This window comes from Emys orbicularis, chromosome 11, assembly GCF_028017835.1.
Source record: "Emys orbicularis isolate rEmyOrb1 chromosome 11, rEmyOrb1.hap1, whole genome shotgun sequence".
Lineage (NCBI taxonomy): Eukaryota > Metazoa > Chordata > Testudines > Emydidae > Emys > Emys orbicularis.
This window is the reverse complement of record NC_088693.1, coordinates 68,418,318-68,489,142: the sequence shown is the minus strand read 5'-3', so window position 1 is coordinate 68,489,142 and position 70,825 is coordinate 68,418,318. Positions and strand designations below refer to the sequence as shown.

General features: G+C 45.2%; 4 protein-coding genes and 1 pseudogene across 4 annotated transcripts; all 5 read right to left on the bottom strand.

The window, feature by feature from the left end:
• The window catches only part of LOC135885329 (uncharacterized), a 13,766-nt pseudogene extending 11,318 nt beyond the window's left edge, over nt 1–2,448 (bottom strand).
• Nucleotides 2,449–13,389: 10,941 nt separating this feature from the next.
• LOC135885328 (interferon lambda-3-like) lies at nt 13,390–19,169 on the bottom strand. The gene is made up of 6 exons (XM_065413004.1): nt 19,160–19,169; nt 18,626–18,786; nt 17,023–17,100; nt 15,832–15,975; nt 14,956–15,036; nt 13,390–13,488 (listed from the first exon to the last, which is right to left on the bottom strand). Exons 1-6 carry the CDS (start codon nt 19,167–19,169, stop codon nt 13,390–13,392), a joined length of 573 nt encoding a protein of 190 aa, XP_065269076.1.
• A 6,018-nt stretch (nt 19,170–25,187) lies between these two features.
• LOC135885930 (interferon lambda-3-like) lies at nt 25,188–27,376 on the bottom strand. Its single transcript, XM_065413862.1, has 5 exons — nt 27,215–27,376; nt 26,696–26,773; nt 25,849–25,992; nt 25,531–25,608; nt 25,188–25,426 (listed from the first exon to the last, which is right to left on the bottom strand). The coding sequence occupies exons 1-5, from the start codon at nt 27,374–27,376 to the stop codon at nt 25,328–25,330; spliced, it is 561 nt and encodes a 186-aa protein (XP_065269934.1). The 3' UTR covers nt 25,188–25,327.
• An 11,309-nt stretch (nt 27,377–38,685) lies between these two features.
• LOC135885327 (interferon lambda-3-like) lies at nt 38,686–43,910 on the bottom strand. The gene is made up of 6 exons (XM_065413003.1): nt 43,901–43,910; nt 43,371–43,531; nt 42,176–42,253; nt 41,116–41,259; nt 40,223–40,303; nt 38,686–38,784 (listed from the first exon to the last, which is right to left on the bottom strand). Exons 1-6 carry the CDS (start codon nt 43,908–43,910, stop codon nt 38,686–38,688), a joined length of 573 nt encoding a protein of 190 aa, XP_065269075.1.
• A 4,258-nt stretch (nt 43,911–48,168) lies between these two features.
• On the bottom strand, nt 48,169–50,214 carry LOC135885387 (interferon lambda-3-like). The gene is made up of 5 exons (XM_065413058.1): nt 50,047–50,214; nt 49,534–49,611; nt 48,689–48,832; nt 48,372–48,449; nt 48,169–48,267 (listed from the first exon to the last, which is right to left on the bottom strand). Exons 1-5 carry the CDS (start codon nt 50,212–50,214, stop codon nt 48,169–48,171), a joined length of 567 nt encoding a protein of 188 aa, XP_065269130.1.
• Between the last annotated feature and the right edge of the window lie 20,611 nt (nt 50,215–70,825).

The window sequence follows — 70,825 nt, the reverse complement described above, 5'->3', positions numbered from 1 at the left end:
GCAGAAAAGTAAAACCAAATCCTTCTTGGTAGTTGGTTTTGAGCTTCTTCCCTGAGTGCAGAGGGACATGCAGAGCGGGCCGCTGTTCCGATGACAGCCTAGGGCTCACAGTGCTGTTATTGCCCAGTGTGTGTTCTTCACACTTACAAATTTGTCCTTGGCTTTCTTGAAGGCCTCCAGTGCCCGAGGTGGCAGGGACTTGTATTTTGCGAGGTGGCATTTTGTCCTCTCAGTGCCTTTGGGAAAGGCCTCTGTAGTCATCGTCCAGATGGCCAGAGCAAAGAGAACTTTGTCGCCTACGTTCCCCATTTTCCCTAAGGGAGACAGAACGGGAGAGATACATCACTGACATGCCAGGCTGCCAGGCTTACCAGCCAGCGAGTTGGACGCTGTCTCATAAGCTAGGCCTGCACTGGAGACAAACCTAGCTCTAAATTTTCTTTTTACTGTTCCTTAAAACATGGTTAAATCTACTGCAGGAGGCAGCTGGTGACACAGAATCAGTGAAATGCCCGGCTCTGAGCTGTGGCTTCCTATAGGGGACTGGGAAGTAAAACAATTGTTACCATTTCTCAAGCCTTCCTCAAGCCAACCAGTTAATTTGATCCGCTGTGAAATGAAACAGCTGGCGAAAGTGATGTTTTCTTCTTTTTCTTAAAACTAACTTATTGACATTCAGCAGAATTATCTGGTCTTTTCAAACCACCCTTCAGACTTCAGCTGTTGTAAATACTTGCACACTATATAGTCAAACAATAAAGTATCTAGTAGGTGCAGCAGGATACATCATCCTACAGCATTTGTTACAAATTTATCCTGCTTCTTTTAGTATAGCAAAGTATGAACGAATCCTAATTTTACGCAAATATATATCTGCTACTTGCAAAATAGTTCTGATAAATAATTTTCAGGCTACTGACTCTTTTTGTCTGTTAGCAATTTGATAGTCGTATTTTCTTTCTGGTCTCCTAAGTCACGACATTGTTTCTTCTCCATAATTTGATGACTGAACTATTTTTAATCCATGCACATTTTTGTATGAAATATCAGTTGTGAAAGTTTTGGGGTAGGCAAACACTTTTTGCAAGTACCCAACAATTCTCCAGATAGAAAACTAAAACACCCTACAAATCATAGCAACCTGAACTCTGATTTTCTCCAGGAAAATATTCATGAATCAGAGGGTTTTTTTGTTTAACTATTCAGCCATTAATAATACATTACAGGTGTAACGCACTTTGCTTGTACAACATATATTCCTTGCTGTCTACCATAGAGCACAATATAATCACTCGGTAAAGAGAAACTGTGTAGTAAGGAGAGGCTCGAGACTAGTCACTCTTACCTTGCCGTGTATTTGCTGGGATGTTGCTTTAGTTGCCTCTTGTGTCTCAGGGCTGCTTTGCCGCTCTCTTGGCTCTGAATGTGGTTTTTCTTCTCCATGGCTCTTGCTTTTATACCAAAAGGCTCTTTCTGGTTAAGAAAAATAATATGAAACCTCATTTTGCTTTAGTCTAGGGCAGAAAAACCCAGCTCTGCTGTCACCCAGCAAAGAGCAGCAAAGTGTTTGGAAAGGGAAAGTGAGAGTGAGGCAGGTATCACACCTGAGCTCAGAGCCCTGAGGGATTTCCACCTGATGAAAACACTGTGATGTCACAAGTGAATTATGCAAGAGTTCCCTGCCTAGAGTAGGTATGTATGTAGACTTGGCCTTTGCTGAATTGCTAAGCCAGAAGAATCTCAGCCCCTTTTGTTTTTAAAGTCCTCTTCCTTGCAGATATAGCCCCGAAAATGTAAAATGATCAGGAGGGTTGGAACCTTCTTGCCAATCTCCTGCAGATCACAGGTTACTTACAGCAAACCAGGGCTTGCCTTTAATGTCTAGATACATCATAGATGTGCACTGAGGACTACAGTTAAGGCCGACATGCAGGAATTTCGAGCTGGGTGGGTATTCGTTTGTCCATCCCATTTGTTTTACTTTTCACCACAAAGCCAAGAACATACGGTCCCTGTGGAGGTCTTCTGTACTCTAACATTACCAGTTAGCTGCAGTAGCATTTATTCCACTCGTTCACTGAGGCCCCAGTCAGGTTCTGGGCCTCATTATATAAGCATCGTACACATAAAATACAGGCAGTCCCCTATATACGTTTACAGTCTAAATGGAGCCTTGTCACAATGGGGTTGTAGAACACAAGTGAGGGGGAGAGACAAGGACGGCAGTAATAGGAGCAAAGCTTTGCCCGGATTAATGAAGAGTACATGTGCTATTGTCTCCTTTCCTAGGTACAGCTCTTTGCAGTCCTCCCCTCCCCCCACCTGCCACCCCTAGGCCTCACGCTGTACTCGTACGTGTGTTATGATCTGTTTCCTGTCTTTTGTTCTGATCTTTTTGCTGTATTCAATGGCTGTTGTCTCCTTGCCTCGGTCAAGGCTGAGCTCCATTATTCAGACAGACTCGGATGAATACAGCCAGACAACTTTTAAAGTAACAGATCTCATGCTCCCTTTCCTCATTTAAACGCGACCCAAACGGGTCTCTGAAATAACAAAGCTACATCACATCAAATAAATATTTTTTAAAAGTTATTTCTCCTTTGCTTACCTGGCAGTATGTAGAATGGTACAACTTTCAAGTGTCAACCAGGCCTGACTGTGATTTCTTAATTGATACAATTATACCAATACAACAAAGTGTGGATGCAGTTATCTCAGCATAACGGTGCCTGATACCTGTACAGGCAGAGCTATTGCCGGTATAAAGCATCAGCATTCCTTTAGGGGGGCTGAGGGGTACAGTAAGGGAGGTTGTACTGTTTAACCATACCAGCATACCGCTATAGTCAAAGCAGTACAACGTACTAGTTGTGAAAATCTTTGATTTCAGGGGCTTGCATTTGACTAGAGCAAAGGGCTCTAGAAACACATAAAAACACAGCTCACTCTTTTCTAGGAAACAGACTCTTGAATGACTACACTCAGGTTTTGGAAGGTAGAAAAACCCTTTGATTCACCTTTGAAGTCTGCCAGTACTTACTCAGACAAAACACCCATTAACTTCCGTAGTATTCAGCCTATGAAAGCACTGCAGACCCAAAGCTAACCAGCTTCCCATGCCTAACTCTCTCAATAATGGGATTTGATGATTTTTTAAACTAACAGTTTGTTAAGAAGATTTCACTCCCTTCCACTTGCTGGCCTGTACATTTCATTGCCTTTCCAGCAACTTCCTTTTATTAGCCCTGATTCGTGTTCACCTTCTATGCATTATTCTCTCTCTCTGCCGACAAGTTCTGTTGAACATAACCAGGTCACTGGCAGGCGTAGTTATCAGTTATGTCGACACAGGTGTTTAAATTCCTGGTGCTACCTGTGCCATTGTAGGATGTTATGGCTATTAGCCAGGATGGGTAAGAATGGTGTCCCTAGCCTCTGTTCGTCAGAGGATGGAGATGGATGGCAGGACAGAGATCACTTGATCATTGCCTGTTAGGTTCACTCCCTCTGGGGCACCTGGCATTGGCCACTGTCGGTAGACAGATACTGGGCTAGATGGACCTTTGGTCTGACCCAGTACGGCCTTTCTTATGTTCTTATGTTCTTCTTATGTGCATGTTCTGCGCACAACGCTTCTAATGAATAAAAGGAAACCTGTGTTTATTTGTGCGGCTTGCCATGTGCAAAGCAAACCAGAACATGCATTAGATCAGGGCTTCTTATTCAGAGTAAGGGGAAAATCCACAACTATATGGAAACAATTCTTAGCCCAAATAATTGAAAGAGAACTGGGTTCAGTCAGTGGGACCCTTTCAGGTAGCTGACAAAAGAGAGATGTTTCCTGATGTATGAAAAGCGGCATTCTGACACCACTAAAGTAAACCGTAGGGGACACTATTAGCAGACCACACACTACACTGAATGGAATTCTACTGTATGTATCAACTCAGGACTCTGTGACATGTGCCTTGCTGAGATAAGGTTAGGAGCTAATGAAGCAAAACTGAAACTGGTTGAGTTACATCAACATATTGCTTCCGAACTCCAGCTACGCAGGCGACCTATTCAAGAAGGAGACATGGATTAATGGTATTCAAGAGGTGAAATGTCCAAAAGAAATTTTTAACCCATTTGGATGCAGCTATTATTTCACAAGAGTTTTTAAAAGAACTTTTCAGGTGTGTTGTTTAATTATTCAGGATTGTTAATTGCCTATTGTGGCTATGATAGAGTTAGAAGCAACTAGCAATAATAGTACCTAACTCTTATCTAGCAGTTTCATCTTTGGATCTCAAAGCGCTATACGAAGGAGGCCAGTATCATCGCCGTGTTACAGATGGGGAAACTGAGGTACAGTGAGGGAATTGATGTGGCTGGGGTCGCTCAGCAACTCACTGGCAGAGCTGGGAATTAACCCACACCTCCTGCGTTCTACGTCAGTTCCCTAACCACTAGGTGACACATGGCAGATGCATGCAGCTGTATAGGAACGGGGTGGGGGCGGAGAAGAATGCTTCCATTTTAAGCTCACTATAGAACCCTAATACTTTCCATTAAGGGAAAAATTCTGCTCATCTTATGCGAGTCACATCGAAGTCTAGTTGTATGCGTCAGGTGAACAGGATCTGACCCTATGTCTGGAAAGCATGTTTGCTAGAGAGCCGTTACGGGACTTTAAGGGCTTTGCAGCAGAAAGACAGAAAGCTGACAGGCATAATGCAGGCACCCCTAACCCTCCGATCATAATGCCTCTATATAAATCCATGGTGCACCCACATCTTGAATTCTGCGTGCAGATCTGGTCATCTCTAAAAGATATATTGGAACTGGAAAAAGTACAGAAAAGGGCAACAAAAATGATTAGGGGTGTGGAACAACTTCCATCTGAGGAGAAATTATAAAGACTGGGACTTTTCAGCTTGGAAAAGAGATGACTAAGGGGGGGATACGATAGAGGTTTATAAAATCATGACTGGTGTGGAGAAAGGAGAAAGTGTTATTTACTTTTTCTCATAACACAAGAACTAGGGGTCACCAAATGAAATAAATAGCCAACAGGTTTAAAACAATCAAAAGGAAGTATTTTTTCACACAACGCACAGTCAACCTGTGGAACTCTTTGCCAGAGGATGTTGTGAAGGCCAAGACTATAACAGAGTTTAAAAAAAGAACTAGACAAGTTCATAAAGGATAGATCCGGCAATGGCGTTTAGCCAGGATAGGCCGGCATGGTGTTCCTAGCCTCTGTTTGCCAGAAGCTGGGAATGGGTGACCTGGGACAAATCACTTGATGATTACCTGTTCTGTTCATTCCCTCTGAAGCACCGGCAGTGGCCACAGTCGGAAGATGGGATACTGGGCTAGATGGACCTTTGGTCTGACCCAGTCTGGCTGTTCTTATGTTCTTAACACAGGAAATAAATGACCTGAGCATTGTTCTGTGTCTGTACCGCTCTAGCGCAAAGGGGTCCTGGTCCACTGTCAGGGCCAGGTCATGGGCAGCCAGACCTAGTGGTCAGAGCCAAGCAATAATTAATTATTGTACCTCTGACTTCAGTGGGAGCTGGATCAGCCCCTAAACCAGGAGACTGTCTGCTCAAGAACTAGAAGGGCAAGTTGATGGAAAATGATAGGCAGGGTGGGTAATAAGCAAAGTGTTGTGCAGATAACCAGGAGGAAGAGTGCATAAATAATTAGCTATGCAAGGTGCTAGGCAGAGTTATTGTAAATGGATGAGATTTCTCGGTGTGCATTTCACTGACCTATATCTCATTTGCATGCAATGCACTGCATCTTCTCACATGTGTAGGCAAAACCAAGATTAGCTGGGGAACATTCGGTGAGTTGGAATTCACCTTGTCAGAAAGTTAAGATGGAAACAATCAAAGTCATCTTTCATTTCTGACTACAAACACCCTGGAAGTAAAGCCGAGACAAAGTAATAGCAGAAGTCCAAATTTCTCTTCTAGGGTATGCATTTCTTAATAGTTGGCTGTGTTGCTAAGAAACAGCTGAAATGAGTTGACTTTCATCTCCTGGCTGATTCCCATGATTAGGACTCATCAGCGAGGCTCTGAATTCACAGACCCTGTTGCATTATGGTTGATTGGGCTGTAATATCTCTGAGGACAGTTTTGTGTTCTAATTCTCTTCTAATTTTCTTATTAACTAGAAGCTGCAGTTAATTCATTGTATTGAGATCAAAATATCGCACGGTCATCAGAGTTTCAAAGCAACGTCCTTTTCACAGCACCATTACGTCTGTTACTTCCCGGAGTCAAACATTTTCCTTATCTTGGGTCAAACGCTGGCTATTTTACACATGGTGCAGGGGCAGCCAGGGAAGCCCCTCTGAGATCCATGGAGAGGCCCATGGAGAGCCTGTGTTGACTGTGTTTATTTTAATTGGGCCACCGTAGCTCTGCCCCTGTGCTGACCACACTAAAATGCAAAGCAGTCAGTGCTCCATAAGCCTCCATTTGGATCTGAGAGAGGCCATCTCGCACAGAATCACTATGGGGGCCTGCTCAACTGAGATCCAGCCCATCTTCCAGCAGCTACAAGACCTCCCCCGCTCTGGGGATCACTCTTCTTCCTGGATGATGTAATGTACACACCTGGCTGGGAGAATTTGGGGCAAAATACAGTTGTGAAAATTACTCTCAGGAACGACTTCTGCTGCTGGTGTCTGAGCCTCCTGCTTCTTGTGTTGACTGTGCTGGAGGGGAGCTGTTATTCCTTTTGAGCCATCAGCCATCAGCAGGCAGAGAATGCCTTCCATCCTTTCCATTTACTAGGAGTGGGGGCCCCACCAGACACCCAAGGCCCAATCCTTGGCCCGTGTTCTCCACCACATGGAAGCTGCTGGGTTCCCACTAGCCAAGGAAGCATCAATATCATCCCAGCGTCGGTTTCAGGCCCTTTCCTCAGGGCATAATGTATTGGCTAACCACAAGTGTTGTCAAAGATGTCAGAACAAAGTAGATCCTCAGCCCAACATGGGCTACAGTTCCCAGGGACGGTCCCCTCACCTCGTTCGCCCCACCCACCCCCTTGTCCTGAGCCTTGGACTCCTACAAGAGCCAGACAGGCTTGCTTTCCCTTGCTACTGCAGTCAACTAATCTGCTAATTAGTCACAGGTGGGGACCAGCTCCCCTAGAGGGGCCAATCCCCATGTGATAGGGTAATAAGGAATGAAAGTTTCACAGACAAGTATTTAGTCACCTCTTCCACCTGCAAAGTCTCTGGCCCCTGCCATACAGATATGTGATTCTTGCATGTATTGTCTTTGATGAAAGCACATTCAGAAATGCCCCGAAGATGCTGAAGGAATAATGCTTTACCATTTCCAGTAGTGAAGTCCTCAGGAGAACATTGGGTACTTAGGGAATATACCAGGGTAAAGGGTACATGATCTGCAAAACAACAGAGTACATTTGTAAGCATCTTTTTGGGAATCAGTACACTCACTTTTCACTGTTCTCAAAACAACTGCAAGCAACTTCCTCACCTTAATTTCTGGAAATGAAGGTGGTATCTCTGAACATACAGCTCATGAAAGAGACCTCCAGAGAACAGGGAGACTTATACAAATTTTACTCTAAGGAACATTAGATACTGTAGATATAATTCATGATTTGAATAACACCTTTTCCAAGCCCACATTAACGTGTTTTGTACATAAATAGGTCACTCTTATTAGTTGGGTATTTTGTTTCTGTGTTTGTTTTAGGTGAGGGATTTTGGAAAAAAAACATTCAAAAGGGCCTACGTGATTTTGTGCCTTTCACCAACAGAAGTTGGTCCAATAAAAGAAATTACCTCATCACCGTGTCTCTCGAATATCCTGGCTACAACACTGCAAACAACTATGGTAAACGACCTAGTCAGTTTAGCTCAAATCTCCTCAAAGGTACTTTGGTGCCTAACTCCCATTGGAATCAATTGATGCCTTCGGGAATCTGAGTCTCTCAGTCAAACTCTTACTGGACTATCTGATACCAGACACCTCTGTGTTCTTGGGGAACCAGGGTGCAGTATCCAGCCTCACTCATGAAAGACACCCTGCCCCCAGCCTCTGCTTAAACCAAAACCCATCAGAGGAAAAAAAAACTTGCAGAGAGCAGTGAAGGGCGTTGGGAGACACACCTAGACCCCTCCTGACAAGGGTGACAAGATTAAGACATCTTCATTAGCATACAGAATGGAGAGCAGAGACAACTCCCCTAGCCTCATCCGCATGAAAGATGGGACAGGAAGACATCTCAATTTACATACAGAATGGAGAACAGAGAACCGCACTGAACTCTGGGACCAGAAAAAGCAGGGAAGCACTGCATCATGGGAATCTCTGCTCCAGATGTTAATGAAGCTATGTCTGCCCACACCCAGCTCAGCAATTATCAGACCAATTCTAGTAATGAATCCTTAATTGATATCCAAATACTGAAGCAGCCTAGTTGCATTGTGAGCTCCCTGGAAGAAAACACCACCCATAGCCAAGAGTGATCAGCTCCTATTGTCTAGCCTAAAGAAAACCCTTGAGTCATCAGCTTACCTATAAACAAATCTAGTGTTCTCCCTTCAACCATTGTATTTTCTCTACAAAAATCCCTACTCGCCCTCTAGCCAGGATTCTGATGCTTAGATCCAAACTATGCATCAGTTCCATTAGAACTCCATCTTCTTCTGACTGATGGTGCTGGGAGCTCTGCCTGTCTCCAGCATTCAGGACCCTCAGCTACCACCATCACCTGGGCACCCCGACCACTTCAAGCCTCATGGAGTGGGTGAGATCCCCCCTCCTTCTCTCTCTCTGTTTTCCTTTCTACCTTAGGTATTAACCTTTAATCATGTATGTTAGGTTGGTTTAGCTCTCCTTGTGTAGTTATCACTATTATTCAATAAATAACTTGTATGGTTCAGCTGGTTGCTTCTCTCTGTCTTGCTGAACTTTACTCGTTTGTGTTTTTAGCTTCCCCCATTCACTCTACAGCATCGCTTCTTGTACCTAAGCTAAAGAAGCCTGCAGCGCCCAAAATACCGTGGGGTTTGCTCATCGAGTAGGTTACAGCCAGTACAATTGTGATGTGAGAGTGGGGATAGGGATGTGCTGAATCTGGGATGCATAAGGGTAACAGCTTGAAAGTGCTGCTTGACCCAGTCCATGGAGCCCAGGGGCATATAAGGAGAGACAGCTTGAAAGTGCTGCTTCATCCAGCCCAGTGAGTCCAGAGACCTATAAGGGGTCAGCTTGACAGTGCTGATTGACCCGGTCCGCTCAGACTTGCTCTGTTAATGTGTGTGTGTGTGTGTGTGTGTGTGTGTGTGTGTGTTCATCCGGTTCTGGGGCTGGAGAAATCCAGCCCTAGGGAACCTAGGTCCTGCAGGATTCCTCCATTGGGAGGGGACTTGCAGCAGGGAGAAGTAGAGCTCCATATGAACACACAAGTGACACAAGCAGGACATGGATAGGATTACAGAATCCCTTCCCCAGAGGAGTAACCCGAATAAATGAGCTTACCCCAAAGTAATGGGCAAATCTGGTAGCTTATCATTTACATCATAATCCCCTCTTCTACACTTGCAAACTTCCTTTGCAATGTAATTGCTATAGAAACGCTCATGTGCATAGCACGCCCAGATATATTTGCAGATAAAAGTCAACTTCACGCTCCACTCTACTGGCATCTCTCTCAAGCACTACTTTTCTTTTGTTCCTTTACACCAAGAACAATATACAACATTCTCACAAGACCCCTGCAACAAAGGTATTTAGCCACCTAAATTCCACTGATTTCAGTGGATGGGAGGAGCCTAAATATCTTTGAGGATCTGGGCCCACATTTTAAAGGGGTTTCAACTGGGCCTCCAACCTGCTCACTCCCCTCAGGGCTCACACCTGCTGCCTCTGTGACACCCTCATCTCCAACCCCCAGGGCCCCACACCCTTCATCTTTGTAATACCCTCGCCTCCAACCCTCACATTGCCCCACACCCCATGCCACTGTTAGACTCTCCCCTCCAACCCTCGCCCCCAGGGCCCCACACATCCTGTCTCTGTGACCCCCCTTCCTTCCTTCCTTCAACCCCCACCCTGCCCCCCAGGGCCTCACACACCCTGCCCCTGTGATTACCCCCTCCCCCAACTCTCACAGATCATTCACCTGGTTGCCACTTATCACCCCTGAGGAAACCTGCATCAACCAATCGCTTATGTGACGTCTCCCCATCTGTTCCCTGCTGGCCTGTTAATGTTCAGCAAATAGCTCACCCCAGTCAGGGGACCAGGGCCTCTCCGTTTCCTCCTCATCCACCTTCATGGGAAGGCCATTCTCTGCACCTACCTCCCTTGTCTCCTGGGCTGCTGTTGCCAACTGGGTTTTACTCCTCCTGGCCTGGGGGATGCCGGTACCAATCACCAGGCAATACCACCACCACCTGCCTCTTCTGATGTGTTACCAAGCCTGGAGCTCCTGCATTTGACCTCCCACAGCTCGGCTCCCTCCAGAGGTGGTGGAATGAGGGGCGGTACTGAGCATAAAATAGGACCCTTAGGTGCCTTGTTCTCAAATTCCAAATTTGCTGGACAGCCCCTTGAGACATGGGACTATCCTGGTAAAAGGCAGGTTGTCTTGCAGTGCTGCCAGTCCTTGTGAGTTTTTCTGAATCTTGTGATATTTGGTGTTATTCTTAAAGCCCCAGCTCCTGGAGTCAAGTCATTATGTGTGACTCTCAGCTTTGATTTAAAATAAGAAAGTATATTTCTAGGCCTCATGATTGAGGGAAAAGGCTTATAAACGTGACTCCCAAAAGTCCCAGCAGGTAATTACAAAAGAACCCATCATGTATTATTTTAAAAAAATCTCATGATTTTAAAGGCACTCTTGTGATTTGGGGGGACCTGACTAATGATTTTTGAATTCTTGGGGTTGGCAATACTGTCACTTTAAATCAAATTGGGAATACGTCCTTCAGAGCCGAAATATTTTTTGCTTTTAATTCCAGAATTTCATCCTCATGGGGAAGTCGATGATACTTTAGAGAGTCCAGGCTTGAACCTCTGCTTTCCTAAATCGTGAAGAGTCATTTACACACTTGCAAAGTGATGCAAAATGGGTAGAAAAAGTGATCCCTGTTGATTTGGTAGCATTTTGCAATAGTGTAAATAACAAATCCAAGTGCAAGGTTGCAATATTGCCCACCCCCAAAGATCCACAAATCATGTGGATCCCAAAACATCATGAGATTTTTTTAAAAAGATTCTACTGTCGTTTTTTTGAACTCCCCTGTCCCCCCAGTGTGTTTGTGAGATAGTGTTGCCAACACTTCCATATTTATTGTGTAAGGTGCTTGTGCCCCTCCACAGCCCATCCCATACTCTGAAAATAATTCTGCACCCTGGCCCCAAATCAATCCTCTCTCCAGATCAACTCTGCTCGTCCCCCTGTGTCCCCATCATTTCTGCCCCTCCTTCCTTCACTGCAGCTCCTCCTGAAGCTGCTGTGACTCTTCCCCTCCCCTCTCCCAGGGACAGGGGTTGCAGGGAGTGGAGGAGGGAGTGGAGCCTCTCTGAGCTCCTCTCTCCTCCACTCCTGTGACAGTGGTGTTGGCAGCTAAGGGGCGGAGATCTCTGACTGCTTCCTGCAGCAGCCTTGATTGGCCGCTCTTCCCCAAGACCGGAGATAGTGGGAAAGACAGCCAATCAGAAGCCAGGCTGAAAGTCCCAAGAGCGCTGGAGATTCTCACATCATCACCAGAAAGGTTCCAGCCCTGGCTAAAATCCTGCAACCTGTGAAAAAGTCATGAGCGCTGACAATACCGGGGCAGAAGAGAATCAGGCTTTTTATATAGTGCATATAATTATATTAATAATAAACAGCTCTTATAGAGTGTTTTTTACTGGTAGCTCTCAAAGCACTGTACAAAGGAATTCAGTATCATTATTCCCATTTTACAGATGGAGAAACTGAGGTACAGAGCAGTGAAGTGACTTACCCAACGTCATCCACCACTCCCAGCAGGTCAGTGGCAGAGCTGGGAAGAGAATTAAGGTTTCCTGAGGGCCACTCCCCAGTATCTATCCCCCTAAGACAAAAACAGGGCAAATTGCAGCCACTATGTACTCTGCAACAGCAGGTGAATACTTTTTCCAGAGCTGTGTCTTCACACTGATTTCAATGCATACAAATCAAAAGGAAGTAAACAACAATACATGTTACATTCAAGCTCCAGTTAAAACAGCAGCATTTTACTCTAGCGGAGTGTGTCACATATTATGTGGTAAGTATAGGATACTAATTATAGTAGGTGCTTTTTGGACAATTGAAAGGCCCCATAATATTCAGTCCTGCCACCAGGGGTTCCCTGGGATTTGCTATAGTGGGATCAAACCTATAACTTTACACTTTTCATTATTTTAAGTATCTCTGTTATGTCCCCTCTCACCATCCAGCTAATCTAAGCAACATGAATGTCTTCAATTTCTCCTCATCTGGAAGTACTTCCCTGCCTCTAATTACTTTTGCTGTTTTCTATTTGTGGAGGTGACGAGATCAGAACATAATGCAGTTAGGAAGCAGAGGGTCAACCATCAATTTATATCATTTCAGTTTTTATTTTACATCTTCCAGTTTTATTAAATATTAAAAAAAATAAATATTTTAAAAATATTAAAAACATTAAATATTATAAAAACAGTCCATTTGATAAATATGCACATAAATAAATGATAGATACAATAAATAACTTAAATAAAAATCAGATTTGTTTAAATAAGGATCGCATCAGATGCCTTAACATTATGTCAGCCAGTAAAACAAAAATAGATTCTAGGAATCTTATACAGCAACACCTTCTATGCATGAAAATTATTGCATTTTCCAGCATCTTTCTAAGACACTAATGAAATACTCACTAGTCTGTAAATCAAAGAAACAGGGTGAAAAAACTAGTCCTTTAAATTAAAATAAATAACGGCAACACTTAAAATACTATTGGCAAATATTTCTGTGTAGCAATAAACCAATACAATAAATAATAATATCCTCTAGGGCTAAATTTTAATCCCGCTGAAATCAGTGGCCAATCTCCCATTGATTTCAGGGGGAACAGGCCCTACACTTTAGCTGCAGTTAAGGAATTGGCCTAGAACCAATCAGCTACTGGCAATTGGAGTCGGACAGGTCTGTTCCTGAAGATCAGTTGTATGTGAATCTTTTGTTCAGAGATCATGGGTGATGGGTATCCATGGTAAAATGCCAAGGAGGAAAGAGCATCACGCCTGGTTAAAATACAGTGTCCTGTAGGAAGGATTCAGGGTTCCCATTCACTGGGCTCGCCAGTGTCTGATTAGACGCATGAGGTGAGACAGTGTAAAGATCTGGCGTTTAGGTGCAGGACTCCATGTAGGCTGCGCACTTCAAGTCATTGTTCAGCAGTCGGAAGAGATTGAAGACCACAGATGCTTCCAGGCACCCCGGAGTTTCCTGGGACAGGAGAGAGGGAGTGAACACATTTGTAACAGAGAATGGCTGGCTAGCAATGGGCCAGCTAAAGCTACCGTGGGCCTGATGGAGGCGGGAGGTGCAAATAAATAGGGAGAACAGAGCATGCAGAAAAAGGGTGAACAGAGCAGTGTCTACACAGGGACATCCAGGAAAGATATTCTGAATTAACTGTGTGAATTTGAAGTGGGTTAGTTAAATGGCATTAAATTCCTGTGTAAACATGGAACACTTGCATCTGAAGAAGTGAGGTTCTTACCCACGAAAGCTTATGCTCCCAATACTTCTGTTAGTCTTAAAGGTGCCACAGGACCCTCTGTTGCTGTGTAAACACCCTCATTCAAAATTTAAGTGGTCTTAATTTGGTTACTTTACTTCACTTCCAGAAATCACTTTAACTCTGAATAACAGCATCCATACAGGGATTTAATGCAGTTTAACTAATCCACTTCAAACTCACACCTCTAATTAATTCAGATTCATCTTCCTGGATGTCTCCGTGTAGACAAGACCTTACAAACACTCTAACCTAAGGAAATACTTATGTACACAGTGCTCTAACGTGCTGTAATTCTAAGTATATAATAACGTGTGCATAGAAGGTGTTGCTGTATAAGGTGTTCTGCAGTCCAGGTGTCCTGAGACTGAATTAGTTCAGAAAGCTGGTAAATCTCTCACATCAGGAAGGGTCATTACATCTGCTGCAGACTATAACGGACCAGGCATCCAGAAAACATCCTTTACCTTGTGACCTAGTTTGGGTCCAAATTGCCCCTGGACAATTTTCATGCATAGAAGGTGTTGCTGTATAAGATTCCATAACAATGAACCAGTGAGTTTGAATGAAGCAAAGGGCACAATGATCTGGGGTAATAGTAAATTTGAAGGGTATTATCTTTGGCTATATCTGATTCCTAAGAAGGGCTGGGCATTGGCAGATCTGTATGAATGAATTATCTTGGGGCCTCTTTTCCCATTGCCCAGCCCAGCATCTACACCTCTTCAAAGCAAATGGCAAGTTGGTGTAAAGCTCTGTCAATACTGTGAGGGAGGGGGGATTTCAGATTCAGCAGCATTTTGCACAAATATAAATGACTCCACCAGGTATAAAGTGCAAAGCAATGGAGTATCAGATGCTACGTGAAATTCTGCTATTTGCATCCTATGGAAGGACCCAAACTAGGTCACAAGGTAAAGGCTGTTTTCTGGATGCCTGGTCCGTTATAGTCTGCAGCAGATGTAATGACCCTTCCTGATGTGAGAGATTTACCAGCTTTCTGAACTAATTCAGTCTCAGGACACCTGGACTGCAGAAGACCCTGGACAATATACAGGGCACCATCCTGCACTGGCCCCATGGGAAGGGAATGGAGCTGATGATCCTGTACAGATTTGTTCCCACTAACATGTGATGAAAGTTTGTCTTGTGTGTTTGCCAAATGTACTCACCTTCTTCTTGGCTGAGTGGAATTTTTGGAGCCAGCTAGTCAGCCTCCCGGAGCGTCGATGGGAGTCAGGCTGATGTCTGGTCTGAAAAGAAAATCAATACATGAAGCAGACTGGCACATGAGTAGAGATTTCAGGAACAGTGGCTGAGCCTCCTACCTCTAGGTACAAGCCCAAGGCACAAATTGGTTTGATTGAGTTTATCTCGTTCTTTAGATGTGTGGATTCCATGTTAACCTGCCGGGTTCTATTAATAATACCAAGTATGTGTTTGGTATTGTTCAACTTCAGAAGCGTTTGAAGCGTTAACTAAGGGCTTTCCTGAGCCACGTGGGAATGGCCCTGTGTAGGGGGATGTATGCCTTGTGCTGCCCAGAGGAGCTCTGGGAGGAACTCCACCGAATAGAAACCGAACATGCCCTGGAGCTGAGCAGGAGTGCAGCATACTCCCCCAGTGTATGCAGCCCTCCATGGGTCTGCTTTCTCCCACCGCCTCTGCGATGTTCTGGGGGGCAAATAGAAACAACAGTAGCTGTGCTAGAGAGAGAACAGTGTCTGCAGTGATACCAAACTACAGCCCAGGAGCCGAAGGTGGGGACGTACCCGTTTGCACAGCAGCAGAGCAGCCCGGCATCATCTGTCCCTAACTAGTTAATCAAGTTAATTAGCTAATTAGATTATGTATATGAGCAAGGCATACAGCAGCTAAGTAATCTGGACACTTTCATTGTTATAAAGGGGGGTGCAAAGCAAAGTCCACAATTACTGGCACAAGGATGACTAGATCCCGGATCCACTTAAGAAATTAATGCTGTTGGTAGTTCAATAGACAACTCCCAGTCCCACTGTGGCGAGAGACATTTGCAATCCAATACTCACGCAGCTCTTCAAGTCCTCTCTGATGTGCCTCAGGATTTCTAATGGCCTCGCGAGCGGCTCGGACAGATTGGGATCCCCAAAGTTCTCCAGCACGTCAATAACGAGGTGCAGCTCCTCCTTTACCAGGATCACTCTGTCGTGCACCTAGGGAGAAAATGTGCAGGTAAAACGGTGTGTCCAGGGGAGACGCAGACACGGAGATAAGGAATGTCTGTGTTAGCAGCAGGTAGGCGTGGCCTGCTTAGGGAGACTTTCCAAAGCCATGGCCAATGGGAAGAGACCTAAGACGCAGGGGAGGTGTGAATCCACTCTGTACACAGAGCCTGCTACTCATGAACCTTTGGACTCTGTTACTTCCTTCCTTGGAATCCAACAACATTTTGTGCTTCAGATCAATCTCATACCTTTTTTATGTTACAAAAATCTGAAGACATATTTGAGGAGTGCAAGTTTTTTTTTTTGCTGGTGATTTGGAGAACGGTTTCTGGGGAACGGTTTCTGGATCTTCAAAGTGGCTGTACATAGATGTGGATATGGTTTTAGAGAACTAAAATATTCTCTCATGGGAAACCAAAATACAGAAACTGAGGATTTCCTGCCACATGACCTGGAGCTGCTTTTGTGAGGGTGGTTTGAAAAGTTAACCAAGTTCAATTTTGAAAATAGATGATAAAGACAGGTGTGGATGAGTTGGCGGTGAAAAAGCCTTTGGTTTGTTGAGCACTGAGGATAAGGTTAGTACCATGCCTTGTATTAACAGGGAACAGTGATTTCAATTTCTCAGGGCCAAGCTAGAGATGTTGAGATGTAAATTGTTTCCTGGCTCAATTATTTGATACCATCTGAAGCCAGACAATATATTGTTCTGTCTCCTGCCCCTGTTTTTCAGTGGCTTGCCTTAACATGTGCTAAATATTGTGCTGCAATATTTAAACTGATTCACAGTCTCAACGTTTGTCTGGCTTCCCAGCCCTAAGGATGTACAAACTATAGAAATAGAAAAAGGGCCAGATTCCAACCTCAGCTGACTCCTGTGTCATTTGGGAATAAATTCCCTGTCCACGTTACTCTGAATCTACAAAAGGATCACCTGAAATCAGCATCCAGCTTGGAAAGAGACAGTACTGCAACTTTGGAAAGAAGCAAGTGCTATTTTGTAACTGCGTCTCTCTTGGCAGAGGTCTTGCTTACCGACAGCTCTTTGACTTCCCACTTCCGGTGGAAAATCTTGGTGTTGCATTTTCGGTCTGACAACAGCACGATGTCCTCCTGGAGGCACAAAATGAGAACACGGGGAAATGTGTAAGTGGAGGCAAAGCAGGGGAGAAAGTGCCAAATTCTGCCCTCAGTTACATCATATAACCCCGTTCAGCCATGCGAAGGTGCCAAATCCTGGCAGAATTTGACTCAACACCTTGATCCCCTAACAATGCTGCTGTACTAGAGTCCTGGCTCTTTCCAAGAAGGTGCCAAAGACGGGACAGACGTCAATAACACGCTCTTGTCATATTGCTTTGCTGGTTTCAGGTTGTGAACTGCATTTGTGCAGGAGTTTAACTGAGAACCGGCATCCTTTAACTCTTGACACGGAGGATAACTTGACCACTAATCTGAGTGGTGCACTTCCTCAGCTTCAGCGTTGGTTAACATGGAATGTTTGCACGACTGGATCTCTCTAATGCTGCTTGATGGCATGACATGAATTTGGGGTCCTCAGATTGTCTGTTTAAAGGACTAGACCCAGTTTTCTTTGGAAGGGAAAGACCGCAGATAGTTAAAAACTGGGTCTCATTCTCTAGGTTTGATGATAACTCAGGACAGAGTTTGAACCCCCTTCAGAACTTTTTGAGATTTAAGATTAAGGACGGTTGACTCTGTAAGAAATCCGAGCTGGCCAGGCCCTAACGTCCTTAGACTGACTCAGATTAGGAACACCCACTTAGACAGATTGTCCCTTCTTTCTCTCCTCGCTCTTTTCTAATAGTAAGAATCCCATTCTTTCCCTGCTATTGTCTACTCTGTGATTCTGCCTTACATCAGTTCCCACCTTCCTGCCCTGTCCATGACTCTGCCTCTCTCCACATCTATGTTCCCTATTCCCCATTCCCCAAATATCTGAGCTTTGCCCTTTTTTAACTACGACTGGGTGGGGGATCACCAACAAAGAAGATCCAGACAGAGAGACTTCTCTCTATTGTATCTGCAACTCTACACCCCAACCTCAGGGCTGCCCGGGGGGAACGGGGGGCAAGTGGGGCAATTTGCCCCAGACCCCGGGCCCTGCAGGGGCCCCCACGAGAGTTTTTCGGGGCCCCTGGAGTGGGGTCCTTCACTCGCTCTGGGGGCCCCAGAAAACTCTCGTGGGGCCCGGGCCCCCAGAGCTTCTTCCGCTCCGGGTCTTTGGCGGCAGTTCGGTGACGGGGGATCCTTCCGCCCCGGGACCCTCCGCCGAAGTGCCCTGAAGACCCGCGGCGGGGGGTCCTTCTGCTCCAGGAGCCGCCGATGAAATGCCCTGAAGATCCACGGCGGGGGTCCTTCCGCCCCGGGACCCACTGCCGAAGTGCCCTGAAGACCCGCGGCGGGGGGTCCTTCCGTCCCGGGACCCGCCCCCGGCCGCCGAAGACACCAGGCCCCCTGAATCCTCTGGGCGGCCCTGCCCAACCTTACCTAAGCATATGCCTCCCATCTAATTTCATCTGCCCATAGTAATATGCCGAGAAGGCTGCTGTTGAAACTACAGCCTAGCACTCACATTGCCATTATTGCCCCACTTATGTGTCTTGTTTGCACTTACAAATCTGTCTCTGACATTCTTGAAGCTCTCCAGTTCCCGGGGTGGCAGGGACTTGTATTTTGAGAGGTGGCACTTCTTCATCTGAGCACCTTTGGGAAAGGCCTCTGTAGACACTGTCCATAGGGTCAGGACCAGGAGCAGTTTGCAACCCATCATTTTTCCTATTGAATCAGAAAGGGGAATAACACGCATCACTCCATTTCCAGGTTACAAGGATTATAAACTGTATTTTTGACAGTCTGACAAAGTGGGGAAAGAAGGGGTGCAGGAAGATGAGGGCTACAATCAAATATTTACATTGGTGGGTTGACCCCAAAGATCACAGCTGAGCAAACTCAACTCTTCTATTCACAAATGTTTTCAGATCCGGCCTCTTAATTTATAAAAATGTCTAGCACTAATAATAAAAAATAAACTGGTAAGGTACTTAGAGGAATGGATAGTGTTGGATCCTTACTCTTTAGAGTAGATCACAGCAGATCAGTCTAGTAAGCCCATGTGCTAGACAGAAGCCCCAGACTTAGTGGCACGTACCTTGGAGCATGTTTGCTGGGAAATCGCTTCTTCTTCCTCAGGGTTGCTTGGCCTCCCTCTGGTCTGTGAATGTAGCCTCGCCTTGCCATTGCTCTTGCTTTTATACTCTTTAGGAAAAAATAAAATGGAATCTTGTTTTCCTTTAGTCAAAGGAGAAAACCCCACACGTTAATGCTGCTGCTTGATCACTGGAAACTGGAAGGTGAAAGTACGGCAAGTGCATCTAGCTCCTAACCCTCTGCCCTCACCAGGGATTCCCAGGTGAGGGAACCTCTGCATGACATCATGACCAAATGATGCAAAGTTTCCCTGCGCAGAGTAGGCGAGTTCTGTTTCTAATCTTAGCATTGCCCAGCTTCCGGGTTTGCCATGTTATTGTAATAATCCACTGAGCAGCCTTTTCATTCATTTTTTCCCCCGCCCTCAGGAGTGACTCTGCGAATCATCACTGATCAGCGAAGGGGAGGAGGAGAGTGGTTTCAGTGCTCTCACAAATGGGCAGAAAGGGACTGTTCCCAGAAGGGAGCCTTCCCTTGCAGTCTCGATAACATCCAGGTTAACTATCCATGTTTGTGATTTACCTGGGAAGCAACGGCCTGGGGGAAGGAGAACCTGGGAAGCACTTTTGGCACTAGTCCAAGGGATAGTCTGAGATCAGGGCCTGTCTGAGATCTGGGCCAGGGAGGCTGAGAACCAGCAGCCTGAGAGCTGGGCCAGGCTGAATGGGAGTGTGGCAGGGGAGCAGGCCGGGGCTGGCAGGAGGTTAGTAGAAGCTGCAGCAATAGTTCAATACAGCCCGGGGGAAACAGCAGAGAATGGAGGGTGGAGGCACAGAGGTAGCAGCCTTCCAAGGTACTCCAGACCCAGGGCACTGGTCTAGAGAAGGACTCTTCTTCACCACTGGGGACGGGCTGTGTGTTTTCAGAGGCACTGACATAAATAAGGGCCGTGTGTCAAGAGGAGTTTGTTAGCAGGTAGCTTGCAACAGAGGCTCTGACAGGTGGCCAACAGGAAGACAACTCACAGTTAAATCACCAGCAACAAGCCTGAACTGTGGCCAGTGGGACCTACAAGCCAATACTTAATTTCCCTCCACAAAGGGATGGCTTACCAAGGGCAGGCCAAGGTCTCGGCCTGAGTCGCCCCTAGGGCACGGATACACTTGTTTTCAGCATGAGGAGTGGCCGAAATTGCAGAGTTAGGAACTAGCACATGTATCTTTTCTTGTAACCGTTCAAACCACTGTAGTGAGGGAACTCGCCCCCTTTTATTTCTTCCAGGCCTAGTAAGGAATCGTTGGAGCTGGGCTGTGAGTGCATGGGCCTGTTGGGTAGAGAAGCTGGTTGAGAAAGACTCTGCAGAATACTTCTTCCTTCGGCCTTACATCCTCTTCTGTTGTCCTCTCACACCAGTCACATCTCTGACTGTTTCTGCCTGCATCTAGCTCAGAACCCTCTACCCAGTCTGACTTGCACTCAGCCTATTCAGGTCATGCCTGGTGAGCGTCTTACTCCCATGAACTCTTTTAATTAACTGAGATGATTGTGATGTCAGTTCCTGAGTTAATTTTAAAGTCAACATTCCTGCCATAAATATTCAGTTTCGCTCGCCAGGCAGGCTCTATATCATCACAAGTGATAGATCCCAGAAACAATGGCTCTTAATTGTCTGTAATATGATCGACTCCCTGACTGCTTTGATGCAGCAAACAGGTGCAAAATGTCCATATTTTGTGCATTTAGTACACCATGTGTCTCTGGCTTGACATGCATCATTTCTGGGACTATGAATTTTTCCACCCCTTGTTGATGTAGGCTGAATCTGTCCCTCTTAGTCGCGGAGCTCTCTGGTAATGCCTTTTAATACTCATGCTGCATCTGTTAACAGCTTCTAAGCTAGTTTTTTTGCTTAATGGCTTTATTATTTGAATAGCTGTGGCTAAGATTAAACCTTTCAATGGTAGCTGCTGTGAAAGGTTTTTAATCTGTTAATGCAATAACTAGACTGTCTGATCTTTCATGTTTTGCATTCCCATGATCACAGTTTTCAGCCAGAGTATGCAGAATTCTTATGAAACATTCAACATTTTCCCATGGCTCTTGAATTCTCGCGTTTTCATAAACCACTTATCTCTGAGGTATAAAGAACGCATGAAACATAGCCAGAACGCTTGCATAGTCATGTTTGTGACTGTCTTGAGTAAAAATCAAAGGATTTAGAGATATGCTCTGTCTGCGTCTCCACAGCATAAATGAAAGAATATACCTGCATATCTCCAGTTTCTTTGTGGACCTTGGTAGCAATGTGAAATCTTGAAAAATATTATTTCCAGCCTGTCCATTGTAAAGGTTTGTCAAAGTGGACATTTTCTGAGGCATTGAAGAGGTGGCATGTTGATGAGATCCTGCAACCTTTCTTGCTTTGTTCCTTCAGTCTGCAGCTTTTGTTACTCATAGACTCATAGACTTTAAGGTCAGAAGGGACCATTATGATCATCTAGTCTGACCTCCCGCATGATGCAGGCCACAAACTCTGACCCACCCACTCCTCGAATAATTCTCTCCCATGACTCAGCTGTTGAAGTCCCCAAATCATGATTTAAAGACTTTAAGTCGCAGAGAATCCTCCAGCAAGCGACCCCTGCCCCATGCTGCAGAGGAAGGCGAAAAACCTCCAGGGCCTCTGCCAATCTACCCTGAAGGAAAATTCCTTCCCGACCCCAAATATGGCGATCAGCAGAACCCCGAGCATGCGGGCAAGATTCTCCAGCCAGACCCACATTGACCATTGATACTAATTACCAGCGATGGCACGTTATTGACTTATTGACTAAAATCACATTATCCCATCAAACCATCCCCTCCATAAACTTATCAAGCTTAATCTTAAAGCCAGAGAGGTCTTTCGCCCCCACCGTTTCCCTCGGAAGGCTATTCCAGAACTTCACCCCTCTGACGGTTAGAAACCATCGTCTAATTTCAAGCCTAAACTTCCCGACGGCCAGTTTATATCCATTTGTTCTCGTGTCCACATTAGTACTAAGCTGAAATAATTCCTCTCCCTCCCTGGTATTTATCCCTCTGATATATTTAAAGAGAGCAATCATATCCCCCCTCAGCTTCCTTTTGGTTAGGGTAAACAAACCGAGCTCCTCGAGTCTCCTTTCATACGACAGGTTTTCCATTCCTCGGAACATCCTAGTAGCCCTTCTCTGTACCCGTTCCAGTTTGAGTTCATCCTTCTTAAACATGGGAGACCAGAACTGCACACAGTACTCCAAATGAGGTCTCACCAGCGCCTTGTATAACGGAAGCAGCACCTCCTTATCCCTACTAGAAATACCTTGCCTAATGCATCCCAAGACCGCATTAGCTTTTTTCACGGCCACGTCGCATTGCCGACTCATAGTCATCCTGCGATCAACCAGGACTCCGAGGTCCTTCTCCTCCTCCGTTACTTCCAACCGATGCGTCCCTAGCTTATAACTAAAATTCTTGTTAGTCATCCCTAAATGCATCACCTTACACTTCTCACTATTAAATTTCATCCTATTACTATTACTCCAGTTTACCAGGTCATCCAAGTCTCCCTGCAGGATATCCCGACCCTTCTCCGAATTGGCAATACCTCCCAACTTTGTGTCATCTGCAAACGTTATCAGCCCACTTCTACATTTGGTTCCGAGGTCAGTAATAAATAGATTAAATAAAATCGGACCCAAAACCGAACCTTGAGGAACTCCACTGGTCACCTCCCTCCAACCTGACAGTTCACCTTTCAGTACGACCCGCTGCAGTCTCCCTTTTAACCAGTTCTTTATCCACCCCTGGATTTTCATATCGATCCCCATCTTTTCCAATTTAACCAATAATTCCTCATGCGGTACCGTATCAAACGCTTTACTGAAATCGAGGTATATTAGATCCACCGCATTTCCTTTATCTAAAAAATCTGTTACTTTCTCAAAGAAGGAGATCAGGTTGGTTTGGCATGATCTGCCTTTCGTAAACCCATGTTGTAATTTCTCCCAATTGCCATTGACCTCAAGGTCCTTAACCACTTTCTCCTTCAAAATTTTTTCCAAGACCTTGCCTATTACAGATGTTAAACTAACAGGCCTGTAGTTACCCGGGTCACTTTTTTTCCCCTTCTTGAAAATAGGAACCACATTAGCTATTCTCCAGTCCAACGGTACCACCCCCGAGTTTACAGATTCATTAAAAATTATCGCTAACGGGCTTGCAATTTCTCTCGCCAGTTCCTTTAATATTCTCGGATGAAGATCATCCGGTCCGCCCGATTTAGTCCCGTTAAGCTGTTTGAGTTTGGCTTCTACCGGTTTCCTTCTGTTTCTGTTCTTAGTTTACTCCTGACAACAAGTCACGTTCTCCTGTACCAGCAATGGCCTGGACACAGAGCTTGCTTATATATACCGGATATGTTCATCATAAGATTCTTTAATACTCTACCAGGTATGGCTCAGTAAGCTTTAAATAAAGTATTTTGCACACAGCACTACGTGACTGAACAGTATAATACAGTTTAGCATCCATTACTGCCTGTTCCAGCCAAAAACCAGCCAGTAGCAAGTGAAGCCATGCCTTTGTGGTCAGGTCAAGCACAGTACACCAGAGTGGCAGTGCCAACACTACCATCCAACAGAGACATCGGGCCTCCATCCTCTAAGGCAAGGAGTGGAGATTAGAGGGAGGCTGAATGACTCTTGCACTCAGGAAAAAATGTGACAGTCCTCCCGGTTGGTATTTTAAAAGTCTCCGATCAGTGTGTAGTTAAAGCAGGTGTCTTGGGGAAAGCAATCTACATTCAGCTCCAGGAGGCAGCGCTGTCAGTTCAGGGGTATTGCTGTCAGTTCAGTGGGAACCTGTCTGTTTCTCAATCTTGTCACGTGTGAACTTTGCAAGCCACACAGTAGGAGCTTAGTTTTTGCTTGGACTTTGCCGCAAGTGCAGAAGTCCTCTCAGGGTTGCTCTGAAATGGTGTGCAATCTGCGAGCTTGGTCTGAGGTTCCAGCTTCTTACGGAATTGACAGTCACAGGAATTTAGTCTGGGCTCCGCAGGGAACATTTGTTTGGCTCTAATGGTAATGCCAAAAGGAAGGAGAAAGACAAGAGTCACATCTCTCTTTGGCCTTTTAGTTGCGTGTTTGGAAATGCAGTGAGGCTGATACAAAAGCAAGCAGCTTCACAATGCAAACGGGAGGCAGTGTGGCCTAGTGGCTACAGTGTAAGATCAGCTCTCAGGATTCTTGGCTCTGCCACTGGCCTGCTGAGTGATCTTGGACAAGTCACTTTGCCTCTCTGTGCCTTAGTTCCCCATCTGCGAAATGAGGAATAATGAGAATGACTTTGGGATCTACTCCTGCACAGAACTGTATAGGAGCTGGGTTTTATTACTCCAGTGCACCCAATATTCTGTTTACAAATTAAAAGACAGGAATGCCAAGGTCTGGGAAACCATTTTATTTGTTCACAATTATAGATAAAAAGGCACCATCTTAGTAATAGATAAATACATAAAAATAAATAGCTGATCCATAAAAAATAACACTTTGGTTCAAGTCGGGAAGTTATACAAATCAGTTACCCTTCTTAGTTTTGTAATAATACGTAAAGAAGCAACAAGATAAAAATACACTCTGTATAAATACATCTGTCGAGGATCTGTACAGTAAGAACTTCCTAAGTTCAATATTAATGCATTTCCTGAGGTTGTTTCTAAGAGATCCGAAGCCATGACTAGTGTGTAAATCCTAGAACTGGAGTGTGTGTTTTATTAAAATTAAAGCTTATTAAATGTTTCCAATATTTTTGGTTATGTTACCTTGACTAAAATGCTTTCATATAGTGACAATACAATTACATCCAATAAATAATATCCCCAGAGGGCCAAATCCCTGTGAAGTCTAAGGAGTCTAGAGTGCTGCACCAGCTGGAAATCGGAGCAACCTGGAGGCCTACTGTTGTGTAATTCTTTGGTATAAAAGGATGGAATCCGTTTGCTCGGGGATCTATGATCAGCAGCCGGAGGGAGAAGATGAATGTTCCTGGTTCACACACAACTTCTCCCAATATGTATGCGGTGCTCTCAGGCTAGGGACTCTCCAGTCTCTAAGTAGATGTGGACACGGGCACTGCAGAGACCAGATGGCTACACACAGAGCTCCATGTAGGCTGTGCATCTCAAGTCTTCGTTCAGCAGTCGGAAGAGATTGAGGATCACAGATGCTTCCAGGCAGCCAGGTGTTTCCTGGGAAATGAGAGAATATTTACAACAGGAAGTGTGAATGGGGCTAAATTAAAGCTAATTTGCATGGTAGTTCACTTTCCTCATTGTCTCCAATGACTACTCACCGTCTCCTTGCTCTTATGGAAATTTTGGAGCCAATTGTTCAGCCTCCTGGAGTGTCGATGAGAATGAGTTTGTCTGGTCTGAAAACAAAGTTGATAGAGACTGGTTGGTGCCCAGAGATTTCAGCCGACAGTGGACCAAAGCCCTTTCTCTACAGGCGCAGAGCAGTTCTTGCCCTGACATAGTCTAGGCGGCTTCCCTTGTGCATGTCATATCAACTACCCCCGCTTTCAATGTCCCATATACGGATGGGCCCAAAGCAAGAGCCACATGCAAGTATTTGCTGGCACTGAAAGAGAAATCTGGCACTGAATACTCACACAGTCCCTCAGGTCCCCTCTGATCTGTGTCAGGATTTCTAGTGGATTTGAGAGCAGGTTGGACAGACTGGGGTCCTCAACGTTCTCCAGCACGTTAATGGTAAAGTCCAGCTCCTTCTCTACCAGGATGACTCTATCGTGCACCTGGGGAGAGAAACTTGTAGGTAAGAGAGTGTCTGTGGGAGAAAGAGGCACAGCTGTGCAGATACAGGACTAGAAATTCCCATGCGTAGGGGCTGGCAGACTAGGTTGAAACAGGAGATTTTCCAAAGCCACTCAGGGCTTTCTTGATTTGTCAATAAATGAAATATTAAAATCATTCCTGACTGGAAACAACTTCATCTCCACATGTCTTTCTTGACACCAGTTTATAGCCAGTGAGAAGGCACCTGAACTGAAGGTGAGGGGTGACCCTTATTTACACCGAGAAAGAGCCACTGTCAGATCTGACATGCTCCTGACTAAATCAGTGACTACAAAGTCAATGGTCAAAGTGCCTTGTGTCAGATTAGCACAAGGGTAAGTGAGATCAGATTCAGCGAGAAAGGGACACATGTTAGGAAGGAATCATCTGCTAGAATAGTGGTTCTCAAACATGTCTACTGGTGACCCCTTTCACATAGCCAGCCTCTGAGTGCGACCCCCCCTTATAAATTAAAAACCCTTTCAAATATATTTAACACCATTATAAATGCTGGCGGCAAATCAGGGTTTGGGATGGAGGCTGACAGCTCGCGACCCCCCATGTAATAACCTTGCAGCCCCCTGAGGGGTCCCAAACCCCAGTTTGAGAACCCCTGTGCTAGCATGTGACCTTCTTGTGCCCCTTGGCTGAGATTTTTCGTACCGACAGCTCTTTGACTTCCCAGTTCCGGTGGAAAATCCTGGTGCTGCATTTTCGGTCTGACGACAGCATCATGTCCTCCTGGAGGCAGAAGGAAAGAACAGAGACCCATATTTATGTAGGAGCAGGAACAAACCTGTACTAGTTCTTCCCTCAGTTCTCTCCACGCAATCCCAGCGGTGATGCAGGGAGACGAGATGCTGACATCAAATGTCTCCCTTGTACCTCGAGGGCTGGTATCCACAAGGGATATGACAGGGATATGCATGACCAAGTTCAAACTGTGCTTTGTCGTTCTCCTCCAGCGAGGAGAGGACCTGGGTTCAGCAGGCGCTGTGCTAGAGCCCGGTGCTGGCCAGCAGGGCGCTCGAGCTGGCAGAAAAGTAAAACCAAATCCTTCTTGGTAGTTGGTTTTGAGCTTCTTCCCTGAGTCCAGAGGGACATGCAGAGCGGGCCGCTGTTCCGATGACAGCCTAGGGCTCACAGTGCTGTTATTGCCCAGTGTGTGTTCTTCACACTTACAAATTTGTCCTTGGCTTTCTTGAAGGCCTCCAGTTCCCGAGGTGGCAGGGACTTGTATTTTGCGAGGTGGCATTTTGTCCTCTCAGTGCCTTTGGGAAAGGCCTCTGTAGTCATCGTCCAGATGGCCAGAGCAAAGAGAACTTTGTCGCCTACGTTCACCATTTTCCCTAAGGGAGACAGAATGGGAGAGATACATCACTGACATGCCAGGCTGCCAGGCTTACCAGCCAGCGAGTTGGACGCTGTCTCATAAGCTAGGCCTGCACTGGAGACAAACCTAGCTCTAAATTTTCTTTTTACTGTTTCTTAAAACATGGTTAAATCTACTGCAGGAGGCAGCTGGTGACACAGAATCAGTGAAATGCCCAGCTCTGAGCTGTGGCTTCCTATAGGGGACTGGGAAGTAAAACAATTGTTACCATTTCTCAAGCCTTCCTCAAGCCAACCAGTTAATTTGATCAGCTGTGAAATGAAACAGCTGGCGAAAGTGATGCTTTCTTCTTTTTCTTAAAACTAACTTATTGACATTCAGCAGAATTATCTATTCTTTTCAAACCACCCTTCAGACTTTAGCTGTTGTAAATACTTGCACACTATGTACTCAAACAATAAAGTATCTAGTAGGTGCAGCAGGGTACATCATCCTACAGCATTTGTTACAAATTTATCCTGCTTCTTTTAGTATAGCAAAGTATGAACGAATCCTAATTTTACGCAAATATATATCTGCCACTTGCAAAATAGTTCTGATAAATAATTTTCAGGCTACTGACTCTTTTTGTCTGTTAGCAATTTGATAGTCATTGTATTTTCTTGCTGGTCTCCTAAGTCACGACATTGTTTCTTCTCCATAATTTGATGACTGAACTATTTTTAATCCATGCACATTTTTGTATGAAATATCAGTTGTGAAAGTTTTGGGGTAGGCAAACACTTTTTGCAAGTACCCAACAATTCTCCAGATACAAAACTAAAACACCCTACAAATCATAGCAACCTGAACTCTGATTTTCTCCAGGAAAATATTCATGAATCAGAGGGTTTTTTTGTTTAACTATTCAGCCATTAATAATACATTACAGGTGTAACGCACTTTGCTTTTACAACATATATTCCTTGCTGTCTACCATAGAGCACAATATAATCACTCGGTAAAGAGAAGTCGTGTCGCAAGGAGAGGCTCCAGACTAGTCACTCTTACCTTGCCGTGTATTTGCTGGGATGCTGCTTTAGTTGCCTCTTGTGTCTCAGGGCTGCTTTGCCGCTCTCTTGGCTCTGAATGTGGTTTTTCTTCTCCATGGCTCTTGCTTTTATACCAAAAGGCTCTTTCTGGTTAAGAAAAATAACATGAAACCTCATTTTGCTTTAGTCTAGGGCAGAAAAACCCAGCTCTGCTGTCACCCAGCAAAGAGCAGCAAAGTGTTTGGAAAGGGAAAGCGAAAGTGAGGCAGGTATCACACCTGAGTTCAGAGCCCTGAGGGATTTCCACCTGATGAAAACACGGTGATGTCACAAGTGAATTATGCAAGAGTTCCCTGCCTAGAGTAGGTATGTATGTAGACTTGGCCTTTGCTGAATTGCTAAGCCAGAAGAATCTGAGCCCCTTTTGTTTTTAAAGTCCTCTTCCTTGCAGATATAGCCTCGAAAAGGTAAAGTGATCAGGAGGGTTGGAACCTTCTTGCCAATCTCCTGCAGATCACAGGTTACTTACAGCAAACCAGGGCTTGCCTTTAATGTCTAGATAGATGTGCACTGAGGACTACAGTTAAGGCTGACATGCAGGAATTTCGAGCTGGGTGGGTATTCGTTTGTCCATCCCATTTGTTTTACTTTTCACCACAAAGCCAAGAACATACGGTCCCTGTGGAGGTCAAAAGAGAGATGTTTCCTGCTGTATGAAAAGCGGCTTTCTGACACCACTAAAGTAAACTGTATGGGACACTATTAGCAGACCACACACTACACTGAATGGAATTCTACTGCATGTATCAACTCAGGACTCTGTGACATGTGCCTTGCTGAGATAAGGTTAGGAGCTAATGAAGCAAAACTGAAACTGGTTGAGTTACATCAACATATTGCTTCCGAACTCCAGCTACGCAGGCGACCTATTCAAGAAGGAGACATGGTTTAATGGTATTCAAGAGGTGAAATGTCCAAAAGAAATTTTTAACCCATTTGGATGCAGCTATTATTTCACAAGAGTTTTTAAAAGAACTTTTCAGGTGTGTTGTTTAATTATTCAGGATTGTTAATTGCCTATTGTAGCTATGATAGAGTTAGAAGCAACTAGCAATAATAGTACCTAACTCTTATCTAGCAGTTTCATCTTTGGATCTCAAAGCGCTATACGAAGGAGGTCAGTATCATCGCCGTGTTACAGATGGGGAAACTGAGGTACAGTGAGGGAATTGATGTGGCCGGGGTCGCTCAGCAACTCACTGGCAGAGCTGGGAATTAACCCACACCTCCTGCGTTCTACGTCAGTTCCCTAACCACTAGGTGACACATGGCAGATGCATGCAGCTGTATAGGAACGGGGTGGGGGCGGAGAAGAATGCTTCCATTTTAAGTTCACTATAGAACCCTAATACTTTCCATTAAGGGAAAAATTCTGCTCATCTTATGCGAGTCACATCGAAGTCTAGTTGTATGCGTCAGGCGAACAGGATCTGACCCTATGTCTGGAAAGCATGTTTGCTAGAGAGCCGTTACGGGACTTTAAGGGCTTTGCAGCAGAAAGACAGAAAGCTGACAGGCATAATGCAGGCACCCCTAACCCTCCGATCATAATGCCTCTATATAAATCCATGGTGCACCCACATCTTGAATTCTGCGTGCAGATCTGGTCATCTCTAAAAGATATATTGGAACTGGAAAAAGTACAGAAAAGGGCAACAAAAATGATTAGGGATGTGGAACAACTTCCATCTGAGGAGAAATTATAAAGACTGGGACTTTTCAGCTTGGAAAAGAGATGACTAAGGGGGGGATACGATAGAGGCTTATAAAATCATGACTGGTGTGGAGAAAGTAGAAAGTGTTATTTACTTTTTCTCATAACACAAGAACTAGGGGTCACCAAATGAAATAAATAGGCAACAGGTTTAAAACAATCAAAAGGAAGTATTTTTTCACACAACGCACAGTCAACCTGTGGAACTCTTTGCCAGAGGATGTTGTAAGGCCAAGACTATAACAGAGTTTAAAAAAAGAACTAGACAAGTTCATAAAGGATAGATCCGGCAATGGCGTTTAGCCAGGATAGGCCGGCATGGTGTTCCTAGCCTCTGTTTGCCAGAAGCTGGGAATGGGTGACCTGGGACAAATCACTTGATGATTACCTGTTCTGTTCATTCCCTCTGAAGCACCGGCAGTGGCCACAGTCGGAAGACGGGATACTGGGCTAGATGGACCTTTGGTCTGACCCAGTCTGGCTGTTCTTATGTTCTTAACACAGGAAATAAATGACCTGAGCATTGTTCTGTGTCTGTACCGCTCTAGCGCAAAGGGGTCCTGGTCCACTGTCAGGGCCAGGTCATGGGCAGCCAGACCTAGTGGTCAGAGCCAAGCAATAATTAATTATTGTACCTCTGACTTCAGTGGGAGCTGGATCAGCCCCTAAACCAGGAGACTGTCTGCTCAAGAACTAGAAGGGCAAGTTGATGGAAAATGATAGGCAGGGTGGGTAATAAGCAAAGTGTTGTGCAGATAACCAGGAGGAAGAGTGCATAAATAATTAGCTATGCAAGGTGCTAGGCAGAGTTATTGTAAATGGATGAGATTTCTCCGTGTGCATTTCACTGACCTATATCTCATTTGCATACATTGCACTGCATCTTCTCACATGTGTAGGCAAAACCAAGATTAGCTGGGGAACATTCGGTGAGTTGGACTTCACCTTGTCAGAAAGCTAAGATGGAAACAATCAAAGTCATCTTTCATTTCTGACTACAAACACACTGGAAGTAAAGCCGAGACAAAGTAATAGCAGAAGTCCAAATTTCTCTTCTAGGGTATGCATTTCTTAATAGTTGGCTGTGTTACTAAGAAACAGCTGAAATGAGCTGACTTTCATCTCCTGGCTGATTTCCATGATTAGGACTCAGCGTCTCATCAGCGAGGCTCTGAATTCACAGACCCTGTTGCATTATGGTTGATTGGGCTGTAATATCTCTGAGGACAGTTTTGAGTTCTAATTCTCTTCTAATTTTCTTATTAACTAGAAGCTGCAGTTAATTCATTGTATTGAGATCAAAATATCGCACGGTCATCAGAGTTTCAAAGCAACGTCCTTTTCACAGCACCATTACGTCTGTTACTTCCCGGAGTCAAACATTTTCCTTATCTTGGGTCAAACGCTGGCTATTTTACACATGGTGCAGGGGCAGCCAGGGAAGCCCCTCTGAGATCCATGGAGAGGCCCATGGAGAGCCTGTGTTGACTGTGTGGATTTTAGTTGGGCCACCGTAGCTCTGCCCCTGTGCTGACCACACTAAAATGCAAAGCAGTCAGTGCTCCATAAGCCTCCATTTGGATCTGAGAGAGGCCATCTCGCACAGAATCACTATGGGGGCCTGCTCAACTGAGATCCAGCCCATCTTCCAGCAGCTACAAGTCCTCCCCCGCTCTGGGGATCACTCTTCTTCCTGGATGATGTAATGTACACACCTGGCTGGGAGAATTTGGGGCAAAATACAGTTGTGAAAATTACTCTCAGGAATGACTTCTGCTGCTGGTGTCTGAGCCTCCTGCTTCTTGTGTTGACTGTGCTGGAGGGGAGCTGTTATTCCTTTTGAGCCATCAGCAGGCAGAGAATGCCTTCCATCCTTTCCATTTACTAGGAGTGGGGGCCCCACCAGACACCCAAGTCCCAATCCTTGGCCCGCGTTCTCCACCACATGGAAGCTGCTGGGTTCCCACTAGCCAAGGAAGCATCAATATCATCCCAGCTTCGGTTTCAGGCCCTTTCCTCAGGGCATAATGTATTGGCTAACCACAAGTGTTGTCAAAGATGTCAGAACAAAGTAGATCCTCAGCCCAACATGGGCTACAGTTCCCAGGGACGGTCCCCTCACCTCGTTCGCCCCACCCACCCCTTGTCCTGAGCCTTGGACTCCTACAAGAGCCAGACAGGCTTGCTTTCCCTTGCTCCTGCAGTCAACTAATCTGCTAATTAGTCACAGGTGGGGACCAGCTCCCCTAGAGGGGCCAATCCCTATGTGATAGGGTAATAAGGAATGAAAGTTTCACAGACAAGTATTTAGTCACCTCTTCCACCTGCAAAGTCTCTGGCCCCTGCCATACAGATATGTGATTCTTGCATGTATTGTCTTTGATGAAAGCACATTCAGAAATGCCCCGAAGATGCTGAAGGAATAATGCTTTACCATTTCCAGTAGTGAAGTCCTCAGTAGAACATTGGGTACTTAGGGAATATACCAGGGTACAGGGTACATGATCTGCAAAACAACAGAGTATATTTGTAAGCATCTTTTTGGGAATCAGTACACTCACTTTTCACTGTTCTCAAAACAACTGCAAGCAACTTCCTCACCTTAATTTCTGGAAATGAAGGTGGTATCTCTGAACATATAGCTCATGAAAGAGACCTCCAGAGAACAGGGAGACTTATCACTTATACAAATTTTACTCTAAGGAACATTAGATACTGTAGATATAATTCATGATTTGAATAACACCTTTTCCAAGCCCACATTAATGTGTTTTGTACATAAATAGGTCACTCTTATTAGTTGGGTATTGTGTTTCTGTGTTTGTTTTAGGTGAGGGATTTTGGAAAAAAACCATTCAAAAGGGCCTACGTGATTTTGTGCCTTTCACCAACAGAAGTTGGTCCAATAAAAGAAATTACCTCATCACCGTGTCTCTCGAATATCCTGGCTACAACACTGCAAACAACTATGGTAAACGACCTAGTCAGTTTAGCTCAAATCTCCTCAAAGGTACTTTGGTGCCTAACTCCCATTGGAATCACTTGATGCCTTCGGGAATCTGAGTCTCTCAGTCAAACTCTTAGTGGACTATCTGATACCAGACACCTCTGTGTTCTTGGGGAACCAGGGTGCAGTATCCAGCCTCACTCATGAAAGACACCCTGCCCCCAGCCTCTGCTTAAACCAAAACCCATCAGAGGGAAAAAAAACTTGCAGAGAGCAGTGAAGGGCGTTGGGAGACACACCTAGACCCCTCCTGACAAGGGTGACAAGATTAAGACATCTCCATTAGCATACAGAATGGAGAGCAGAGACAACTCCCCTAGCCTCATCTGCATGAAAGATGGGACAGGAAGACATCTCAATTTACATAAAGAATGGAGAACAGAGAACCACACTGAACTCTGGGACCAGAAAAAGCAGGGAAGCACTGCATCCTGGGAATCTCTGCTCCAGATGCTAATGAACCTATGTCTGCACACACCCAGCTCAGCAATTATCAGACCAATTCTAGTAATGAATCCTTAATTGATATCCAAATACTGAAGCAGCCTAGTTGCATTGTGAGCTCTCTGGAAGAAAACACCACCCATAGCCAAGAGTGATCAGCTCCTATTGTCTAGCCTAAAGAAAACCCTTGAGTCATCAGCTTACCTATAAACAAATCTAGTGTCCTCCCTTCAACCATTGTATTTTCTCTACAAAAATCCCTACTCGCCCTCTAGCCAGGATTCTGATGCTTAGATCCAAACTATGCATCAGTTCCACTGGTACTCCATCTTCTTCTGACTGATGGTGCTGGGGGCTCTGCCTGTCTCCAGCATTCAGGACCCTCAGCTACCACCATCACCTGGGCACCCCGACCAGTTCAAGCCTCATGGAGTGGGTGAGATCCCCCCTCCTTCTCTCTCTCTGTTTTCCTTTCTACCTTAGGTATTAACCTTTAATCATGTATGTTAGGTTGGTTTAGCTCTCCTTGTGTAGTTATCACTATTATTCAATAAATAACTTGTATGGTTCAGCTGGTTGCTTCTCTCTGTCTTGCTGAACTTTACTCGTTTGTGTTTTTAGCTTCCCCCATTCACTCTACAGCAACGCTTCTTTTACCTAAGCTAAAGATCCCTGCAGCGCCCAAAATACTGTGGGGTTTGCTCATCGAGTAGGTTACTGCCAGTACAATTGTGATGTGAGAGTGGGGATAGGGATGTGCTGAATCTGGGACGCATAAGGGTAACAGCTTGAAAGTGCTGCTTGACCCAGTCCATGGAGCCCAGGGGCATATAAGGAGAGGCAGCTTGAAAGTGCTGCTTCATCCAGCCCAGTGAGTCCAGAGACCTATAAGGGGTCAGCTTGACAGTGCTGATTGACCCGGTCCGCTCAGACTTGCTCTGTTAATGTGTGTGTGTGTGTGTGTGTGTGTGTGTGTGTGTGTGTGTGCGCGCGCGTGTGTGTGTGTGTGTGTGTTCATCCGGTTCTGGGGCTGGAGTAACCCAGCCCTAGGGAGCCTAGGTCCTGCAGGATTCCTCCATTGGGAGGGGACTTGCAGCAGGGAGAAGTAGAGCGTCATATGAACACACACGTGACACAAGCAGGACATGGATAGGATTACAGAATCCCTTCCCCAGAGGAGTAACCCGAATAAATGAGCTTACCCCAAAGTAATGGGCACATCTGGTAACATATCATTTACATCATAATCCCCTCTTCTACACTTGCAAACTTCCTTTGCAATGTAATTGCTATAGAAACGCTCATGTGCATAGCACGCCCAGATATATTTGCAGATAAAAGTCAACTTCACGCTCCACTCTACTGGCATCTCTCTCAAGCACTACTTTTCTTTTGTTCCTTTACACCAAGAACAAGATACAACATTCTCACAAGACCCCTGCAATAAAGGTATTTAGCCACCTAAATTCCACTGATTTCAGTGGATGGGAGGAGCCTAAATATCTTTGAGGATCTGGGCCCACATTTTAAAGGGGTTTCAACTGGGCCTCCAACCTGCTCACTCCCCTCAGGGCTCACACCTGCTGCCTCTGTGACACCCTCATCTCCAACCCCCAGGGCCCCACACCCTTCATCTTTGTAATACCCTCGCCTCCAACCCTCACATTACCCCACTCCCCATGCCACTGTTAGACTCTCCCCTCCAACCCTCGCCCCCAGGGCCCCACACATCCTGTCTCTGTGACCCCCCTTCCTTCCTTCCTTCAACCCCCACCCTGCCCCCCAGGGCCTCACACACCCTGCCCCTGTGATTACCCCCTCCCCCAACTCTCACAGATCATTCACCTGGTTGCCACTTATCACCCCTGAGGAAACCTGCATCAACCAATCGCTTATGTGACGTCTCCCCATCTGTTCCCTGCTGGCCTGTTAATGTTCAGCAAATAGCTCACCCCAGTCAGGGGACCAGGGCCTCTCCGTTTCCTCCTCATCCACCTTCATGGGAAGGCCATTCTCTGCACCTACCTCCCTTGTCTCCTGGGCTGCTGTTGCCAACTGGGTTTTACTCCTCCTGGCCTGGGGGATGCCGGTACCAATCACCGGGCAATACCACCACCACCTGCCTCTTCTGATGTGTTACCAAGCCTGGAGCTCCTGCATTTGACCTCCCACAGCTCGGCTCCCTCCAGAGGTGGTGGAATGAGGGGCGGTACTGAGCATAAAATAGGACCCTTAGGTGCCTTGTTCTCAAATTCCAAATTTGCTGGACAGCCCCTTGAGATATGGGACTATCCTGGTAAAAGGCAGGTTGTCTTGCAGTGCTGCCAGTCCTTGTGAGTTTTTCTGAATCTTGTGATATTTGGTGTTATTCTTAAAGCCCCAGCTCCTGGAGTCAAGTCATTATGTGTGACTCTCAGCTTTGATTTAAAATAAGAAAGTATATTTCTAGGCCTCATGATTGAGGAAAAAGGCTTATAAACGTGACTCCCAAAAGTCCCAGCAGGTAATTACAAAAGAACCCATCATGTATTACTTTAAAAAAATCTCATGATTTTAAAGGCAATCTTGTGATTTGGGGGACCTGACTAATGATTTTTGAATTCTTGGGGTTGGCAATACTGTCACTTTAAATCAAATTGGGAATATGTCCTTCAGAGCTGAAATATTTTTTGCTTTTAATTCCAGAATTTCATCCTCATGGGGAAGTCGATGATACTTTAGAGAGTCCAGGCTTGAACCTCTGCTTTCCTAAATCGTGAAGAGTCATTTACACACTTGCAAAGTGATGCAAAATGGGTAGAAAAAGTGATCCCTGTTGATTTGGTAGCATTTTGCAATAGTGTAAATAACAAATCCAAGTGCAAGGTTGCAATATTGCCCACCCCCAAAGATCCACAAATCATGTGGATCCCAAAACATCATGAGATTTTTTTTAAAAGATTCTACTGTCGTTTTTTTGAACTCCCCTGTCCCCCCAGTGTGTTTGTGAGATAGTGTTGCCAACACTTCCATATTTATTGTGTAAGGTGATTTTGCCCCTCCACAGCCCATCCCATACTCTGAAAATAATTCTGCACCCTGGCCCCAAATCAATCCTCTCTCCAGATCAACTCTGCTCGTCCCCTGTGTCCCCATCATTTCTGCCCCTCCTTCCTTCACTGCAGCTCCTCCTGAAGCTGCTGGGACTCTTCCCCTCCCCTCTCCCAGGGACAGGGGTTGCAGGGAGTGGAGGAGGGAGTGGAGCCTCTCTGAGCTCCTCTCTCCTCCACTCCTGTGACAGTGGTGTGGGCAGCTAAGGGGCAGAGATCTCTGACTGCTTCCTGCAGCAGCCTTGATTGGCCGCTCTTCCCCAAGACCGGAGATAGTGGGAAAGACAGCCAATCAGAAGCCAGGCTGAAAGTCCCAAGAGCGCTGGAGATTCTCACATCATCACCAGAAAGGTTCCAGCCCTGGCTAAAATCCTGCAACCTGTGAAAAAGTCATGAGCGCTGACAATACCGGGGCAGAAGAGAATCAGGCTTTTTATATAGTGCATATAATTATATTAATAATAGACAGCTCTTCTAGAGTGTTTTTTACTGGTAGCTCTCAAAGCACTTTACAAAGGAATTCAGTATCATTATTCCCATTTTACAGATGGAGAAACTGAGGTACAGAGCAGTGAAGTGACTTACCCACCGTCATCCACCACTCCAGCAGGTCAGTGGCAGAGCTGGGAAGAGAATTAAGGTTTCCTGAGGGCCACTCCCCAGTATCTATCCCCCTAAGACAAAAACAGGGCAAATTGCAGCCACTATGTACTGTGCAACAGCAGGTGAATACTTTTTCCAGAGCTGTGTCTTCACACTGATTTCAATGCATACAAATCAAAAGGAAGTAAACAACAATCCATGTTACATTCAAGCTCCAGTTAAAACAGCAGCATTTTACTCTAGCGGAGTGTGTCACATATTATGTGGTAAGTATAGGATACTAATTATAGTAGCTGCTTTTTGGACAATTTAAAGGCCCCATAATATTCAGTCCTGCCACCAGGGGTTCCCTGGGATTTGCTATAGTGGGATCAAACCTATAACTTTACACTTTTCATTATTTTAAGTATCTCTGTTATGTCCCCTCTCACCATCCAGCTAATCTAAGCAACATTAATGTCTTCAATTTCTCCTCATCTGGAAGTACTTCCCTGCCTCTAATTACTTTTGCTGTTTTCTATTTTTGGAGGTGACGAGATCAGAACATAATGCAGTTAGGAAGCAGAGGGTCAACCATCAATTTATATCATTTCAGTTTTTATTTTACATCTTCCAGTTTTATTAAATATTAAAAAAAATAAATATTTTAAAAATATTAAAAACATTAAATATTATAAAAACAGTCCATTTGATAAATATGCACATAAATAAATGATAGATACAATAAATAACTTAAATAAAAATCAGATTTGTTTAAATAAGGATCGCATCAGATGCCTTAACATTATGTCAGCCAGTAAAACAAAAATAGATTCTAGGAATCTTATACAGCAATACCTTCTATGCATGAAAATTATTGCATTTTCCAGCATCTTTCTAAGACACTAATGAAATACTCACTAGTCTGTAAATCAAAGAAACAGGGTGAAAAAACTAGTCCTTTAAATTAAAATAAATAACGGCAACACTTAACATACTATTGGCAAATATTTTTGTGTAGCAATAAACCAATACAATAAATAATAATATCCTCTAGGGCCAAATTTTAATCCCACTGAAATCAGTGGCCAATCTCCCATTGATTTCAGGGGGAACAGGCCCTACACTTTAGCTGCAGTTAAGGAATTGGCCTACAACCAATCAGCTACTGGCAATTGGAGTCGGAGAGGTCTGTTCCTGAAGATCAGTTGTATGTGAATCTTTTGTTCAGAGATCATGGGTGATGGGTATCCGTGGTAAAATGCCAAGATGGAAAGAGCATCACGCCTGGTTAAAATACAGTGTCCTGTAGGAAGGATTCAGGGTTCCCATTCGCTGGGCTCTCCAGTGTCTGATTACATGCATGAGGTGAGACAGTGTAAAGATCTGGCGTTTAGGTGCAGGACTCCATGTAGGCTGCGCACTTCAAGTCATTGTTCAGCAGTCGGAAGAGATTGAGGATCACAGATGCTTCCAGGCATCCTGGAGTTTCCTGGGACAGGAGAGAGGGAGTGAACACATTTGTAACAGAGAATGGCTGGCTAGCAATGGGCCAGCGAAAGCTACTGCACACAGGCCTGATGGAGGGGGGAGGTGTAAATAGATAGGGAGCACAGAGCATGCAGAAAAAGGGTGAACAGAGCAGTGTCTACACAGGAACTTCAAGGAAAGCTAATCTGAACTAACTGTGAATTTGAAGTGGGTTAGTTAAATGGCATTAAATTCCTGTGTGAACACCCTCATTCAAAATTAAAGTGGTCTAATTTGGTTACTTTACTTCACTTCCAGAGATCACTTAAACTCTGAATAACAGCATCAATACAGGGCTTTAAAGCAGTTTAACTAATCCACTTCGAACTCACACCTCTAATTAATTCAGATTAATTTTCCTGGATGTCCTTGTGTAGACAAGACCTTACAAACACTCTAAGGGTACGTCTATACTACCCGCCAGATTGGCGGGTAGAGTTCGATGTAATGGGGATCAATTTATCACATCTCGTCTGGATGCGATAAATCGATCCGCGAATCGACGCCCGTACTCCACCTCGGCAGGAGGAGTAAGCGGCGTCGACGGGGGAGCTGTGGCAGTCGACTCGCCACCGTGAGGACGGCCAGGTAAGTCGAACTAAGATACTTCAACTTCAGCTACGCGAATAGCGTAGCTGAAGTTGCGTATCTTAGTTCGAACCACCCCACTAGTGTAGCCCAGGCCTACTCTAAGTAAATACTCATTTACACGGTGGTCTAATGTCCTGTAATTCTTAGTATACAACAATATGTGCTGTAGTCTATTACATTAACCAGTGAGTTTGAATGAAGCAAAAGGCACAGTGATCTGGGGTAATAGTAAATTTGAAGGGTATTATCTTTGGCTCTATCTGATTCCGAAGAAGGGCTGGGCATTGGCAGATCTGTACGAATGAATTATCTCTGGGCCTCTTTTCCCATTGCCCAGCCCAGCATCTACACCTCTTCAAAGTGAATAGCAAGTTAGTGTAAAGCTTTACCCACAGTGTGAGAGAGGGGTTTTTCAGATTTGGCAGCATTTTGTAAAAATATAAATGATTCCACAAGGTACAAGGTGCAAAGCAATGGAGGATCAGATGCCACATGTTTATCTGAAACTCTGCTATTTGCATCCTATGGAAGGACCCAAGCTAGGCCACAAGGTAAAGGCTGTTTTCTGGATGCCTGGTCCATTACAGTCTGCAGCAGATGTAATGACCCTTCCTGATATGAGAAATTTACCAACTTTCTGAACTAATTCAGTCTCAGGACACCTGGACTGCAGAAGACCCTGGACAATATACAGGGCACCATCCTGCACTGGCCCCATGGGAAGGGAATGGAGCTGATGATCCTGTACAGATTTGTTCCCACTAACATGTGATGAAAGTTTGTCTTGTGTGTTTGCCAAATGTACTCACCATCTTCTTGGCTGCGTGGAATTTTTGGAGCCAGCTAGTCAGCCTCCCGGAGCGTCGATGGGAGTCAGGCTGATGTCTGGTCTGAAAAGAAAATCAATACATGAAGCAGACTGGCACATGAGTAGAGATTTCAGGAACAGTGGCTGAGCCTCCTACCTCTTGGTACAAGCCCCAAGGCACAAATTGGTTTGATTGAGTTTATCTCGTTCTTTAGACGTGTGGATTCCATGTTAACCTGCCGTATTCTATTAATAATACAATACCAAGCATTTGTATGGTACTTTTCAACTTCAGAAGTGTTTGAAGCATTAACTAAGGGCTTTACTGAGCCACGTGGGAATGGCCCTGTGTAGGGGGAGGTATGCCTTGTGCTGCCCAGAGGAGCTCTGGGAGGAACTCCACCGAATAGAAACCGAACATGCCCTGGAGCTGAGCAGGAGTGCAGCATACTCCTCCAGTGTATGCAGCCGCCCATGGGTCTGTCTCCTCCCGGTTCCTCCCCACTTCCACTGCGATGTTCTGGGGGGCACATGGAAACAACAGTAGCTGTGCTACAGAGAGAATAGTATCTGCAGTGATACCAAACTACAGCCCACGAGCTGAAGGAGGGGACGTACCTGCTTGCACAGTAGCAGAGCAGCCGGGCATCATCTGTCCCTAACTAGTTAATCAAGTTAATTAGCTAATTAGATTATGTATATAAGCAAGGCATACGGCAGCTACGTAATCCGGACACTTTCATTGTTATAAAAGGGGGTACAAACCAAAGTCCACAATTACTGGCACAAGGATGACTAGATCCTGGATCCACTTAAGAAATTAATGCTGTTGGGAGTTCAATAGACAACTCCCAGTCCCACTGTGGCGAGAGACATTTGCAATCCAATACTCACGCAGCTCTTCAAGTCCTCTCTGATGTGCCTCAGGATTTCTAATGGCCTCACGAGCGGCTCGGACAGACTGGGATCCTCAAAGTTCTCCAGCACGTCAATAACGAGGTGCAGCTCCTCCTTTACCAGGATCACTCTGTCGTGCACCTAGGGAGAGAATGTGCAGGTAAAACGGTGTGTCCCGGGGAGTCGCAGACACGGAGATAAGGAATGTCTGTGTTAGCAGCAGGTAGGCGTGGCCTGCTTAGGGAGACTTTCCAAAGCCATGGCCAATGGGAAGACACCTAAGACGCAGGGGAGGTGTGAATCCACTCTGTACACAGAGCCTGCTAATCATGAACCTTTGGACTCTGTTGCTTACACCTTCCTTCCTTGGAATCCAACAACATTTTGTGCTTCAGATCAATCTCAAACCTTTTTTATGTTACAAAAATCTGAAGATATATTTGGCCTGTGCAAGTATTTTTTTTTTTTGCTGGTGATTTGGTGAACGGTTTCTGGATCTTCAAAGTGGCTGTACATAGATGTGGATATGATTTTAGAGTACTAAAATATTCTCTCATGGGAAACCAAAATACAGAAACTGAGGATTTCCTGCCACACGACCTGGAGTTGCTTATGTGAGGGAGGTTAACCAAGTTCAGTCTGGAAATAGATGATAAAGACAGGTGTGGATGAGTTGGCGGTGACAAAGCCTTTGGTTTGTTGAACACTGAGGATAAAGTTAGTATCATGTCTTGTATTAACAGGGAACAAGGTAGAGATGTTGAGATGTAAATTGTTTCCTGGCTCAATTATTTGTTAAACTGATTCACAGTCTCAACGTTTGTCTGGCTTCCCAGCCCTAAGGATGTACAAAATATAGAAATAGAAAAAGGGCCAGATTCCAACCTCAGCTGACTCCTGTGTCATTTGGGAATAAATTCCCTGTCCATGTTACTCTGAATCTACAAAAGGATCACCTGAAATCAGCATCCAGCTTGGAAAGAGACCGTACTGCAACTTTGGAAAGAAGCAAGTGCTATTTTGTAACTTCGTCTCTCTTGGCAGAGGTCTTGCTTACCGACAGCTCTTTGACTTCCCAGTTCCGGTGGAAAATCTTGGTGTTGCATTTTCGGTCTGACAACAGCACGATGTCCTCCTGGAGGCACAAAATGAGAACACGGGGAAATGTGTAAGTGGAGGCAAAGCAGGGGAGAAAGTGCCAAATTCTGCCAACAGTTACATCATATAACCCCATTCAGCCATGCAAACGTGCCAAATCCTGGCAGAATTTGACACAACACTTTGATCCCCTAATAATGCTGCTGTCCTAGAGTCTTGGCTCTTTCCAAGAAGGTGCCAAAGATGGGACAGGCGTCAATAACACGCTCTTGTCATATTGCTTTGCTGGTTTCAGGTTGTGAACTGCATTTGTGCAGGAGTTTAACTGAGAACCGGCATCCTTTAACTCTTGACACGGAGGATAACTTGACCACTAATCTGAGTGGTGCACTTCCTCAGCTTCAGCGTTGGTTAACATGGAATGTTTGCACGACTTAAAAATAAGTGACTGGATCTCTCTAATGCTGCTTGGTGGCATGACATGAATTTGGGGTCCTCAGATTGTCTGTTTAAGGGACTAGACTCGGTTTTCTCTGGAAGGGAAAGACCGCAGATAGTTAAAAACTGGGTCTCATTCTCTAGGTTTGATGGGAACTCAGGACAGAGTTTGAACCCCTTTCAGAACTTTTTGAGATTTAAGATTAAGGACGGTTGACTCTATAAGAAATCTGAGATGGCCAGGCCCTAACGTCCTTAGACCGACTCAGATCAGAAACACCCACTTAGACAGATTGTCCCTTCTTTCTCTCCTCGCTCTTTTCTAACAGTAAGAATCCCATTCTTTCCTTGTTATTGTCTAATCTGTGATTCTGCCCTAGATCAGTTCCAACCTTCCTGCCCTGAACATGACTCTGCCTCTCTCCACATCTATGATCCCCATTCCCCAAATATCTGAATACTTGCCGGAGCTGAACATTCTGAGCTTTGCCCTTTCATAATTAAGACTGGGTGAGGGATCACCAACAAAGAAGATCCAGACAGAGAGACTTCTCTCTATTGTATCTGCAACCCTACACCCCAACCTTACCTAAGCATATGCCTCCCATCTTATTTCATCTGCCCATAGTAATATGCCAAGAAGGCTGCTGTTGAAACTACAGCCTAGCACTCACATTGCCATTATTACCCTACTTATGTGTCTTCTTTGCACTTACAAATCTGTCCTTGACATTCTTGAAGGTCTCCAGTTCCCGGGGTGGCAGGGACTTGTATTTTGAGAGGTGGCACTTCTTCATCTGAGCACCTTTGGGAAAGGCCTCTGTAGACACTGTCCATAGGGTCAGGACCAGGAGCAGTTTGCAACCCATCATTTTTCCTATTGAATCAGAAAGGGGAATAACACGCATCACTCCATTTCCAGGTTACAAGGATTATAAACTGTATTTTTGACAGTCTGACAAAGTGGGGAAAGAAGGGGTGCAGGAAGATGAGGGCTACAATCAAATATATACATTGGTGGGTTAACCCCAAAGATCACAGCTGAGCAAACTCAACTCTTCTATTCACAAATGTTTTCAGATCCGGACTCTTAATTTACAGCCCCAGCACTAATAATAAAAAATAAACTGGTAAGGTACTTAGAGGAATGGATAGTGTTGGATCCTTACTCTTTAGAGTAGATCACAGCAGATCAGTCTAGTAAGCCCATGTGCTAGACAGAAGCCCCAGACTTAGTGGCACGTACCTTGGAGCATGTTTGCTGGGAAATCGCTTTAGTCTCTTCTTCTTCCTCAGGATTGCTTGGCCTCCCTCTGGTCTGTGAATGTAGCCTCGCTTTGCCATTGCTCTTGCTTTTATACTCTTTAGGAAAAAATAAAATTAAATCTTGTTTTGCTTTAGTCATAGGAGAAAACCCCACACGTTAATGCTGCTGTTTGATCAATGGAAACTGGAAAGTGAAAGTACGGCAGGTGTATCTAGCTCCTAACCCTCTGCCCTCACCAGGGATTCCCAGGTGAGGGAACCTCTGCATGACATCATGACCAAATGATGCAAGGTTTCCCTGCCTAGAGTAGGTGAGTTCTGTTTCTAATCTTAGCATTGCCCAGCTTCCGGGTTTGCCTGTTATTGTAACGATCCACTGAGCAGCCTTTTCATTCATTTTCCCCCCGCCCCCTGTGAGTCATCACTGATCAGCGAAGGAGAGGAGGACTGTGCTCTCACAAATGGGCAGAAAGGGACTGTTCCCAGAAGGGAGCCTTCCCCTGCAGTCTTGATAACATACAGGTTAACGATCCATGTTTGTGATTTACCTGGCCTGGGGGAAGGAGAACCTGGGAACCACTTTTGGCACTAGTCCAAGGGGGAAGAGCCAGCCACAGGCTGTCTGAGATCTGGGCCAGGAAGGCTGAGAACCAGCAGCCTGAGAGCTGGGCCAGGCTGAATGGGAGTGTGGCAGGGGAGCAGGCCGGGGCTGGCAGGAGGTTAGTAGAAGCTGCAGCAATAGTACAATACAGCCTGGGGGAAACAGCAGAGAATGGAGGGTGGAGGCACAGAGGTAGCAGCCTTCCAAGATACTCCAGACCCAGGGCATGGTCTAGAGAAGGACTCTTCTTCACCACTGGGGACGGGCTGTGTGTTTTCAGAGGCACTGACATAAATAAGGGCCGTGTGTCAAGAGGGGTTTGTTAGCAGGTAGCTTGCAACAGAGGCTCTGACAGGTGGCCAACAGGAAGACAAGTCACAGACTCTGAGTGAAATCACCAGCAACGAGCCTGAACTGTGGCCAGTGGGCCCTACAAGCCAATACTTAATTTCCCTCCACAAAGGGATGGCTTACCAAGGGCAGGCCAAGGTCTCGGCCTGAGTCGCCCCTAGGGCAAGGATACACTTGTATTCAGCATGAGGAGTGGCCGAAGTTGCAGAGTTAGGAACTAGCACATGTATCTTTTCTTGTAACCGTTCAAACCACTGTAGTGAGGGAACTCGCCCCCTTTCATTTCTTCCAGGCCTAGTAAGGAATCGTTGCAGCTGGGCTGTGAGTGCATGGGCCTGTTGGGTAGAGAAGCTGGTTGACAAAGACTCTGCAGAATACTTCTTCCTTCGGCCTTACATCCTCTTCTGTTGTCCTCTCACACCAGTCACATCTCTGACTGTTTCTGCCTACATCTAGCTCCGAACCCTCTACCCAGTCTGACTTGCACTCAGCCTATACAGGTCATGCCTGGTGAGCGTCTTACTCCCATGGACTCTTTTAATTAACTGAGATGATTGTGATGTCAGTTCCTGAGTTAATTTTAAAGTGAACATTCCTGCCATAAATATTCAGTTTCGCTCGCGAGGCAGGCTCTATATCATCAGAAGTGATAGATCCCAGAAACAATGGCTCTTAATTGTCTGTATTATGATCGACTCCCTGACTGCTTTGATGCAGCAAACAGGTGCAAAATGTCCATATTTTGTGCATTTAGTACACCATGTGTCTCTGGCTGGACATGCATCATCTCTGGAACTATGACTTTTTCCACACCTTGTTGATGTAGGCTGAATCTGTCCCTCTTAGTCGCGGAGCTCTCTGGTAATGACTTTTAATACTCATGCTGCATCTGTTAACAGCTTCTAAGCTAGTTTTTTTTTGCTTAATGGCTTTGTTATTTGAAAAGCTGTGGCTAAGATTAAACCTTTCAATGGTAGCTGCTGTGAAAGGTTTTTAATCTGTTAATGCAATAACTAGACTGTCTGATCTTTCATGTTTTGCATTCCCATGATCACAGTTTTCAGCCAGAGTATGCAGAAGTCTTATGAAACATTCAACATTTTCCCATGGCTCTTGAATTCTCGCGTTTTCATAAACCACTTATCTCTGAGGTATAAAGTACGCATGAAACATAGCCAGAACGCTTGCATAGTCATGTTTGTGACAGTCTTGAGTAAAAATCAAAGGATTTAGAGATATGCTCTGCCTGCGTCTCCACGGCATAAATGAAAGAATATACCTGCATATCTCCAGTTTCTTTGTGGACCTTGGTAGCAATGTGAAATCTTGCAAAATATTGTTTCCAGCCTGTCCATTGTAAAGGTTTGTCAAAGTGGACATTTTCTGAGGCATTGAAGAGGTGGCATGTTGATGAAATCCTGCAACCTTTCTTGCTTTGTTCCTTCTGTCTGCAACTTTTGTTGCTGTTTCCTTCTGTTTCTGTTCTTAGTTTACTCCTGACAACAAGTCACGTTCTCCTGTACCAGCAATGGCCTGGTCACAGAGCTTGCTTATATATACCGGATATGTTCATCATAAGATTCTTTAATACTCTACCAGGTATGGCTCAATAAGCTTTAAATAAAGTATTTTGCACACAGCACTACGTGACTGAACAGTATAATACAGTTTAGCATCCATTACTGCCTGTTCCAGCCAAAAACCAGCCGGTAGCAAGTGAAGCCATGCCTTTGTGGTCAGGTCAAGCACAGTACACCAGAGTGGCAGTGCCAACACTACCATCCAACAGAGACATCGGGCCTCCATCCTCTAAGGCAAGGAGTGGAGATTAGAGGGAGAGTGAATGACTCTTGCACTCAGGAAAAAATGTGACAGTCCTCCCGGTTGGTATTTTAAAAGTCTCCGATCAGTGTGTAGTTAAAGCAGGTGTCTTGGGGAAAGCAATCTACATTCAGCTCCAGGAGGCAGCGCTGTCAGTTCAGGGGTATTGCTGTCAGTTCAGTGGGAACCTGTCTGTTTCTCAATCTTGTCACGTGTGAACTTTGCAAGCCACACAGTAGGAGCTTAGTTTTTGCTTTGACTTTGCTGCAAGTGCAGAAGTCCTCTCAGGGTTGCTCTGAAATGTTGTGCAATCTGCGAGCTTGGTCCGAGGTTCCAGCTTCTTACGGAATTAACAGTCACAGGAATTTAGTCTGGGCTCCCCAGGGAACATTTGTTTGGCTCTAATGGTAATGCCAAAAGGAAGGAGAAAGACAAGAGTCACATCTCTCTTTGGCCTTTTAGTTGCGTGTTTGGAAATGCAGTGAGGGGGATCCAAAAGCAAGCAGCTTCGCAATGCAAAAGGGAGGCAGTGTGGCCTAGTGGCTACAGTGTAAGATCAGCTCTCAGGATTCTTGGCTCTGCCACTGGCCTGCTGAGTGATCTTGGACAAGTCACTTTGCCTCTCTGTGCCTTAGTTCCCCATCTGTGCAATCAGGAATAATGAGAATGACTTTGGGATCTACTCCTGCACAGAACTGTATAGGAGCTGGGTTTTATTACTCCAGTGCACCCAATAGTCTGTTTACAAATTAAAAGACAGGAATGCCAAGGTCTGGGAAAACAATTTTATTTGTTCACAATTATAGATAAAAAGGCACCATCTTAGTAATAGATAAATACATAAAAATAAATAGCTGATCCATAATAAATAACACTTTGGTTCAAGTCGGGAAGTTATACAAATCAGTTACCCTTCTTAGTTTTGTAATAATACGTAAAGAAGCAGCAAGTTAAAAATACACTCTGTATAAATACATCTGTCGAGGATCTGTACAGTAAGAACTTCCTAAGTTCAATATTAATGCATTTCCTGAGGTTGTTTCTAAGAGATCCGAAGCCATGACTAGTGTGTAAATCCTAGAACTGGAGTGTGTTTTTTATTAAAATTAAAGCTTATTAAATGTTTCCAATATTTTTGGTTATGTTACCTTGACTAAAATGCTTTCATATAGGGACAATACAATTACATCCAATAAATAATATCCCCAGAGGGCCAAATCCCTGTGAAGTCTAAGGAGTCTAGAGTGCTGCACCAGCTGGAAATTGGAGCAACCTGGAGGCCAACTGTTGTGTAATTCTTTGGTATAAAAGGATGGAATCCGTTTGCTCGGGGATCTATGATCAGCAGCCGGAGGGAGAAGATGAATGTTCCTGGTTCACACACAACTTCTCCCAATATGTATGCGGTGCTCTCAGGCTAGGGACTCTCCAGTCTCTAAGTAGATGTGGACACGGGCACTGCAGAGACCAGATGGCTACACACACAGCTCCATGTAGGCTGTGCATCTCAAGTCTTCGTTCAGCAGTCGGAAGAGATTGAGGATCACAGATGCTTCCAGGCAGCCAGGTGTTTCCTGGGAAATGAGAGAATATTTACAACAGGAAGTGTGAATGGGGCTAAATTAAAGCTAATTTGCATGGTAGTTCACTTTCCTCATTGTCTCCAATGACTACTCACCGTCTCCTTGCTCTTATGGAAATTTTGGAGCCAATTGTTCAGCCTCCTGGAGTGTCGATGAGAATGAGTTTGTCTGGTCTGAAAACAAAGTTGATAGAGACTGGTTGGTGCCCAGAGATTTCAGCCGACAGTGGACCAAAGCCCTTTCTCTACAGGCGCAGAGCAGTTCTTGCCCTGACATAGTCTAGGCGGCTACCCTTGTGCATGTCATATCAACTACCCCCGCTTTCAATGTCCCATATACGGATGGGCCCAAAGCAAGAGCCACATGCTGGCACTGCTGGCACTGAAAGAGAAATCTGGCACTGAATACTCACACAGTCCCTCAGGTCCCCTCTGATCTGTGTCAGGATTTCTAGCGGCCTTGAGAGCAGCTTGGACAGACTGGGGTCCTCAACGTTCTCCAGCACGTTAATGGTAAAGTCCAGCTCCTTCTCTACCAGGATGACTCTATCGTGCACCTGGGGAGAGAAACTTGTAGGTAAGAGAGTGTCTGTGGGAGAAAGAGGCACAGCTGTGCAGATACAGGACTAGAAATTCCCATGCGTAGGGGCTGGCAGACTAGGTTGAAACAGGAGATTTTCCAAAGCCACTCAGGGCTTTCTTGATTTGTCAATAAATGAAATATTAAAATCACTCCTGACTGGAAACAGCTTCATCTCCACGTCTTCCTTGACACCAGTTTATAGCCAGTGAGAAGGCACCTGAACTGAAGGTGAGGGGTGACCCTTATTTACACCAAGAAAGAGCCACTGTCAGATCTGACATGCTCCTGACTAAATCAGTGACTACAAAGTCAATGGTCAAAGTGCCTTGTGTCAGATTAGCACAAGGGTAAGTGAGATCAGATTCAGCGAGAAAGGGACACATGTTAGGAAGGAACCATCTGCTAGAATAGTGGTTCTCAAACATTTCTACTGGTGACCCCTTTCACATAGCCAGCCTCTGAGTGCGACCCCCCCTTATAAATTAAAAACCCTTTCAAATATATTTAACACCATTATAAATGCTGGCGGCAAATCAGGGTTTGGGATGGAGGCTGACAGCTCGCGACCCCCCATGTAATAACCTTGCAGCCCCCTGAGGGGTCCCAAACCCCAGTTTGAGAACCCCTGTGCTAGCATGTGACCTTCTTGTGCCCCTTGGCTGAGATTTTTCGTACCGACAGCTCTTTGACTTCCCAGTTCCGGTGGAAAATCCTGGTGCTGCATTTTCGGTCTGACGACAGCATCATGTCCTCCTGGAGGCAGAAGGAAAGAACAGAGACCCATATTTATGTAGGAGCAGGAACAAACCTGTACTAGTTCTTCCCTCAGTTCTCTCCACGCAATCCCAGCGGTGATGCAGGGAGACGAGATGCTGACATCAAATGTCTCCCTTGTACCTCGAGGGCTGGTATCCTCAAGGGATATGACAGGGATATGCATCACCAAGTTCAAACTGTGCTTTGTCGCTCTCCTCCAGCGAGGAGAGGACCTGGGTTCAGCAGGCGCTGTGCTAGAGCCCGGTGCTGGCCAGCAGGGTGCTCGAGCTGGCAGAAAAGTAAAACCAAATCCTTCTTGGTAGTTGGTTTTGAGCTTCTTCCCTGAGTGCAGAGGGACATGCAGAGCGGGCCGCTGTTCCGATGACAGCCTAGGGCTCACAGTGCTGTTATTGCCCAGTGTGTGTTCTTCACACTTAGAAATTTGTCCTTGGCTTTCTTGAAGGCCTCCAGTGCCCGAGGTGGCAGGGACTTGTATTTTGCGAGGTGGCATTTTGTCCTCTCAGTGCCTTTGGGAAAGGCCTCTGTAGTCATCGTCCAGATGGCCAGAGCAAAGAGAACTTTGTCGCCTACGTTCCCCATTTTCCCTAAGGGAGACAGAACGGGAGAGATACATCACTGACATGCCAGGCTGCCAGGCTTACCAGCCAGCGAGTTGGACGCTGTCTCATAAGCTAGGCCTGCACTGGAGACAAACCTAGCTCTAAATTTTCTTTTTACTGTTCCTTAAAACATGGTTAAATCTACTGCAGGAGGCAGCTGGTGACACAGAATCAGTGAAATGCCCAGCTCTGAGCTGTGGCTTCCTATAGGGGACTGGGAAGTAAAACAATTGTTACCATTTCTCAAGCCTTCCTCAAGCCAACCAGTTAATTTGATCAGCTGTGAAATGAAACAGCTGGCGAAAGTGATGTTTTCTTCTTTTTCTTAAAACTAACTTATTGACATTCAGCAGAATTATCTATTCTTTTCAAACCACCCTTCAGACTTTAGCTGTTGTAAATACTTGCACACTATGTACTCAAACAATAAAGTATCTAGTAGGTGCAGCAGGGTACATCATCCTACAGCATTTGTTACAAATTTATCCTGCTTCTTTTAGTATAGCAAAGTATGAACGAATCCTAATTTTACGCAAATATATATCTGCCACTTGCAAAATAGTTCTGATAAATAATTTTCAGGCTACTGACTCTTTTTGTCTGTTAGCAATTTGATAGTCATTGTATTTTCTTGCTGGTCTCCTAAGTCACGACATTGTTTCTTCTCCATAATTTGATGACTGAACTATTTTTAATCCATGCACATTTTTGTATGAAATATCAGTTGTGAAAGTTTTGGGGTAGGCAAACACTTTTTGCAAGTACCCAACAATTCTCCAGATACAAAACTAAAACACCCTACAAATCATAGCAACTTAAACTCTGATTTTCTCCAGGAAAATATTCATGAATCACAGGGTTTTTTTGTTTAACTATTCAACCATTAATAATACATTACAGGTGTAACGCACTTTGCTTGTACAACATATATTCCTTGCTGTCTACCATAGAGCACAATATAATCACTCGGTAAAGAGAAATTGTGTAGCAAGGAGAGGCTCCAGACTAGTCACTCTTACCTTGCCGTGTATTTGCTGGGATGTTGCTTTAGTTGCCTCTTGTGTCTCAGGGCTGCTTTGCCGCTCTCTTGGCTCTGAATGTGGTTTTTCTTCTCCATGGCTCTTGCTTTTATACCAAAAGGCTCTTTCTGGTTAAGAAAAATAACATGAAACCTCATTTTGCTTTAGTCTAGGGCAGAAAAACCCAGCTCTGCTGTCACCCAGCAAAGAGCAGCAAAGTGTTTGGAAAGGGAAAGTGAGAGTGAGGCAGGTATCACACCTGAGCTCAGAGTCCTGAGGGATTTCCACCTGATGAAAACACGGTGATGTCACAAGTGAATTATGCAAGAGTTCCCTGCCTAGAGTAGGTATGTATGTAGACTTGGCCTTTGCTGAATTGCTAAGCCAGAAGAATCTGAGCCCCTTTTGTTTTTAAAGTCCTCTTCCTTGCAGATATAGCCTCAAAAATGTAAAATGATCAGGAGGGTTGGAACCTTCTTGCCAATCTCCTGCAGATCACAGATTACTTACAGCAAACCAGGGCTTGCCTTTAATGTCTAGATAGATGTGCACTGAGGACTACAGTTAAGGCCGACATGCAGGAATTTCGAGCTGGGTGGGTATTCGTTTGTCCATCCCATTTGTTTTACTTTTCACCACAAAGCCAAGAACATACGGTCCCTGTGGAGGTCTTCTGTACTCTAACATTACCAGTTAGCATTTATTCCACTCGTGCACAGAGGCCCCAGTCAGGATCAGGGCCTCATTATATAAGCATCGTACACATAAAATACAGGCAGTCCCCTATATACGTTTACAGTCTAAATGGAGCCTTGTCACAATGGGGTTGTAGAACACAAGTGAGGGGGAGAGACAAGGACGGCAGTAATAGGAGCAAAGCTTTGTCCAGATTAATGAAGAGTACATGTGCTATTGTCTCCTTTCCTAGGTACAGCTCTTTGCAGTCCTCCCCTCCTCCCACCTGCCACCCCTAGGCCTCACGCTGTACTCGTACGTGTGTTATGATCTGTTTCCTGTCTTTTGTTCTGATCTTTTTGCTGTATTCAATGGCTGTTGTCTCCTTGTCTCGGTCAAGGCTGAGCTCCATTATTCAGACAGACTCTGAGGAATACAGCCAGACAACTTTTAAAGTAACAGATCTCATGCTCCCTTTCCTCATTTAAACGTGACCCAAACAGGTCTCTCAAATAACAAAGCTACATCACATCAAATAAATATTTTTTAAAAGTTATTTCTCCTTTGCTTACCTGGCAGTATGTAGAATGGTACAACTTTCAAGTGTCAATCAGGCCTGACTGTGATTTCTTAATTGATACAATTATACCAATACAACAAAGTGTGGATGCAGTTATCTCAGCATAACGGTGCCTGATACCTGTACAGGCAGAGCTATTGCCGGTATAAAGCATCTGCATTCCTTTAGGGGGGCTGAGGGGTACAGTAAGGGAGGTTGTACTGTTTAACCATACCAGCATACCGCTATAGTCAAAGCAGTACAACGTACTAGTTGTGAAAATCTTTGATTTCAGGGGCTTGCATTTGACTAGAGCAAAGGGCTCTAGAAACACATAAAAACACAGCTCACTCTTTTCTAGGAAACAGACTCTTGAATGACTACACTCAGGTTTTGGAAGGTAGAAAAACCCTTTGATTCACCTTTGAAGTCTGCCAGTACTTACTCAGACAAAACACCCATTAACTTCCGTAGTATTCAGCCTATGAAAGCACTGCAGACCCAAAGCTAACCAGCTTCCCATGCCTAACTCTCTCAATAATGGGATTTGATGATTTTTTAAACTAACAGTTTGTTAAGAAGATTTCACTCCCTTCCACTTGCTGGCCTGTACGTTTCATTGCCTTTCCAGCAACTTCCTTTTATTAGCCCTGATTCCTGTTCACCTTCTATGCATTATTCTCTCTCTCTGCTGAAAAGTTCTGTTGAGCATAACCAAGTCACTGGCAGGCGTAGTTATCAGTTATGTCGACACAGGTGTTTAAATTCCTGGTGCTACCTGTGCCATTGTAGGATGTGCATGTTCTGCGCACAACGCTTCTAATGAATAAAAGGAAACCTGTGTGTATTTGTGCGGCTTGCCATGTGCAAAGCAAACCAGAACATTCATTAGATCAGGGCTTCTTATTCAGAGTAAGGGGAAAATCCACAACTATATGGAAACAATTCTTAGCCCAAATAATTGAAAGAGAACTGGGTTCAGTCAGTGGGACCCTTTCAGGTAGCTGACAAAAGAGAGATGTTTCCTGATGTATGAAAAGCGGCTTTCTGACACCACTAAAGTAAACTGTATGGGACACTATTAGCAGACCACACACTACACTGAATGGAATTCTACTGTATGTATCAACTCAGGACTCTGTGACATGTGCCTTGCTGAGATAAGGTTAGGAGCTAATGAAGCAAAACTGAAACTGGTTGAGTTACATCAACATATTGCTTCCGATCTCCAGCTACGCAGGCGACCTATCCAAGAAGGAGACATGGATTAATGGTATTCAAGAGGTGAAATGTCCAAAAGAAATTTTTAATCCATTTGGATGCAGCTATTATTTCACAAGAGTTTTTAAAAGAACTTTTCAGGTGTGTTGTTTAATTATTCAGGATTGTTAATTGCCTATTGTGGCTATGATAGAGTTAGAAGCAACTAGCAATAATAGTACCTAACTCTTATCTAGCAGTTTCATCTTTGGATCTCAAAGCGCTATACGAAGGAGGTCAGTATCATCGCCATGTTACATATGGGGAAACTGAGGTACAGTGAGGGAATTGATGTGGCCGGGGTCGCTCAGCAACTCACTGGCAGAGCTGGGAATTAACCCACACCTCCTGCGTTCTACGTCAGTTCCCTAACCACTAGGTGACACATGGCAGATGCATGCAGCTGTATAGGAACGGGGTGGGGGCGGAGAAGAATACTTCCATTTTAAGATCACTATAGAACCCTAATACTTTCCATTAAGGGAAAAATTCTGCTCATCTTATGCGAGTCACATCGAAGTCTAGTTGTATGCGTCAGGCAAACAGGATCTGACCCTAAATCTGGAAAGCATGTTTGGAGAGAGCCGTTACGGGACTTTAAGGGCTTTGCAGCAGAAAGACAGAAAGCTCACAGGGATAATGCAGGCACCCCTAACCCTCCGATCATAATGCCTCTATATAAATCCATGGTGCACCCACATCTTGAATACTGTGTGCAGATCTGGTCACCACATCTCTAAAAGATATAGTGGAACTGGAAAAAGTAGAGAAAAGGGCAACAAAAATGATTAGGGGTGTGGAACAACTTCCATCTGAGGAGAAATTATAAAGACTGGGACTTTTCAGCTTGGAAAAGAGATGACTAAGGGGGGGATATGATGGAGGTTTATAAAATCATGACTGGTGTGGAGAAAGTAGAAAGGAAGTGTTATTTACTTCTTCTCATAACACAAGAACTAGGGGTCACTAAATGAAATAAATAGGCAACAGGTTTAAAACAATCAAAAGGAAGTATTTTTTCACACAACGCACAGTCAACCTGTGGAACTCTTTGCCAGAGGATGTTGTGAAGGCCAAGACTATAACAGAGTTTAAAAAAAGAACTAGACAAGTTCATAAAGGATAGATCCGGCAATGGCATTTAGCCAGAATGGGCAGGCATGGTGTTCCTAGCCTCTGTTTGCCAGAAGCTGGGAATGGGTGACCTGGGACAAATCACTTGATGATTACCTGTTCTGTTCATTCCCTCTGAAGCACCGGCAGTGGCCACAGTCGGAAGACGGGATACTGGGCTAGATGGACCTTTGGTCTGACCCAGTCTGGCTGTTCTTATGTTCTTAACATAGGAAATAAATGACCTGAGCATTGTTCTGTGTCTGTACCGCTCTAGCGCAAAGGGTTCCTGGTCCACTGTCAGGGCCAGGTCATGGGCAGCCAGACCTAGTGGTTAGAGCCAAGCAATAATTAATTATTGTACCTCTGACTTCAGTGGGAGCTGGATCAGCCCCTAAACCAGGAGACTGTCTGCTCAAGAACTAGAAGGGCAAGTTGATGGAAAATGATAGGCAGGGTGGGTAATAAGCAAAGTGTTGTGCAGATAACCAGGAGGAAGAGTGCATAAATAATTAGCTATGCAAGGTGCTAGGCAGTGTTATTGTAAATGGATGAGATTTCTCCGTGTGCATTTCACTGACCTATATCTCATTTGCATGCATTGCACTGCATCTTCTCACATGTGTAGGCAAAACCAAGATTAGCTGGGGAACATTCGGTGAGTTGGAGTTCACCTTGTCAGAAAGTTAAGATGGAAACAATCAAAGTCATCTTTCATTTCTGACTACAAACACACTGGAAGTAAAGCCGAGACAAAATAATAGCAGAAGTCCAAATTTCTCTTCTAGGGTATGCATTTCTTAATAGTTGGCTGTGTTGCTAAGAAACTGCTGAAATGAGCTGACTTTCATCTCCTGGCTGATTTCCATGATTAGGACTCAGCGTCTCATCAGCGAGGCTCTGAATTCACAGACCCTGTTGCATTATGGTTGATTGGGCTGTAATATCTCTGAGGACAGTTTTGTGTTCTAATTCTCTTCTAATCTTCTCATTAACTAGAAGCTGCAGTTAATTCATTGTATTGAGATCAAAATATCGCACGGTCGTCAGAGTTTCAAAGCAACGTCCTTTTAACAGCACCATTACGTCTGTTACTTCCCGGAGTCAAACATTTTCCTTATCTTGGGTCAAACGCTGGCTATTTTACACATGGTGCAGGGGCAGCCAGGGAAGCCCCTCTGAGATCCATGGAGAGGCCCATGGAGAGCCTGTGTTGACTGTGTGGATTTTAATTGGGCCACTGTAGCTCTGCCCCTGTGCTGACCACACTAAAATGCAAAGCAGTCAGTGCTCCATAAGCCTCCATTTGGATCTGAGAGAGGCCATCTCGCACAGAATCACTATGGGGGCCTGCTCAACTGAGATCCAGCCCATCTTCCAGCAGCTACAAGACTCCCCCGCTCTGGGGATCACTCTTCTTCCTGGATGATGTAATGTACACACCTGGCTGGGAGAATTTGGGGCAAAATACAGTTGTGAAAATTACTCTCAGGAACGACTTCTGCTGCTGGTGTCTGAGCCTCCTGCTTCTTGTGTTGACTGTGCTGGAGGGGAGCTGTTATTCCTTTTGAGCCATCAGCAGGCAGAGAATGCCTTCCATCCTTTCCATTTACTAGGAGTGGGGGCCCCACCAGACACCCAAGGCCCAATCCTTGGCCCGTGTTCTCCACCACATGGAAGCTGCTGGGTTCCCACTAGCCAAGGAAGCATCAATATCATCCCAGCGTCGGTTTCAGGCCCTTTCCTCAGGGCATAATGTATTGGCTAACCACAAGTGTTGTCAAAGATGTCATCACAAAGTAGATCCTCAGCCCAACATGGGCTACAGTTCCCAGAGACGGTCCCCTCACCTCGTTCGGCCCACCCACCCCCTTTGATTCCGACAAGAGCCAGACAGGCTTGCTTTCCCTTGCTCCTGCAGTCAACTAATCTGCTAATTAGTCACAGGTGGGGACCAGCTCCCCTAAAGGGGCCAATCCCCATGTGATAGGGTAATAAGGAATGAAAGTTTCACAGACAAGCATTTAGTCACCTCTTCCACTTGCAAAGTCACTGGCCCCTGCCATACAGATATGTGATTCTCGCATATATTGTCTTTGATGAAAGCACATTCAGAAATGCCCCGAAGATGCTGAAGGAATAATGCTTTACCATTTCCAGTAGTGAAGTCTTCGGGAGAACATTGGGTACTTGGGGAATATACCAGGGTAAAGGGTACATGATCTGCAAAACAACAGAGTACATTTGTAAGCATCTTTTTGGGAATCAGTACACTCACTTTTCACTGTTCTCAAAACAACTGCAAGCAACTTCCTCACCTTAATTTCTGGAAATGAAGGTGGTATCTCTGAACATACAGCTCATGAAAGAGACCTCCAGAGAAGAGGGAGACTTATCACTTATACAAATTTTACTCTAAGGAACATTAGATATTGTAGATATAATTCATTATTTGAATAACACCTTTTCCAAGCCCACATTAATGTGTTTTGTACATAAATAGGTCACTCTTATTTTTGGGGTATTTTGTTTCTGTGTTTGTTTTAGGTGAGGGATTTTGGAAAAAAAACCATTCAAAAGGGGCTACGTGATTTTGGAGTCTATGCCTCTTCAGGCTGAGATGGAAATCAATGGGGGTTCGGTGTCCACAAACCTTTCAGGGTCTGGGCCTTTGGGGGTCTACATTCCCCTGAAAGTCAATCGGACTTAGGCTCCTTAGTCACTTAGGTGCTTTTATCCCTGGTGTTTGTGAGCACATTCAAAGATCAGCTCGGCATTGCTGGCACTGAAATGGGGCATTAGAGAATAGGGATGAGATCTCGCTCCCAGAGGCTAGTTAGGTCAGGGGAAGGGGGTATGTGCATTTGCTAATAATTTGTATTCTATTTATACATTGGAAAATGGAAGATAATGAAGACTGTGAAGCTCCATCTGGGTACCCAAAGGAGACATTTTCTTGTAATATTGTCTCAGTCAACATAGAATCACAGAAATGTAGGGCTGGAAGGGAACTTAAGACGTCACCAAGTCCAGCGCCCTACGCTCCCGCAGGATCAAGTAAACATCATCCTGCTGTTCTTAATAAATATAGCATTCGTAAGGCCAGCTGTCATGCGAGTTTCTCCCGTACTCTTGGATGTCCAGAGATGATGTTCACAGGGTTAATTTTGGGTTCTGGGAGGACCACGGGAAGCCTGCTCTGCCTCCTCTTTGTGGATGTCATTTTTCAGACTCACCTTTGTTTGACAAAGCTAATCACTGTTCTGCTGTGGAGACACAAGGGGAAGGGATGGCTCCTGTGACTGGGAATGGGACAGTTAGCCTTTCATCAGTTACTTGTTTGAATCTAGTCCGGATTGATAGCCACACCTTCATGCCATCTGATTGCTGGTCAGTGCAGGGCCGGCTCCAGGTTTTCTGCCACCCCAAGCAGCAAAAAATAAAAATAAAATAAAAATAAAAAAAAAAGCCGCTCCACTCTTCAGTGGCAATTCGGCGGCAGGTCCTTTGCTCCGAGAGGGACTGAGGGACCCGCCACCAAATTGCCGCCGAAGACCCGGACGTGCCGCCCCAATAGCAGCCGGAGTGCCATGCCTTTGTATTGGCCGCCCCAAGAACCTGCTTCTTTAGCTGGTGCCTGGAGCTGGCCCTGGGTCAGTGGTAGATTTAAATGAGCTAGACAAGGTGGGTGAGGCAATATCTTGTATTGCAACAATAGGTGTGGGTGGAAAGTATAAGCTTTCGAGCTACATGGAACTCTTCTTCTGGTCTTCCGTGTAGCTTGAAGGCTTGTGCCTTTCACCAACAGAAGTTGGTCCAATAAAAGAAATTACCTCATTACCATGTCTCTTGAATATCCTGGCTACAACTCTCCAAACAATGATGCTAAATGACCTAGTCAGTTTAGCTCAGATCTCCTCAAAGATATTTTGGTGCCTAACTCCCATTGGAATCAATTGATGCCGTCGGGGATCTGAGTCTCTCAGTCAAACTCTTACTGGACTATCATTTACATCATAATCCCCTCTTCTATATCTGCAAACTTCATTTGCAATGTAATTGCTATAGAAATGCTCATGTGCATAATACGCCCAGATATATTTGCAGATAAAAGTCAACTTCACACTCCACTCTACTGGCATCTCTCTCAAGCACTACTTTTCTTTTGTTCCTTTACACCAAGAACAATACACAACATTCTCACAAAGCCCCCGCAATAAAGGTATTTAGCCACCTAACGTCCACTGATTTCAGTGGATGGTAGGAGCCTAAATATCTTTGAGGATCTGGGCCCACATTTTAAAGGGGTTTCAACTGGGCCTCCAACTCAGTGAACGTAAAAGAGCCCCTGCAGAATACGTATCCTCCAAATATCCTTTTTAATTAAGAGCAGTGAAATGTTAACAGCATGTACCCTAGCTATTGATTTATAACATAGAATGAGCCATTCGTCTCCCTGTGTCCCAATTTCATTAAATACTTAATACACTAGCTAACACGAAGAGCAGCGATACATGTGATTATTATAAATGCTCTTGTAACTCAGATTGCTATGGGGTGGTTAATACGGAGCTAAAATATTGGCATGGGCCTAAGGCAATAATGAATCAATACTGTGTCCCAAAAGGGGAAAATTCTATTAGCAAATCCATACAATAATAACCATGTTAAGCTGCATTCTGAAGATACAGTAATTCTGTGAGAAAAGAGTGAGGCAGATTCACTGGTAGGCACCAGCTGCTCAGGCAGCACAAGGCATCAGTAACCCTGGTTAAACTGGCTGGGTAAGTAGCCAAGTTCATGGCTGCTTTGAGTCACTGGAGTGGACCCAAGCAGCTAGAAAGTACCAGTGGATCTGACCCAATTTAATTTAATTATGTGGGCCCAGCTCCTTAAAGGTATTACAGGGCTGGATTAACTTTTTGTGGGCCCGGCGCCAAACATATTTGTGGGCCCCCATTGGGGAAGTAGGGCATGCGATGGGGGGCGATCCGCAGAGCGAGGGACCGGCTGGGGGGCAATGAGGCGCAGCGGAGTGGCCCCACTCAGCCCAGCACAAGGGCACTGTTTACAAACCCAAAACTGCTAGACACACACTGGCCTGCCCAGTCCTGCGCTGCCAGCGTGCCCCTTCCACACTGCCCCCTGCCCAGTGCCCTGCCCTTATGCCACTGCCCCCTCACCCAGAGACTTCCGCCACAGATCCCTATGCCCAGCACCCCCTGCCTAGAGACCCCTCCCGCTGACATCCCACCACAACTACACAGCACCCTGCACACCATACCCCCTGCCCAGCTCCCCCACCCACAGATCCCCTACTGTCCAGCATCCCCTTCACAGTCCCACCATCACAGCTGTACAGCGCCCCACATTCCTGAGGGAATTCTGCATCAGATTCTGTGCATAATATTTTAAAATTCTGATTTTTTAAAAATAATAGATAAATGTGGAAGCTCCACCATGGCAGTGGGGAGCACAGGCCACTGGCTGCATGGAGGTGGGAGATCACCCTGCAGCCTCTCCCACCCCCCTGGGACAGGGACTTGGCAGTGAGACTGAACCAGAACCTGACACAGCACAAGGGCCAGGCCTGCCACAGAAACACCCTGGGGCCCTGCCCCTTTTGTGCCAGGTGCACCAGATGTGGGCAGGGAGGCTCAGCCCAGCAGCAGGATCCGAGTGCAGAGGGACTTAGTGTGGGGGTTCCAGATGGGGGTAAGAGGGTTCTGTGGGGGGGTAAGAGGGTTCCGTGTGGGGCAGTCTGGGTGCAGGCAGCTCAGTGGGGGATCTGGATGCACAGGGAGGTGCCAGGTGCAGGGGCAATGGGAGTCTGCAGGGGGGACCAAGTGAAAGTGGTTGGAGCTCGGGGTGGGGGAGTCTGGGTGCAGGGGAGGTGGGGTTGTTGTACTTAAAGTACTGCACAGGATCTTTTCAGGGGGAATAAGGCAAATGCCACATTCATTGGTAATACATGCATCAATCAACACTGTATCATATGCATATGATCTATATTACACTCATGCACTCACATACACACACACACAAACACACTCCGTCTTGTTGTTGTTACCAACTAGTTGCTCCCCTTAACTTCACTGGCCAGGTGAGCGAGTTAGGGGAGGGGTGGAGCCGGGTTTCTGCAGATCTGGATCAATGCTCTAATGCTGACAAGACCCAGGGTCCTCTGCAAGACACCTCACATTTATAGCAGCTTCCCTCTCATGCAAATCTATACCAGATTCAAAATCTGTCCCCGTTGGTCTTTTGTGCTGCTTCCTTCTGGATGTTGTCCCAATACTGTTCAAAGAGGTTGTTTCCAAAAGAAGGTGCTTGATTCTAACCCCCCCCCCCCTCACCACCACCCGAGGCCGTCAATATGTCTGCTCTACTTTAGTGAGCCCAATTGACAAGTTTGATTGTCCTTGGGTCTGGCTTCCATCCCCTCTCCAACTACCTGTCTGGAGGTGCTTGCCTTCCACGCCTTGCTCATTCACACCTCATTCATTCAACACGGCAATTCATTAAGGAAGTGTGTGTGGGGGGAATCTTATTCTACTAGCAAAAAGACATTTTTCTTCTACTTTAACTATCCTTGGGGGCTATAACATTATACCAAGGCTTAACACAAAGTTTTCTATACGTTTTTCTACATAGGGATCTGAAACAAAGTTCCTATATCAAAGGACTTGATACAAAGTTGTATGAAAATAGCTTAATACAGGGTTATATGAAGAGGCATAATACAAAGTCATATGAAAGTTATGTGAAGATGCTTAATACAGAGATTTATCTACAGGGTTCATTTGGATGGGGGTCCAGGTGCAGGTGGTTGGGGCTCAGTGGGGAGGGTGTCTGGGGGGGGGGCTCATCGGGGTGGTACAGATGTAGGGGAGGTGGGGCTTGTCAGGGTGAGGGTTTGATGGCCCTGCTTAACAGGGGAGCCCCAGCTGCTGCTGGGCCCCTATTTTCCCTATCCCAGGGATTGGTAACCTTCAGCACGCGGCCCACCCAGAGCACATGGACTAAACACATACTACAACAGCAGATAGTTCCAGCCTTCCCTTGGGAGACAATTCCATCCACACCCCAAGGCAGAGATTGCACTGCTAGGACACTTTCCCCGATAGCCTCAATTTCCCTTTCCTACCCACCCACCCATCCGTCTTCCCCACTGCCTCTTTCCTTCCAGCCCCCTAAGAGGCAGTCACCCAGATGCCAGGGAGGGGGACCAAGTGCACTACACATGTGGCCACACTGTCTCTGAGAGGCAGGCGTCTCTGCCTGGGGAGGGAGGGCAAGCAGGAGAGACCAGGAGAGACCAGGAGATGCCCCCCCCCCCATGCCTGTCCTGGTCCAGCTGCCCAGCAGGGCCTCGTACTCTCAGTCTCTGTGCTGCGGGAGTGCAGGGGATGTTTTTGGAGATGCCTCTGGCTAAGCCCCCTGCCAAATGCAGAGAGCTGGGTGGCAGCTGGTGCCCCCCAGACCCCCACCATGCAGACAGCCAGCCCGCCAGCAGCCAGCTCTCAGCACAGCCACCCGGGAAGGGGTTTCAGTCTTCCCCAGCCACCCTCACCCCAAGACCCCCTTTGAAATACATTTACCAGCTCAGCTGCTGCTACTGGCTGCCTTTAGTTGGGTGAGAGGTTGAAGCAAGGCTGGGAGCTGCTCAGCTGCACTAGAGCCACAGACAGCAGCCTGCTGCCCAGGAGAAGCAGCAGCTAGTAGAAGGAGGCGGGGCTGCACCTGTGGGGTCGCTCAGCCCCTGCTCCAGGAGCAGAGTTCCCATCACTGATTGGCTGGTGGCCAAAAAACACCTAAACAGCACTGCCCACTACACCAGTGACCAGCCATGCTGATCAGCAACTCAGAGCCAGAAAAACTTCCTTGATTGGTGGCTCTGCAATGATTCCCCCATCCCCCCCACCAACAGCTGATGGCTCGTGGGCCCCCCCATAGCCCCCTTCCCCAAGGCCCGGCCCCGCCTCTCCTCCTCCCAGGAGCGGCTAGGATCTCAGCCCTTCCCCCTCCCCTCCCTCCTGCTGCTGGAAGACAGGCTACAGCTGATCGGCAACAGGGAGGGGCGGGGCAGGCACGCAGCGCTGGGGGAGGAGCTTCGCTGCTACTGCAGAGCCTGTCTTGCTACACAGCAGGAGCCCAGCACTAAAGAGCAGGGAAGAGCGGCTTCCCTGGGCCCTTTCGGACCACGGGCCCGGCACCATCGGCGCCATGGCAAATCCGCTCCTGGGTATTCAGGCTCCGAACGCCACTGGGAGTTAGGCACCCAAATATCTTTGAGGAGCTGGGCTAGGGATACTTTTGTTTCACCCACTAGACATATTTTACCTTACATGAAACAAATCTAGGATGGACAATTGCTGTGGCTGACTAGAAGGGCTACATTAATAGTATGTGACACAAATGTATTTTTGGCTTTAAGCTACCTGTAATGCAGCCTTAGCCAATGCAATGAGTGGAACTGATTCTGGAGTGGTGCTTTTAACACATTGCCACTTTCCCTTAAAAAGGTATACCGTTAAGGCACTTTTCACAGTGTTGCAACCCCAGGTGTTTAAAAATTATGAGTCAGACCTTGGAAAATCATGAGATTGGCTTAAAAATCATGAGATTAAATGTTGTGTTCTTTGTAGTTGCCTTTAAGAATTGGAGTATTTTGGGTGAACCTTTTCATGGTTTTCTCTGCAGCCATGAGGGCTAGGAACTTACTTTAAAACATTCAAAGCTGAGATTCTCCGGTAGTAACTTGATCCCAGGAGCTGGGCCTCTAACGAAAACACGGTCTGCTGCAAGACTCCCGATAAAGTCCTGAGTGTTATCAATACTGTTTTCATGGTTCTAAAAATAACCTCTCTGTTCATCATAACCTTTTTGAAAGCAAACTCTTAACATTTTGTCTGACAAACGTTTCACTGCACTGTGTATCCACAAGCTTTTGCTGCTGTCTGATTGATCAATATCAATTTTTCTTTAATTGAAAAAGCAAACTTGTTGGAATATGTATTCAGGGAAGGAGCACTCAAAAAAAAAAATACTGCCCATTGGCTTTGCAAAGAGAGGAGAAAAACAGGCTGTGCTAATGTGATAGCAGCCATCTTGTTCAACACATCCAGGATTGAACCAAGTCCCCCAGAAACAAAAGCATGAGCTGTTACAGTTTGAGCTAAAAAGTCATGCATCCTTAGCTGCAGCTGTAACAGACCCATGTCTTCTGGATCGGGGACCTGTATCACACACTCACCATTGGCTTAGAATCATAGAATATCAGGTTTGGAAGGGACCTCAGGAGGTCATTGTAGCCTATAGGATTAACCTGCTTGCTTGCATATATCTTTTCTTATAGTTTAAAGTATTTTGGTTTATTGTAATAGGTTTATATAAATTTATATTAAAGTAAGTTTGGCTGTAATGCAAAGGGACCTACAGGCCATATGCTATATGTTAAGCTAAGGCAAAGTTAGCATATCTATATTAAGACCACTTATCTAGATAAGTACCCACGCATATGTCTAAGACCTTTTATCTGGACAGATAGATAATGGAAAAATGGTATAGGGGGTTTCCAAGTTGTACCCACAGACTTAACAGGTACACCACAAGGAAAGAACTGACATGACTAAAAAGAACAAAAATAACATATGTGCGTATGTACATATCATCAATACACACAAACAGACTAGCCTATGGAGTAAGCGTACCCTAACATTTTGTGTGTGAGGAATGAAATTTGGGCATAGGAGGAAGGATTTCCGGCACTTGTGCCCTATAAAAGACGTGAGCCACCTTGCTAGAGTACTCACTCTCTCTATTTCTACTCTATTCTATTCCTCTCTCTCTTTCTCTATTCTATCTACTACGACTACTACTATTAGTAGACTGTACTTGTTTTTCTTAACTTTCTAAGTACCAAGGGGAGTAGGCTAAGCTTGGTTTCCCTAAGCTTTTGTTCTTAGTTTTGTTTATTAGGTTTTGATTTTAAGTTTAAGTTAGTCAAGTAAACTCTAAGTTAGCTTTGATAGCTCTTAGATATCTGTCTCTGTGTGAGCTTCCTGTCATACCCCCCGAGGGTCCTTTGTAACTTCTGTGGAGCCTGATTCGGGACAAGAACTTTTATCTTCTGATAAAACAGATTGGTGAGCCTAAAACCCATACTATCCAAATTAATATTATTAACACCCTAAATCAGGTAACAGACTGGCGAGTCAGCCAGGAGACTCGTGGAGTGTATGACAGGAATTTTCAAGGATTCCAGGCATCCTTAGACCCCTGAGAATCTCACCTGAGGCATAAGTAAAGAGTTAAAGTTACAGAGAGTTAGAGAGCAAGATTGTGTGTCTTACCCACTCACTCTTAAGAACACAGGAACCTGATTTCCTGTGGCTGCAGCTTGGCACCAATCCCAGTATTTCCTGTTCTGTAGTGTGGTTTAATTTAGAGTTTTAGAATAGAGATTTTGAAATTTAATCTTGCAAGATAAAGAGTAATAGTGGTATTATTTAAAGTGATATACGCATTTAAGGGGTTTTGTTAAAGGTTGAAGTTATAACAAATGGTACCGATAAGATATTAGCAGTAGCATCGGGCCCGATGACCCACACTAGTGGTGGCGGGGGAGTTGATAAATCTATGTATTAATTGCCACCAAGAGGCCGCAATAACTCAGAATTCATACAGTTCTTCAGTCCCCACATCAATTTCACCTGCGGTTAAGTGCAGCATGGCACAGTCACATGAAAGAGGAAACAGATGAGCCACCATACATTAGTTTGTTGGTTAATAACTCTCTTCCCCATTTATGGGAAATGGTTAACATGCATATAACTGATGATAATTCTTTAAAGGAGGCATTAGCCTTACTGGCCAAGGTATATTCTCAGGGAGGCCCTAAAATAGGTCGGCGTGGAGCCCCTGTTGCAATACTTCAGGAACCACGAGCTAATCCCACTGTGAGGATTGAGGGACTCCCAGGGTTAGGCTGAGGTGTTCCTAAATTCCCTAGGTACCAGCATTGGCAAAATGACCCTAACCCACGTAGTAACCCTGGACCTTCGAGTGGGCATGCCCCTCGACAGGGTTATGCATTTGGATCCCATGTAGGGGCCTGGGACCATGTTCCTTTCTTTTCAGATGCCGCATAGAACAATTCATGCCTGCAGAGACCCAGGTCACCGCCTCCTCACAAAGCTGAGGGCTCAGTTGTAATGATGTTTAAAACAGTGCAGCAGACGCTTGAGGCTCAATGACAGGATATCCGGGAACTCCGAGCCCGCGTGAATGAGCTGATGATGGAAGGCCAAGACCCAGCACCCTCGAACTGTCCGGTGGCCTCGGTTGACCCATTTCATTCTCTCCGGCGGACAGCCTCTGGAGAGATAGAAGGAAAACCCGTAGATTATTTGTCTGCATTCTCTAAAAATTACTCGGCATGACGGCAATCGTAGTCATAGCCCCTTTAGGCAGGGATGCAAGTGGGAGACCCACAGTATCTGCAGTGGTTGGGATACTGCCACAAGAATTTTATTACAGATACTGGGGCAGCAATTAGCATTATCCATGTCAAGGATCCTAGATCCTCTTCTCTGTCATCAGGGCATACAAAAACACTTGTAACTTTTGCAAGTAATCAGGTTGTTACCACACTTTCTAAACCCAATGAAGTACAAATCAGTCACCTAAGAAAGGTTCGTACCTTTGTGTTGATGAAATTAGCAGACCCAAGGAATTGCCTATTGGGAACTAATTTCCTATACAAACAGGGATTTGTTCTTAATTTGGGTAACCAATTGTTGTGTCTTACCACAGAGCAGGCAAAGGATAACTCAACAGTGATCATACCTGAGTGTGGCCTGGTGTCTCCAATGAAGGACTCTGAACCTGAGGGGTATTATTTAAACAAAATAGTGGCTAATCATGCAGACCAACCTAAGTTACAGGTGTTACTTCGCAAACATGCAGATGCCTTTGCTAAACACAAACATAATTGCGGATGTATGGCAGTCACTATTGTTGTGGAAGGAGGAGATATATCAGCCCAAAGACAATATCCTTACCCAGAACAGGCAAACCCACACATAGAAAAGACTATCAAGTCTTTACTGATACAGGGAGTACTACGTAGATGTACTTCCACTGCCAATTCTCCTATTTGGCCCATAAAGAAACCAGATGGTTCTTGGCGACTCACAATTGATTACAGACGCCTGAATAAGGTCACACCCACTTATGCCCCTACAGTGGCCAAGATGCCAGATCTAATCAAGTCCTTTGATCCAGAGGCTGTGAAGTTTACGGTCCTTGACATCAGTAACAGCTTTTGGATACCCTATCATCTGGAGGTAGCGGTGAATGTTAATGCGTTAGCAGTTGTGGCTTTACAAGAAAGGCATGGGAAAATCAGACCTGTGGCCTACGCCTCAAGTTCAATTGGTGACATTAAACATAAGTATGACAATTGTGAAAAGTACCTATTGGCAACCAGTTGGGCCATACAACAGTTTTAGTTTCTAACTGGCCTCAGCCCAATCATATTACACTCATCGCACACTCCCCTTCAGTTCTTACTGTCCAACAGGGTAAAAGATGGGCAAGTCTCAACTGCTGGACCTTGCCTAGCCCACTAGGCATTACTGCTGCAAGGAAAAGATATTGCAGTAAAACCTATTAGAACACCATCTTTGTTACCAACTGCCCTACTGTATCAAGGAGAGCCATATGTGTGTCCCAATCTTGATCAATTGGATCTAAGGGGGGGAGGAAAAACAAAAGCTTTTCCAACCATTCATCCAGGAAACAGATTCCGTTAATAGGTATCATTTCTTTGTTAATGGTTCTAGTTATTACCATCAAGGCAAATCTTATACAGGGTTTGAAATCTATGCAGTTCCTCCCAAGGAGAAAGGAGAGTCTTGGGAGAAGGCATATTCATTCATTACACATTCAGCTCAATATACTGAATTAGCAGCAGTGGCTTGTGTATTGGACTGTGTGCAGTTCTCCATCACCACCACATCCCAAAATATCTGTCTGTTTTCAGACTCCGCATGGGTATGCAATTCTCTCACAGAGTTTCTACCACGTTGGGAGACAAATGGGTTCACATCTTCTGATGGCGCACCTATTAGGTATGCATCGCTGATAAAATCTATCTGCTGGTTAGCAGTTACAATCACTGTCCCAAGGTGGCCACTTCTTAGGATGGATGTGCAACAATATTGTGATAACTGTCTGGCATGTGCCCAAGCCAATCCAACTCCATCCAAAAGAAATGCACCATTAAAATCTCAGGTGTATGAAGGTCCTTGGATGGCTTTGCAGATTGACTTTGTAGGTCCTTTACCAAGGACTCAAAGAGGTAACCAATACCTATTAGTGGTCGATCCTTTTTCAAAGTGGGTAGAGGCATTTTCTCTTAAGGCCAATACTGCAAAAGCCACCACCAAGGTCCTAGTAGAGCAAGTCGTCTCTCGATGGGGGATCCTTGCAAAGGTAGAATCGAACCAGGGATCACATTTCACTGGACAGTTGTTTAGGGATTGTCTTAAATTAATGGGAGTCCCAGAGAGACTACACATCCCATACAGACCACAGTCATCTGGGATAGTGGAACGAACCAATCAGACTATAAAAAGTGATGTTGAGGAAACTGGTTGATGCCAATGGACGTAACTGGGACACACTCATGCCTCTAATTGTAATGGCATTGAGAGCAACACCGGCTGCATCTACTGATAAAACACCCTTTAAAATGATGACAGGCCGAATGATGTGATTACCAAACCATTTAATTTGGCACACCAGTGGCACTCAATTAGAGGGAATAAAAATGGATACCTACCTGCAGAATCTGTAAAAACATTTAAATCAAATCCACTTTCAGGTAGCAGCCAAATTGGGAAAATCCAAAGGAAAGGCAAAGGCTTACTTTGACAAAATCCAGAGAGAGAATACTTGGAAGGTTAAAGACCAAGTAATGCTGTTATCGTATAAAACACCAGAACATGGGCTGTGTAACTGACGGATCGGACCCTTCTGAATCATCGATAAACTCAGTTCAGCAGTGTATAAAATCAGGATAACAGGAGGCAAGCGTAATAGAGACAGAATCTATCATACTAATCAGTTAAAGCGGTATCGATCATTCAGGTCACAGGAGCAATTTTCTCCTCAGGACTTAAGTGAACAGCATCCGACAGAATCGCGACAACTGGAGTCCAGCAGATTGCAACCATGAAATGGACATTGATATTTCTGATTTACTACACCCTTATCATTGCTCTAAGGGTAAGACTGAGCCAAAAATCACAAATTTGGGACTGAACTATTACAATCCCATGAAACCAGACGACACGGACACGCTCAATTGCCTGAGCACATGAAACACGACATACCAACACAAAAGAAACGGACTATTATACTCAACCCAGGACTTATCCACAGGAAGAGCAATTTACTGTTTATAATATGCATGACATAACCCAACTGTTTAATGAGACCCAACGTAAAATTAATCAGCTGATCACTTTAAACAATGATCAGCACAGGGATCAACATTTAGGACAGGAGATTATATGCTCTGCATATGGGGAATACGTCGTAAATGCAAGCACTGATGCATTACGATCCTTAAGATTGGGAAAGGTTCCTAACTTAATTAAAAATGAGCAACTGTTAAGTTGGTACTGTCCCAAGTGTTTTCAAAAGCTGGAAAAGGAACGATCCACATGTTTAGATTAATGCCAGCATTTATCAGTGGGTGCAATGAGAGAAATGGGATCTGTGACACCTCACCCCAACCAAGACAGTTGTTTTCTTTCTAAAGATTGTATGATGGCACAATCCTTGTATGTCTCATTTACAGTCTCGTTACCAGTGTTTGACCCAGACAAGGATGTGTACAGGCAATTGGTTGCTGTCCATTCTATAGGTCACCTCAAAGACGACATCTATAGTGAACGCATTAATGCACCTCCCCTGGTGGTCTGTCACGCTCCAACTCAGACTTGGAAAGTGCCACAGATGGCCTGTTGCTCTGAAAAAGGGCCTCAGTACATCTGTAAGTGTAACGTGTTTGAAACAGACACTGCTCTGTGTGGACTGCAGAGAGAGAAAGTACGGAATTCATCATCGTCATGCCTGGTGATTCTGACCAAGTGGAAGACTCTGATGGAGAGGGTGACCTATGCTGGAAATAACCAATTTTGTGTGGTTACCAAGCAAAAGAGGTACCAATATGGTCCCTTGGAGTGTCCTGTCACAGAATCAAATTTTTGTTTTATTCCAAAGCAACCTACTTTGATAGGAAATTAAGTTATTTCCCCTATTCCCACTTTTGAAACATTACCGTTATTCAGTCCGACCCAACCTATCGTCTTTATGAAAATGGCATTGAAACTGCCCCCATAAAAACTTGTTTATTAGGTTTTGATTTTAAGTTAGTCAAGTAAACTCTAAGTTAGCTTTGCTAGCTCCTAGCATTAGCTTCTTCTAAGCACTGCATCTCTTACTCAAGAATTGAGAAATCTGAACCGCGAGGCTGGTCCTGTGTCTCTTACCACCAGGTTATAGAGGAAGGGTGTGAGTATATTAACCAAAGCTTTGTAGCCTATAATACCATATGTATCTTTTGAATAACAGTAATGCAATTGTAACTTTGTAACTCTGATTATTTTAACCATTTAATTACTATTTCATTGATTTTAATAAAAAGTCTTTACGGCTATATCTGTGTAATGGTGTTGCAACTCACCACCACAGCGCCTCCCGCTGGTGACTCCGGGAATTAGCTCTGTCCAGTGGAGCGCCCTCTCCCGGTGGTGTCCCGTCCGTCGTCTCGCCCTCGGTTGGTGTGTGGACCCGCGTTGCTTCCAACTTGCAGTGCCCTCTTCGAGCCACTGCTCTCCAGCAGTGCCCCTTAGTCCACCCTTGCCCCCTTCCGGGGGGGGTGTCAATTA

Bases quoted from the DNA above. Each gene is read 5' to 3' on its own strand.
- LOC135885328 (XM_065413004.1), bottom strand. The intron at 15,976-17,022 runs GTAAGCAAGACC...TTTTCTCCCTAG, and splicing joins GGGAAGTCAAAGAGCTGTCG to GTGCACGACAGAGTGATCCT. The intron at 15,037-15,831 runs GTGAGTATTGGA...TTTTCTTTTCAG, and splicing joins GAGAGGACTTGAAGAGCTGC to ACCAGACATCAGCCTGACTC.
- LOC135885930 (XM_065413862.1), bottom strand. From the start codon at position 27,376: ATGGTGAACGTAGGCGACAAAGTTCTCTTTGCTCTGGCCATCTGGACG. The intron at 25,609-25,848 runs GTGAGTATTCAG...CTTTGTTTTCAG, and splicing joins GAGGGGACCTGAGGGACTGT to ACCAGACAAACTCATTCTCA. The intron at 25,427-25,530 runs GTGAGTAGTCAT...CTCATTTCCCAG, and splicing joins TCCATAAGAGCAAGGAGACG to GAAACACCTGGCTGCCTGGA.
- LOC135885327 (XM_065413003.1), bottom strand. The intron at 42,254-43,370 runs GTAAGTGCAAAG...TTGTGCCTCCAG, and splicing joins AGAATGTCAAGGACAGATTT to GAGGACATCGTGCTGTTGTC. The intron at 40,304-41,115 runs GTGAGTATTGGA...TTTTCTTTTCAG, and splicing joins GAGAGGACTTGAAGAGCTGC to ACCAGACATCAGCCTGACTC.
- LOC135885387 (XM_065413058.1), bottom strand. From the start codon at position 50,214: ATGGGGAACGTAGGCGACAAAGTTCTCTTTGCTCTGGCCATCTGGACG. The intron at 49,612-50,046 runs GTGAAGAACACA...TTCTGCCTCCAG, and splicing joins CCAAGGACAAATTTCTAAGT to GAGGACATGATGCTGTCGTC. The intron at 48,833-49,533 runs GTACGAAAAATC...TTCTCTCCCCAG, and splicing joins GGGAAGTCAAAGAGCTGTCG to GTGCACGATAGAGTCATCCT.